The following is a 72089-nucleotide window of genomic DNA, read 5'->3' as shown; positions in this document are numbered from 1 at the left end:
CAAGCAAAGAAAAACAAAACCAGAAAGCATAGTTGATATTGGAGGATGAGCCCCTGAAAATTCTTGGAGTCCTTTCCTGAAAGGGAAAAGATGGAGAAAAGAAAGGTAAAAGGAAAAAGAGGGAGGGTAGAAAATGAAGTAAACACAGTATCTCTGGAAGTTTTATTTACATCAAGATTTTCAGATGCCAACTTTTATATGTGGGAGTTATAGCTGGCTCCCAGAGAAAGAGGATACAGCCCCAGCGGTGGAGTCCATTCTGTGACCCATGGAACAATAGAAAGGACATGGTGAGAAAGGAACAATCATATCTGGAGGAAATTCAGAGCAGATGAGGCATGGAGATTGTGCACGCTGAACACAGAGTTTTGCATGGTAACACAATTTTTACACTTAACATTCTGCGTGTTTCAACATTTAGGATACATGAGAGGACAATGGCTCAAGGACAACTTAAATTTTACTTGTTCATATTCAAAGACAGCACAAAACCAAGGAAATTTCCAGGGATGTTCCATAATATATATAAACATGTTATAAAACAAAACTTGTGAGCATTACTTGATATAATAGATGAGAATATAAGCTGATGATCTAAACTCCAAGAGAAATTCAAAGTAGGACTGTTTACAATGGTCCTGGAGTTGACCATTGTCTTCCACTTGCTCGCCCTTTTCGTTAATGACCTCTCCTTTTCTGTCACCTTTGCTGACTTGGCTCCATCCTTCTGGCCCCCCAAACGAAGCAGGTGCCAAGGTCATTTTTATCCTCCTTTTTCGTCCATGCTCTCTTCCTTAGGAAGCCTCTAAATTCTCAGTTCATCCGCTATCATCTCTAGGCCTCTCCCTAAACCATCTTTCTGGCCTTATATGTCTCCTGATCACCAAGCATAATTTCCGCCTGCTACTAGATACTTCCTTGCAACACACTGAAATCAAGATGAACAAAACAAGGCTCATCATCACAAAACCCTCTGCTTCCTTATTTCTGTTAAATAAACTTCATAGAAATGTATGGCAGGCAGTCCTCTCTGTTCTCACCCATGTGCCCAGTTGGTTATCAAGCCTGTTCATTCTGCCTCTGGTGTCACACATAGCTATTTCCTACACTCTAGTCAGACCTGTGCATGTCACCTGGACTATTGCAACTGCATTAGCATCGGCGTTCTCCAATCCCTCTCTCTTGGATCTGTTCTATTTGCTCTTTTCAGAATAATCCTAAGACACACATCATAGCTGGCCACCCAACAAAATAACTTAAATAGTTCTCAATTTCTAACCATTTTCAGTCAACAGTGAAGCCCTCCATACTTTTCTTCCAAATCGTTGTCCAGCTAAGTTCCCACTATCTCTTCTGATTACCAGATGGACCTAAATACTAGCTGTCCATTAACACACCCTACATCTTCTTGTCTCAACATCCTATTCAAATTATTCCCTCTGCTTACAATCCTCTTCTCTCTTCTCTCAACTTCACCCCAGAAAGTCTGAACCTCTGTCAAAGCTAAGTCAAATTCAACCTTGACATTATGCTTTTCCTGAATCTCTCCTCTGAACTTCACACCTCTCTGTGCTTCTCTCAATGTGCTTTGTCACATTCTACCTGTATTGATGATACAAAACCATAGGACATGAATATATTTGTATGAGGCATCATTCTTCCATCCTGTGCCCAAAGCAGACATCATTAATCAATCGCAACACTCTTGCTCACTAAACTCAGACAAAGTCTCAGAATCCATTTCAACACTATGCAGCCACTGCCAATCATTCAAGTTGATACATGAAAGAAAGACCTGGATCATAGTAAATACTCAATAAATGTTAGCTATTATTATTAGTATTATTATTATTATTCCATAGCATAATACTCATCACATAAATGAGAAGATTGTTGAAGGCAACATTATTGATTAAACAAACTGCTGCTAAAACATTGGCTAGTCTACATTTCTTCACTTTTGTACTTAATGAAGTCAGAAAACTTATATTCTTTTCGAGCCAGAGTTTTTCTGTCATGCTGAAGAAAACTAGGCTGCTTCACAAAGTGAAATGTCCTAATTCCTTTCTGTAACGCACAAACTGATTCATAATAAATGCTATCAATGCTCCAATTCAGAGTGAGTTGCAATTTTATCCATCTCAGACATCTGATGGATTCTTCACTGAGTCTTCCGGGTGGCTGATGTTCAGCTGACCTCACAGCTGCATTGCGATGGAAAGCGCTGGGTCCCGTTTGAGGTGGACATAGGCTGGAAGCGTTGTGACTGTGCGGAGAGTTTGACTGTCTGGGTGTTTCCCCAAGAGAACAGGTGAGGGGGGATGTGCACATGGAAGCACGTGTAGAAACACCTGTTCTCAGATGTCACCTGTTTACTCAGGAAGCTTGCAAGTTTACTCTTCCAAAGCCCTGAGTACCTCTGCAGTGACTGTTCACCTGCTGCTTCTTGTTGCCTCCAAGTCACAATGACAAAGATGGTGATGACAGCGATGCTGCTGTCGATGACAATGATGGTACATCACACCTGCGTAATCTTCTACAATTTTCAAATATGAGGAATGGCTGGCAGAGGGAAAAAATTAAATATGGACAGGGAGGAGGGGAGTAAGGCAGGGACACTCTAAGATCACAAATTACAAAACCTCTGATGGAAGGAAGAGTCTGAGCCCCACTACAAGATTGGGCCCAGGAGCTCCGCCCACTCCTTTAGGGCCTCATTCCAGGATGGATGGTGAGCCTCAAAAGGGCATGGAGGCCAAACCACGTCCCGACACTCCACTGGCATGGGAGATTCCAGAGGCCACGCTAGATGTTGTCAAGTCTCAGCTTTCTAGTCTCCATTTTGGACCTGCTGCAGCGTTGTTTCCCCGTCTCTGCGATGCCTTAGGGTATGAGATAGTTTGCCTACCCCGAAGATCGCTTAGATCACTCATGGCTCTGCAGCAATTCACTCCAGCTTTGTCCATGTTTGCGTTGTTTTGCTGGACTGTATCTCTGGGGAAGGGAGTTAAGTTTCCATGGTGATAACAGGATAAACCGATGTGGTGTCTTCCACCGTCTTGGGGCGCCAGTCACGGCGGTGGGGGCAGAAGACCACCATTGGTGCCACCTCTGCTCCTCATCTCCATCTGTGCAGATTTTATCACGTGGGGAGCCAAAGAAGACGATCATGTCCCAGTGGTTGAGCTTGAATTTGGGCTGAACATAAATGTCTCTGTTGTCCTCATGGGCTTACAACTTCAGATGCTGATTTATTATGGCTTCGGATCCTCAGCTCAGAAATCTAATCTTGTGAGATGCTAATATATCTCCATCCCTGAAATCATACAATGCCTTGATCGTGGAGGAAAATACTATAGAAATTTTTAATGGAAACTTCTCCTATCCTACCTCAGGGTGTCCTAGAAAAACAAACAAAAATAAGATTTGGTAAAATGGCTTTTATTCAGAAATCTAAAAACCTGGAGCAACCTGGTGACAAAATTGTCCGTACAGGACCTTTATTTTGAAATAGCTCATTTAAAATATCACAGCAACACAAGTTTGCAATTGCACGTGACACGTAGTGTCAGAACAGAGGCCTGGCTGCAAACTGACCAGGGGGTGAGGTGGTTGGCAGCCTAGGCAACTCAGCTAGAAAGAGAGATGCAGAGAAAGCAAACCAAAAACAACAAAACAGACTCTCCAAAAACCAAACAAAATGATGTGAAAATCTCATCACTTTCGCAGAAGGCAGGACATTTTTTACTGAGTCAGAGACACTTGTAAGTAAGTAAGATAAAGCAGGAGCAAGGGGATGACATTGCAGGGTCCCTTCAGGAGAGCCACGCCATCCACCGCGCCCTCAGCGCTGTAAGCATAGCTGCAGCAAATGCTCGCAGGGGACCTTGTCCCGCCTCTCCCCGCAGCGGAACAAGGATTTCCTGCAAAGTCAGAGTTATACATATACATACACAGAATTGAGAGACTTCTTCTGCCATTTTTAAGGAAAAGAGTATGCAAATTCATTTTCAAACTGTTTGAACTCATAAGAAAAATTTACCCACTGGACTTTTTAATCTAACGTGTTTTTTCCCACTTTCTGGCAAACCTCAATGTTTCAGATTACAGTAAAATGATAATAAGTACTTAATAAATTTTTGCATCATCCATTTAGATTAAATACAATATTTCTTAAGACCAATATTCTCTTAAAACCAAGTTGCTCCTACCGTTTCCGTACATCTCACATTTGGTATCAGCTGAAATTATCACAAAACATGCATCTCTTTGGGGTCACCATGCTTTCTTGGAATAAAAATAATTAACGGCAAGTTCCAGATACTGCATTATTTTTTACTGTAGAGACATTTATTACACCATTCTACTGCTGTGAGAACAAAACAAGACTTTTGTGTGTCTCCCAACTCTCACATTTGAAAGAGAGCTTGTAATTCTTGTCAAACTGAAGAAATGTAATTTCCAGAAAACATGAGCTGCCTGTTGGTTTTGCATCCTCTCTGCAATAACCAAGTCTCTGTTGTCATGTCTCTTAAAGTCTCTGCTGTGTCACTAAGAAATTAGGGCTCAACAACCTCCTAGATTCTGGCAGATAATGTAGACCAACTTTTTTTGTTTTCCAGAAAAGCATGCCTTCTGGACAAGAAAAATTTCTCAGGCTGAGTTCTTGTTGATGCAGATTCAGCTGTGACAGCCCTGTTAGGATATATTGGTGGCCTGCTTTCTCCATTCCTCGGAGTAACTGTAAGATATTTGCTTATTCTTTGAGTAACTTCTTACGCCAGGAAAAAATTCCCAGAAAAAACAGTGGCAATGGACTTCAAAAACATTCTGCTAAGTGAAAGAAGCCAGATGGGAAAGACCACATATTGTATGATCCCATTTACGTAAAATGTCCAGAACAGGCAAATCTATCAAGACAGAGAGTGTATTTGCCTGGCCTGGGAGGTGGGAACAGGCATTTACTATAAATGGACCCAGGGGATCCCTTTGGGGTGATGGAAACATTTTAAAACTGGATTGTGGTGATGGTTGAACAACTCTATAAATTTAGTAAGAGTGGTTGAATTATACACTTAAAACAGATGAATTTCATGGTATGTAAAAACTAGAATGGCTATCTAACAAGGTAATTATCACCTTCTAACGTATGGAGTATACTATGTTCAGAAAAAAGCAGAGTCACGTGTAATTGCACACCTGCCTACAAAGAAAACCCAAAGAATCTGCTCAGCTTGTTTCACATTTCAGTAAAAGCTATGGACTGAATACCCAGTCATGTCATGCTTCAGCAATCAGTAACTTCTCCCTCAGCCTACAGTTTATTATAGCTGAAATCTATGATTTCAGGCAAAGCCAATAATCTAGGCTTTGCTGGGATTCCTAGGGGAATTCCAAGCAAATTTATTGGAATTACCCATTTTAAGGAATTACATGCCTTTAATCTGTTTACGGCATTATTGTAACTTTTTATTTTTATATAATTTCAAACTTAGAGAAAAGTTGCAAAAGCAGTAAAAGAAATTCCAAATGCCATTAGCCAGATTCACCAATTGCTTACATTTTTCCCATTTTCTCTATCATCCTTTCTCTATCTGTATTTTTTCAACCTGTTTTCTTTTTCAAGCACCAACATATTGCATGTGCCTTGGAAAAATAAAATGACTTATATAAGCGTAATTCTTTAAATAAGTGTAATTTCCCTGCCTTCCTAGAGAAAATCATTATTAACAATTTCTTGAATACTTTTCATAGAGTTTTTGAGAGAAGCAAATGAAATAATCTGTTAAAAGACTTTAAAGGTTGTAAGGTATATATATGATAGGAGTTGTATCAAAAACAAAACTAAAAACCAGTCAATTCTAGTTTCCTCTTGCAGCTGAATTGGCAATGACCTTGTTCTCTAAATCTCTCTTCGTATATAGACTTCTTTCTAAAGCAATGTGGAGGTTGGGGTGGTCAGCAGTTGAACTGGCTCATTATTGGAATGAATGAAATAGCTCAGTCGGAAAGCCCCAGAAAATAGAAGCAATGGTCACACTTCCATGATATGTGTCGTAGAACATTCAGAGAAAAGCAGAGGAACCTGTGCGCTCACAGAGCCACACAAAGGACATGAACCGACATTGCTCACTGTGTTTGTAATTGTTTCTCCTGGCCATCCGTTTCTAAGCCACTGGCCTCCCATTGATGATCATGTGTCTTTGGAATGACAACAGACAGAACAGGCTGAGCTAACTCTAAGCAGAGTCAGTTCATAGAAAGGACCCCTGGCTGCAATCCTGCTGACAATGGACAGAGAGAAGGAACAACAGTGAATGAAAAGGAGCTTTGTTAACAAACGACAAATTAAAACAACAGCCACCCCAAGAAGAGTCTCCGCTTCCATGTTTCCCACTTGCTTTCCTTCCTAAAGTTTCTCCCAATGAACCCTCCCAGACTCGCGAACCTCCCAGATCCTGGGCAGACGCCCAGCGAGTGTGAGGACTGCAGCAGTGGCTGTAACAGACCCGTAGCTGTTCCTAGAAAGTGGCTTGAGACAACTCCTCTGAAAGGCAGATATTCCAAAGCCATACGGAGGGTTTGTTCACCGAAGGAATGTGAGCTTTTCTGTGAACAAATGCACACGCCTGTGTGCTAGTGCATTTGCAGTTGTGTGCTTGGGTTCATGTCTAAACCACAGCCGTCGTGGAAATTACCCATACAACCTCAGCATTGGCCTCCGTGGCTGAAGGAAGTGGGCAGGCAACATTCTAGGCCAGATCAACATTTGGTATCGTCAAGCAAAGATGATAAACCTGATTTTCCCAGATATCATGGGACTCGAGAACAGAACTTCTGCCCGAGTCCACCTCAGTCCTTACTTGAGGTATTAAAGAGACTGTCCGTTGATTTTGGCTGCATCTCAATGCTGGGTCAGTCGTGCTGGCTGGGCCAGCGCTGGGCCTGGGTCATGCTCCTAACTGATCCCTGTGGTTATGCCAGAGCAGCATTCACATCCACTGGGTCTTGGTTGAGTTTGAGACTGGTTTCCAGTAGAGTGCATACAAAGAGTTGCTCTACTCTCTCTCCTAATTCTGGCTAACACAGTGAAGTGGTTAAGAGCATGGGCTCTGGAGCCAAACCTCCCAGGTTCAATTCCCAGCTCTTGAGCAACCTCGGGCAAGCCAATGAACATCCTTCTGCAAGACGAGGGTCACGACAGCATCCACCTCATTAGAGAGTCAAGAGTAACAATGTAAATTCTTTAGAACTATTCCTGGAGTGTGTTAAGTATTCTGGAAATTTGAACTATCATTGTTATTATTAATTATTATTATTAACAACACCATTATTATTATGCTATTTATATAATATGTTGTTACTTTTAAAGCTTCCTTACTTCGCTAGTTCATAAACCAGAGTTGGGAGACAGCATCTAAGGCAATGGACAAGGGAAGAGGATGTGGTCCTCCCACGTGCACCGAGGCTCCCTCTGTTCTCCAGATGGCATCTGGTCTGCTATTTGAAAAGGCAATCTTATCATCTCATTCCCTTGATTTAAAAAAAAAAATGGCTCCCATAGCTGTTAGGTAACATTCAGAATGTTAAACACGGCTCCAGGATGCTGCATGGTCTGGCCGGCCGGCCTCTCCTGTCTCGTCCTGGGCAGTCCTCCCCTGAGCTCCGGTGGCCTCAGCTGCATCGTCCACAGGCGAGGTTCCCAGAGCCTTTGAGCGCCCCCTCAGCCAGGAGACTGTCCCTCCCACCTCTACTCCCTTAGCCTCCTCTACTCAATCTTTTCTGTCACACAGGCCTTCCCTGGTGCCCTCCAGGCAAGTGAGGGCCCCTGCAGTCCTCCTTCAGAACACTGCAAAAATGGAAATTATTTGCCAAATATACCTTTTCCTCCCTACACGGTCTGTGTTCTTCAGTTTTGAATCCTGGCCCCTACCACTGCCCTGGAATTTAATAGGTAGTTAAAAGAAGGGAATGAAAAGAAACAATACACTTGATTAATGTTAGGGCATTTATATAGTAAAACATTAATCTGTCTATGTTTTGTGCTCTTTCCTATCCGTAAAGTAATAAAGATAATCTTCTCTAGTTTATTCTAATAATTTTAATAATTCTGTATTTTAGTTTTGAACTCCTGATTTATGTGGAATTGACTTTTGATATAGTATGAGGTAGGGACTCCATTTTCAATTTTCCTCTATATATGTGTATTTTCCCAGGACCATTTATTGACTAGTTCAGTTTTCTCTGTTGGTTTGCAATACCACCCCTGTCAAATATAAGATTTTCCTATTTATGTGGGTCTGATTCTGGGTTCTCTATTCTATTTCCTTCATCTAATTCTGCCCCGGTCCCCCTTGTACTGGTTTCTACAGCTTCATAAGTTTGACGTCTAGTAAAGTGAGTCCTTCTACCAAGTTCTTATCCCTAGGATTGTCTTGGCTATTCTTGACTATTTCGTCTTTCACATAAATTCAAAAATTAGCTTTGTTGGAATTTTTATTGGAGTTGAATTGTAAAACTTAGATGACAATTCATATTTTTGTGATGGATGCCCATAAACATAAACGTGATGTACTTACTCATGAACTTGGTATGACTCTTATTATGGGTTGAATTGTGGCCCCTAAAAAGATCTGCTGAAGTCCTAAACTCCAGCGCCTCCAAATGTGACCTCATTTGGAAATAGGGTCATTGCAGATGTAATTACTTAAGACGAGATCACAGTGGAGTGAGGCGGCCCCTCAATCCAACATGACTAGTGTCCACATAAGAAGAGGATTTGAAGATACAAAAAGAAAGCCACGTGATGACGGAGGCAGAGACTGGAGTTAGCCAGCTGCGAGCCGGGGAGCCCTAAGGATTGATGGCCTCCAGAAACTAGGAAGAGGCCAGCGGGAAGGAGCGTGGTCCTCTGGGCATCTTGATTTTGGACTTCTAGCTTCCAGAATCATGAGAGAATAAATTTCTGTCATTTGAAGCCACCCATTCGTGGTACTCTGTTATGGGAGCCCTAGGAAACGAATACAGCTGTCCATTTAACAAAGTCTTCTCTAATGTATTTTAATAAAGTTATACGTCTTTCTCCATAAAGGCTTTGCACCTTTGCATTACATTTATCTCTACATGGCTTTTACCTGCTGCTATTGCATAGAAAAGCAATTGACTTCCTCATGTTAATCATCTATCAAGAAACTTGACTTAACTCCCTTACTAATCCTAATAATTTGTTAGTTGTTTGGAAGGGGTTTCTACGAAGACAACGCTATCACCAAAAATAATAACAGATTTGTTTCTTCTTTTGCAAAACTTAAATCACTTCTTTCCTGCTTTCCTCTTGCTGCGCAGGCGAGAACTCCCAGTGTTGTGCTGAATAGAATGGCAGCAATCGTATCATCACCTTTGAGGTTTCACAGGGAACTTTTCTCACGAGGTGACAGCACTATGGAGTGTGTTTGCTCCTCCTGTTCTTGTAGATAGCTTTCTTTTTCTATTCTTAATTTGCTAAGAGTTTTTATCATAAATAAACGCTAAATTCTATCAAATATTTTTTCTTCAAACCCAAAAATGACCAGTTCTTCTCCTTTAATCTGTTCATGCGGATATTTACATTAACAGATTTTTCTGACATTGGCCAAATTTGCATTTCTGGAATAAACCCAACTCAATCATTGGAGGATTGGTTTGCTAATATTTTGTTTAGAATTTTTACATCTATTTTCACATGTGAGTTTGGACTTTAATATTCTTGTTTCATAAAATTAACTGATGAATACACCCTCTTTCTTTTCTTAAATATTCTGGGTCGATCTATCCATTTCTTAAAATTTGGTAGATCTTACCTGGTGTTTTCTTGAAGTCAGGATTTTAACCATCGGTCCTATTTTTTAAATGGTTGTGGAGCAATCCAGATTTTCTATTTTTCAAGTAGTCATTTTTAGAAATAATTCTACAAATTTTCACATGCATTATATTCATTATCTTTCATGTCTAAGAATTTCCTGATTTCTGTTATGATTGTTTCTTTGACCCATGAGGGATTTAAAATGTTTTCATCATTTCTAAACATAAGAAGCTATGCTAAAGAGTCCGTTCTAGTCATCCTTCTGTTATTTATTACTGAATTGTTTGCATTGTGGTCAGAGTGTGTTCTAACGACAAACATCATTTAAATTTAATTAAGGCTTACATTTATGGCCTAGTATATAATCAATTGTTTATAGATGGCTATGTGTAGTTGCAAAGGTGACTTCAATATTTCATATACATCCATACATCCATTAGTGTTTTATATGACATATAAAATTATATATATATTAGTGAGCATATAGTCATGTGTCACTTAATGACAAGGATATCTTCTGAGAAATGCCCTGTTAGGTGATTTCATCACTGTGGAACATCATAGCGTGCACTTACAGAAACCTAGATGGTATCGCCTACCACACACCTAGGCTGTGTACTACTGATCTTACAGAACCACCACCACTGACCAAAACATCGGTATGTGGTACATGACAGTATATATTTATCTATATAAAGATATAAGTAGGGGCTGGCCCCATGGCCGAGTGGTTAAGTTCACGCACTCCGCGTCGGCTGACTGGGGTTTCAACGGTTCAGATCCCAGGCACAGACGTGGCACCACTTGTCAGGCCATGTTGAGGCAGCGTCCCACATGCCACAGCTAAAAGGACCTACAACTAAAATATACAACTATGTACTGGGGGGACTCAGGGAGAAAGAGCAGGAAAAAAAAAGATTGGCAACAGTTGTTAACTCAGGTGTCAATCTTTAAAAGAAAAATTAGTAGATACCCACTAATGATCACAACTTACTGAGATGTTTGACTCTGTTGTCTTAACTTGTTTTGTTTTGTTTGTCTATTGATCAGCACTATGGTGGTGAATTTACAAATTTTTCTTTGTAGTCTTGTCAATTTTAGCATTACATATTTTAAATGTATGTAATTAAGATCATACAGTGTAAAATTTAACCTTTGCCAATGCGTAAAGACTCTCTAGCCATACTCTTGCCTTAGAATATGTTTAGACTCATGTTAATATGGCCACTCCAGCTTTAGTGTTTTTATTATTTACCTGTAACCAAATTTTTTTTCAATCTTATGACTCTTAATCTTTCTGTGTTCTTATGTTACAGGTGAAAGTTTTATATTATAAAGGACATAAAAATGATGTTTTTCAAAACACTTCTGATAATCTTTGTCTTTTAACTGAAGAGTTCAGTATATTTACATCTAATGTGACTTCTGATATGTTTGGATTTATTTAGTGGTAGATTGCATTCACCAAATATTATTTTCCCTCTCTGAAGTGGCCCTTCTCTGAAGGCGATTATTACTCCCCACCCACCCTGTTGAACCCAACAGTCCCTGCGACTTCCCTCACAGTAAAATGCAAGGGCAGTGATTGCGATGCTTTGCCACATCTCCTTTGCCTCTGACACGGTACCTGGCAATGTTCAGGACAGAGGGCTAGGACCAGAGTGCTGACGAGGTACAGCAGGGCCACACTGGACCCAGGGCGTGGACATGGAGAGTGAGTGAGAAATAAACATTTGCTGTTGTGACTTAGTCCCAGTGAGATATCTGGGCAATTTATAATGTCAGCACAACCTGGCCTACTGACTTAGACACAGTTCTTAATCTTATTTTGCATATTTTATTTTTCCTTTTTCTTTTTTCTTTTGCTGAGGAAGATTCACCCTGAGCTAACATCAGTTGCCAATCCTCCTCTTTCTTCGCTTGAGGAAGCTTAGCCCTGGGCTAACATCCGTGCCAATCTTCTTCTATCTTTTTGTATGTGGGACATCACCACAGCATGGCTGTGGGTTTGTGAGTTCAGATCCCGGGTATAGACCAACACCACCACAGCATGACTGTTGGGTGGTGTAGGTCCACACCTGGGAGCCAAACCCGCAAACCCAGGCCACTGACGCAGAGCAGGTAGAACTTTAACCACTCAGCCACAGGGCCCGGCCCTGCATTTTTATTTTTGCTTTTTATAAAAGTTATTTTTGTTGCTGTTTTGTTACTATTATTAACATTACCTGTCTTGCCTTCCTTAAGATTATTTTGAGATTGTTTTACTCCTTATGTCCTTGTTATCCTGCACTAGTGAAGAAGTGCTATACTTTGTTGCTATTCTTTCAGTGATGACTCTAGAAACTTTAACATGCGTATTTGACTTCACAAAGTCTGAATTTGTCAACATCTGAATAATGCAAGAAATTATTGGTATGCTTTTGTTACAATATCTCCTATCTTGACTTATATGGAATTGTTGTTATATATTTTAGTTCCACCTTGAATTGTTAACTCCTCAAATTAAACACTGCTTTAGCCAATGGTTATTTAGATTTATCCATATCTTTAACATTTTTCTCCATTCAGCAGTCCTCCTTGCATCTCCTACCTCTTTTCTGTCCCTACTATACTGAGAGTTTTTAATCATAAATGGACATGGAAATTTGTTAAATGCTTTTTCTGCATTAAATGATGTGACCACATAATTTTTCTCCTTTAGACTATTAATATGATGGATTATATTGATTTTTGAGTATTGATCCAGCCTTGCATTCCTGGAATAAACCTCACTCGGTTGCAGTGTTTCATTCTTTTCATATGTTGCTAGATTCAATTTGTTAATATTTTGTCAGAAATTTTTGCAACTATATTCCTGAAGGATATTGGTCTATGGTATTCTTTTTCTGTACTGTCTTTGTCTACTTTTGGTATTAAGATAAGGTTGCCAATGTAAGATGGGTTGGAATGTATTCCTTCTTCTTCCACTTTCTGGAAGAAATTATAAAACTGATGTTACTTCTTCTTTAATGTCTGGAAGAAACCACAGTGAAAGTATCCGCTCCTGAAGATTTCTCTCTTTGGAAGTTTTTTGGAATGAATTTCTTTAATAGCTATAGGACTATTCAGGTTATCTATTTTATCTTGAGTGAGTTTTGGTAGTATGTAGTTTTTGAAGAATTGGTCCATTTCATTTAAGTTATTTGTGTGTATAGTCTTGTTTGTATTGTATTCCTTTATCACCCTTTTAACATCTATGGAAGCTTAGTAACCTAAAAATGTGATTATTTTCCTTTTTACCTGCTCCAGCCAGAGTCAAGGCCAAAACAGAAAGTTACCGAACAGCTCCCTCTGCTGTACCAGATTTTTCCCTTTTGTTTAGTTATCACATAAAGAAGGTAGCCCTTTAGTGGTTTCTGACGGATGGAAGTTCTCACTCCTTTCTTTTTCACCTGCTCCCTAAACACGTGACTCATTAAACCCTCGGCTACAGGCCACTGTAACTGGTAAGTACACCCAGAGAAGACACCAGCTCACCACCCCTGTGGGTTCACACTTTCTTTCTGATCTCTGAGGAATTCTCTGATTTTCTTTCCAGTTTAGCCAAGCATTAACAGAGGTTTTCGTTTTATTTGGTTACAATATTCTATCCAACATTTTAAAGTATATTGTTCTAAGAGAGATTGCTCCAAAATCCTAATACACCATATTTCTAAGAATAATGATAAAATAGCAGTTTACACACTGGTTTAGAAAAAAATTTGTGTGAAAATATTAAATGTGATCGAGGAAAACCTAGACTGATGTAGTGAGGAAGGGAATTTGGCAGGATATACGGAAGTGTTTGAAATGGCGTGTCCTATGACACAGCAACTCCATTTCTCAGTATCTATCCCCGAAGAACTCCTGCAGAATTGAACAAGGATGTCTGTGACAGTTTAGGATGTAACAATAAAATTTGAAAAACACTAACATGTTTGTCACTAGTGGAAAAGATTAAGTATATTCAGACACGTATTTATTGTGGAATATTCCAAATACACCAACATGGGCAGCTTTTAAGAGTTCTTGTGATTATTAACAGAGACGAGTAAGTGCTTAGCACAGACTATGTGCTCAATAAATGTTAGCAACTGTTATTTTTTGGATGTTCTCTGTCTTTCTCATCTTTCTGACTTACAGAAATGGGATTGGGTTGATGTCAAATGGCACTCACTAAATCAAATAATCTGTCTCTCCCCCTCTCTCTCCCTGTCTCAAAAAAAAAAAAAAAACAGAGCCAGCCTTGATGACTAGTGGTGAAATTTCAGCACGCTCCACTTCAGGGGCCCAGGTTCAGTTCCTGGGCATGGAAACACCACTCATCTGTCAGGAGCCATGCTGCGGCAGCGGCTCACACAGAAGAAGTGGAAGGACTTACAGCTATGATATACAACTATGCACTGGGGCTTTGGGGAGGGAAAAAAAAAGAGAGAGGAAGATTGGCAACAGATCTTAGCTCAGGGTGAATCTTTCCCAGCGAAAAAAAACAGACTCTTTGCCTGAATAGAAATAAGTTGTTATTTCTCCCTACGTCATATTTTCAAAGATTCTCCCTTTAAAAGAAACAGAAACATTACAGACCAAAATCCCTAAGTGATATAGATGCAAAAATTCTTAACAAAATATTAGCAAATTGAATTCAACAGCACATTGAAAGGATCATTCACCACGATCCAGCGAGACTTATATCTGAGATAAAAGGGCGGTTCAACATATACAATCAATAAATGTGATATACTATATTAATAGAATGAAAGATAAAAATCATATGATCATCTTAATAGATGCAGAAAAAGCACTTGACAAAATACAACATCCTTTTACGATAAAAATGCTCAACAAATTGGGTAAAAAAGGAACAAACTTCAACATAATAAAGTCCACATATGACAAACCCATAGCCAACATCATACTCAGTGGTGAAGGGCTGAAAGTTTTCCTCTAAGATCACGAACAAAACAAGGGTGCCCACTATCACCACTGCTATTCAACACAGCCCCAGAAGTCCCAGCCAGAGCAGTTAGGCAAGAAAAACAAATAAAAGTCATCCAAATAGGAAAGGAAGAAGTAAAATTGTCTGTTTGTTGATGAAATGATCTTATATACAAAAATCTTAAAGACTCCACCAAAAACTGCTAAAAATAATCAACGAATTCAATGGAGTGGCAGGATTTAAAACCAACATATGGAAAACACTTACAATTCTATACGGTAAGACTAAAACATCTGAAAAAGACATAAAAGAAAGAATCGTATTCACAATAACATCGTAAACAAGAAAATACTTAGGAATAAATCTAACGAAGGAGCTGAAAGACCTTTACACTGAAAACTACAGGACTCTGATGAGAGAAATGGAAGAATATGCCAACGAATGGAAAGATACCCCATATTCACGGATCAGAAGAATTAATACTGTTAAAATGTCTACATGATGGAAAGCCATCTATATGTTCAATGCAACCCTCATCAAAATTCAAATGGCATTTTTCACATAAATAGTAAAGACAATCCTAAAATTTGTATGGAGCCACAAAAGACCCCAAAGAGCCAAAGCAACCCTGAGAAAGAAGAGCAACGTCAGAGGAAGAACAAAGTCTATAGACACATAGACCGTTGGAACAGAATCAAGAGCCCAGAAACAAATCCCCGCATATAGGGTCAACTAATACCTGACAAGGGAGCCAAGAATACTCAATGGGGAAAGGATAGTCTCTTCAACAAAGGGTGTTGGGAAAACGGACGACCACATGCAAAAGAATGAAATCACATCCCTGTCTTATACCATTCACAAAAATGGACCTGAAAAGGATTAGATTTAAATCTAAGACCTGAAACCATAGAACTCCTAGAAGAAAACAGAAAAATTCCTCGACATTGGTCGTGGCAATGATTTCCTGAATATGACACCAAGAGTACAAGCAACAAGAGCAAAAATAAAGTAAAAAGCCTCTGCACAGCAAAGGAAACCATCAACAAAATGAATAGGCAACCTACAGAATGGGAAAAAATATTTGCAAATCATATATCTGATAAAGAGTTAATATCCAAAATATATAAAGAACATATAACTCAATAGCAAAAAAACAAACAATCCCACTGCAAAATGGGCAGAGGACCAAAATAGACAGTTTTCCAAAGAAGACATACAAATGGCCAAGAGGTACATGAAAAGGTACTAAACATCACTAACCATCAGGGAAATGCAAAACAAAATCACAGTGAGATACTACTTCACACCTGTTAGAATGGTTGCCATCAAAAAGACGAGAGATAACAACTGTTAGGATGTGGAGAAAAGTGAACCCTAGTGCGCTATTGGTGGGAGCGTAAATTGGTGCAGCCACTGTGGAAAACAGCGTGGAGGTTCCTCAAAAAATTAAAAATAGAAATACCATATGATTTCACTTCTGAGTATGCATCCAAAGGAGGTGAAATCAGGATCTCATAGAGCTACCTGCACTCCCATGCTCATTGCAATATTATTCCCAATAGTCAAGATATGGAAACAACCTAAGTGTCTGTTAATGGATAAATGGATAAAGAAAATGTGGTGTATATATAATGGAATATTATTCAGCCATGAGAAAGAAGGAAATGCTGCCATTTGTGACAACTTGGGCATTATGGTATGTGAAATAACTCAGACAGAAAAAGACAAATATTACATTTCACTTATATGTGGAATCTAAAAAAGCCAAACTCAGCGAAACAGAGAGTAGAGTCATGGTTACCAGAGATTGGGGGCTGGGGGGGAAGGAGGAGATATTGGTCAAAGGGTGCAAACTTCCAGTTATAAGATTAACAAGTTCTGGGGATCTAATGTACAGCATGGTGATTACAGCTAATAATACTGCATCATATACTTGAATGTTGCTGTGGGAGCAGATCGTAAATGTTCCCACCACAAACAAAGAAATGATAATTATGTGAAGGAATGGAGGGGTTAGCTAATGCTGAGGTGGCAATCATATTGTAATATATAAATAGATCAAATCAACACACTGTACCCCTTCAACTGACACAATGTTATGTGCCAATTATATCTCAATAAAGGTAGGGGAAACTGTCAGAAAATCCTAGAACACAAGATGTAACAAACACAGATTTTTATATGCTATTTTATTTATTATCTTCATTCACTAATCAGCAAAACTCTTTAATCTTTGACTTGGGGAGAATATAATAGTATATAATCTATATATAATATATTTACAAAAATCGATACCAATTGAGTAAGTGTCTGGCTGCATCTAGCACCTTTTTTTTTTTTAAAGATTTTTTATTTTTTCCTTTTTCTCCCCAAAGCCCCCCAGTACACAGTTGTGTATTCTTTGTTGTGGGTCCTTCTAGTTGTGGCATGTGGGACGCTGCCTCAGCGTGGTCTGATGAGCAGTGCCATGTCCGCGCCCAGGATTCAAACCAACGAAACACTGGGCCGCCTGCAGCGGAGCGCGCAAACTCAACCACTCGGCCACGGGGCCAGCCCCTCTAGCACCTTTTTTTTAATGCAGATGTTTCCACTTTAAGTGGCCAAGCAATAAAATCCTCAAACTTGACCGGATTAATTGACAGTCCCTTGTAAATGATAAGCAATTAAGGCATTTTTCTTTTCTTTCTACAGAACTCATCATTGGAACTCATCTAAGCTTATTTTGATCAAAGGAAAGGCTGTAAAGGATTAGAGGGGAAAAGTTGGACTTTCGTTCACACATGAGTGCAAGGACAAGATCTCCTGAGGATCACTCTTCGTGGGGGGGACTCATGACTTCCCTAAATACCAAGTTTCCAGTTCAGTTAGAACTTGGAATTCCAACAGACTGAAGTAGATGACCCAGTGACATACTGATAAGATCCCTGCACACCCATTCTAACCCAACTTTTGTGTGGTTGCAAAATCCAAAATGTCTCATAGTGGAAAATTTTCCTGGTGGAGTCAATACAGGTCTTAACTTTGAGTGTTCATGCTGCGATTTCAGGTCCCACTAAACACTATTGCACAGACCTATTTTCTCATTCCATAGGAAATGGGAATTCAACATGTTCATGTTTCCTACAATTCCTTCCAAACTCTTAGTTGGTAATATCCATAATTGTGCATCCCAAACAATATCACATTCTTCTTCATCCATTATCCCTGTCAAATGGATTAGACGGAACACTCATCTTCCAGAAGAAGAGGGGAGGTAGCAGCTGGGGGCCCCGGGGGAGTTTTTATGTTGCTACAACTCAGGGACCAACTTATTCACAATGATGTTCACTCTTATAATGAGCTACATAGAGGAGCTAAGTGACCCATGGTCCTCTGCAGTCCCCAAATAAAGCATCTCACATATGTCACTTCTGACATTCTGCCTGTATCAAAAAGAAAATTCACTAGAATGCATCAGGCTAATCTAGAAAGCCCGGTCCAGCCCTGTAGTAGGTACAGGGAAGTCCACAGCATGATTTCTGCCATCATGTAAACATTAAGGGGCTAGGACTGAGACATGCCCAAATGGCACAGCTCAGATAATTACAGCAAGAATTCAGAAAAGGTAGAAGCAGTGCAAGCTGAAGTAATAGGACAAGATTTTATTGAGAAAGTGGGTCATAAACCACATCTTAAAGAATGGAAAGGATGTGGTGAGAAGGTGGAACATGTCTGGTAAAGAAATACTCAGGACCTTTTCCATGGTTCCCTTCTCTCCAGCCTTGCTCCCCACCATCTGTATTGCACATCACAGTCACACTGGTTGTGACTTCCCAGTATCCATTGCTTCCATCCTCTACTGAGGGAATTTATCCCAGCTCAAGGGTAGCACTGCCTGAGATGCAATTCTAGAAAATAAAACTCAAGAAGATTCTCCTTACTCTTAAAAGAAATTCAAGAAGCCAAGATTTCTCTCTTGTTGGACAAAATAAGTATGTAGCATGTTAAGAAAACTTATGGGAACTAGCCTTAGGATGACACCAAAACTATGGATGACAGAGGGAATCAGGGCCCCTGATAACATTGTTGAGCCACTAAATCCAACAAATGTACCCCACGGACCTCTGGACTTCTGGTTATCTGAGCTGTTCTGTGCTGCTCTATTCTGCTCTGCTGTATTCCATTCTGTTTTATTCCATCCCACTCTATTCATTCCACTCTATTCTACTCTTTTTTTCATAAAAAAAAAAAAATCTGGTCGAAACCTAGTGCTGTAATTGATTTCATAATCCACAGATGGGTCATGACCTATAGTTTGAAAAACAGTGGACCACAGCTCTCAAACATCCCAAAACATGAGAAGAGTGGATATGTGGCTGACGAGAGAGCTTGAATCAATCTTCCTTAAAAGCATATTCTATCTAAAGTCTCCAGTGTGTGGACATTATAAGATACTGTATTAAACAAGCTACATATTATAACTTTAAAGGAAAGTTTCTTTCCTCCATGTCCAAGTAAAAACCAATGGTCTGGGAAGCCGTGTGCTGCTCAGCCTGCAGACTCTCTCGCCCTGGAACTGTGCCTCCACCCCAGGAGTCTCTCCCTCTGCAGGAAGCACAGGCCAGAGCAACAAAGTCCAGGCTCCTTCACAGGTTTGACTCAATCTTCGGCACCAAGCCCTTCCTCACGGTGCTCCAGGGGCACCGGAAGACAGGACAGTGGAGTCCCGGCTTAAAGGTGTAGAGGCTAAAAGGCCGCTGAAGGTCTTATGCATGGAGTTACATGTTGAAATCAGTAAGTGGTAAGTAATTCCTGAGAGTTAGACAATGCAATCGGGGTTTACGGAAATTTTATTTGTCAGGGAAAGAGGAATGCATGACTTGAGAAAACAAAGCTATGGGGCTAGGGAACAAAAGTTTATAAAAATAAAAGAGCTGGATGATTACAACAGTGGTCCAGGATGGAGAGGTGAGGGCCTGGGCTGGGGCAGAGGAAACGTCAGAAGAGACTGTCACCTGCCATGCCATGGCACTCGTGCATTAAAGTGATGGATTAAACTAACATAATAGGCGGGGACACACTGGAATGCTCCTGCAGGAGGTGGGGAGGGCCCTCAAAGCCAAGACAATTAAGAGTGAGAGGAGGATCTCAGTATGCTCAGTCTGAAGAAGAGAAATCTTAATGGGATGAAAAATGTCTTTTTTTAGAGGCTGTAAAGGCTGGATTCCATTAGCAGATGTTATAGATAGATTAATGTTGAATATTAGGAAGATATTCTTAATTATTATAGTTATTTCACAATCAAATGGGTGACTACTGAAGGGACAGAATCCTCCGTCATCAAAGGTGTTCAACACCGACACTTACCTGGGTTAACCCGAGTCCAGTGACAAGCAAGCAGAGAACAGGGACTGATGGATCTGTATCCCACAGCGCCGCGCATGTCCCGGCATGTGGCAGGCATCCAAACACCGCTGTTAAATGAAGTATGCCCAAGGCTCCTCTCCGAAGAAGTATTTGATTCCGTGAAGTCTTGGAAGGGGACAGGAGTGTGGGAGTACAAAGATACCTTGAGGGGAAAAAAAGCACAGCACACTTTCAGACAGTACATAATTGACGTATGTCTTTGGAAAATACTTTCAAATGTTTCAGGGCACAGTTTCCATGGAGCACATCCAGTGGCCAGTCCTGCAGCCCCTATCTCAGTTAGGGTACTGCCAGCTGCTGTAACAAATAAGTGTTAACATTTCAAAGACTTGATGCAACAAAGTTTATTCTTGCAGACATAACAGGTGATGCAGGCGGTCCCGGTGAATAGGCAAGTCACCCCACCTGGAGCTTCAGAGACCCAGGCTCCTGCCATCTTCAAGTTCTGCCTTCCCTTAGGGCCTCAGAGTCATTTGCAAGAGAAAGGGCTTGGAGGGGCTTGACGCAAAGATTTTATGGGCCTGGCTTTGACATGGCACCCATTTGTTCGGTCCCCATTCCATGGAGAGCTGTCATTCACACATAACTGCAAGGGATGCCGGGAGCTATATGTAGTCTAGTTGATGTAAAGATGGAAAGAACAATTTTGGTGGATAGGTAGTAGTCTCCTCTGCTACATCCGTGTGCACCTTTCTTCTCACACACAGATCAAACACAGTCCCCGCCAGAGCTCCATCTGTTATGGCAGCCATTTCAAAGATGAAATTTTTGAATGTTTGTGGCCGAATCAAGTAGCTGATGAAATACTAATAAGCTTTGCCGTCAGCCCAATGCAATACTGAGAAAACTGCCAAAGTCACATTGCAAAAGTTTATTCTCTACACAAGGGAGCTCATGACCCTGTGAGCTGCCATTCTGAAGCCAATGACTGCATTTAATATCCTTTTCAATTCTTCCTTTGAACACTGCAAGGGATGGTATCTCAACCGGCACCTGAAATGATACATGCTAGTTTTTTAGCTACTCTTATTCTTTGAAAGGTTCTTTAATACCCAGCCAATGATTCCCTCTTCTTGACATCAAGCCAAAACACTTTGCTCACATCTGTCAGTGGGCAGGGCCTGCCATGCCAGTAAAAAGACCAGCAAGATGGAACAGGAGGAAGGACAAACACCTTTGCAAACCTGTCTCCTGCCTTTCCTGGTGCGGAGTGAGTGACACATTCTTGCTCTGTGACATCCGAGCTGCCACACTATCTTCAACAGTCTCGGGAAGTCTGCTGAGCAAGCTCCCACTCCCCGACCCGGCCGGCTCAGGCCTGAGGAGGTAGGACTTTCTCTGCATTAGTGACCGCTTACGATTTCAGTGCTAATTTATCACCACCTCACTTTTATTAAGATTACTTTAACTTCCTTTGCTCTTTGTTTTGAAGTCTTTCTTCCATTTGATGTTCCAGGCCAGTACTGTTTGTTCTTAACAGCAATGCCCTTCTTCCATTGAACTACAAAAAAATTAGTTTTCCAATTCCAAAATGTCTGGTTTTGTACTATCTTTATTGTTCAAGTTGTGATTTCTTTGTCTCCTTCAGCCCCCTGTTCTCCGAGTTCAGCTTGTTCCCCTTGCTGGGGCTGCCTGTAAATTTTCTTCGCCTGCCCCTCTCTCTTCACTCTTGGGGCTCAAGTCAGGCTGCCGGGGAACCTTGAGGAGGAGCGGCCTCATGAGCAGCTGAAGGCGTAGCTTCCTGCTGGCAAAGTGCCAGCTTGCAGGAGGCACCAGAGAGAGCCTCTCTTCCCCCAGGGTTGCTCAGTAGAGAGCTCTGCCATTGTCCAGCCTCAGGGGAATGCAGGAAGCCAGCACACCGGGTATCTTCTCCCACAGCTCCAGGACCTGCGAGGCCTACAGGTCCTCGGAGGATTACACAAAGGGAGACAACATCATGCACTCTGGGGCCAAGGTCTCCGGGGGCCTTGGAGTTCTACCACCCTCACTCAGACATCCAGGCTCCTACCCAAGGGTGCAAAGTCCTGGCCCTGTTTGGCCTCCCCTGCTCCCAGCAGAGCCTGAGGGCCACATCCTTCCCATCCTGCCCACAGGCAAGCCCAGCAACTGTGCATCTGAGACAGCTGGTAGGTGATTAGAAGGAGTTAGACAAGGAGGACATCAGAAGTGCCCGCTCACTGTCAACTTCCCAATCTCCTCCACCAGATGCAATTTTAAGAATCTTAAAATTCTTTCTGATAAAATCTCATTGCTCGCTTATCTCCTCTAAAAAGTGGCATTTAGCTACAATTAAAATCTTTTAGCCAGGACTCTTGAGAACCAAGAGATAATTCTTCGGTTGGCCTAAGGATTTGGGGACAAAAGACCTTTTGTTCCGATCATTGATTCTGCTTCAGGAATCTATAGGCCTCTCAGCTAGTCACCGATGTTTCTGCATCTCCACATCTCTGTCCTCATGGAGCTGGCTCGAGCATGTTAATTGCTTGGCCAGGGCCAGTTAGGGGGAAAGAGTTCCAAGAATGCCAGTGATCACCGTGTACAGGAATCTCATAGGGATCAATAATAACGGTGCTCTCTCACATTTATTGTGCATTATTATACGCTGGACCTTCTCCTCAGAAAGTATTTTCTGCAAATAGTGCCATGAAATTATCGCAACAATCCCAAACCCACCTTGCGGGTGCAACAGCAAGTCTAAGCCACAGTAAGAAGAAAGACAGTGTGAGGTCTCAACACGTGCAAGTTGCTAGTGGGAATCAGTGCAACCCAACAGCCCTTGCTCTTAACGGCTCCACCACCCTGCCTCCTTCTTCTCCTGGAGCAGGGGATCCCAGACTTTGAGATCACAAAGAACCAGGAGAATGTTGCAATTGGTATGTTTGGTAATGAACATAGGGCTGCCAACACTTTTGTTGCCAAGTACCTTCACTCAAAAACGTCTTACAATCTATATCATAAAATGAACTATTAATTCAAAAAAGTAGGAAAGACATAATCTCATACCTTTTAAAGTAAACAAATATAAACCTCATGAAAATCTCACCAAAATTCAACCACCGACTGACACCACATCACAGAGAACATTTTGGAAATCAACTGTCGCGGGGCATTGACCGCTGGAGGCGTTTCCCTCTGCAAGAGGGCAAGAAGAGTCAGGAGCGTGTCCAACGCTGGAGCCCGGCCCACGTGGCACACTCATCCCTTCTAGTCTCAAAGGGATTCCCCCTCGCAGGTGCCGTCTACCTCCTTCAAGTCTGAACAAGACAATAGGAGCAGCCACAGGGCTGTGATGGTGACAATCGATGCCATGGACAAGTAAACCACAAAAAACTCAATCCTCAGTCTTTCAGCAGAGTGTTGTGTGCTCAGCCTCTGGAACCAGGCTGCTGAGTCTGAATTCCAGCTCCACATCCTACTAACTTAATAATCTTGGGCAATTTTCCTAACATCTCCAAGCCTCAATTTGCTCAGCAAAATGGAGATAATAATACCTCAAAGAGTTAAGAAGATTAAACAAGATAATAAAGGTAAATGCTCAGATAAATGAAGCTTATTAAATGCCAGATCTTATTACTACTGAGCAACTGTTATGATCCAGGCACATGCTAAGTGTTGAGAATAAATGAGATGTTTCCAAAGATGGCTGCGTCAAAGTCGCGTCCTCCACACTCTTTGGCAGCAGGGCTTTGCCATTCCTGCCTTCAAAAGGTGGAGCCCACTTCTCCCCTTGACCCTGAGCTCCTTGTGTCTTGCTTTGGCTGAAGTGTTGCTGTGCGATTTCTGGGCTAGGCCTTAAGAAATGCTGCACCTTCCATTTTCTCGCTCTCGGAAGCCAGCTGCCATGTAACAAGGCTCCAGAGAGACTACTGAATGATGACAGACCACTGGAGAGAGAGACTACATGGAGGAGAACTGAGACACCGCAGCTGACAGCCAGGAGCAAGGCCCCAGACACGTGAGCGAGGCCATGGTGGACCCTCCAGGCCCAGCGGAGCCACCCGAGGCTACACCATTGGAGGAGAAGCAAGCTGTGCCCACCTACCCCACCCAAATTCCTGACCCCCAGAATCATGGGAGGTTAAAGGGTTGTAGTTGTAAGCTCTGAAGTTCTGGGGAGGCTTGTAACGCAGCAAGAAATAACTGAAACATAAGACCTAGCCCAGTTCACAGTGGAAGCTAGCAGAGAGCCATAACCCATTCTCAGGTCATGGGGAAAACATGCTGATAGAGAGGTTGAGTCCATGCAACCTCCTTGGGCACATGGACAGGCAATGGTTCATCCTGCCAGGGCCAGAGAGTTGAGAAAGAGAAGTCTTGGGAGGTAAGAGGAGATCATCAAGGTTCCCTGAGCAGGGACAGCCACGAGGACAATGAAAGGGCATTGCTGCTCTCCAAGAAGAGCATCCCCACCCGGCAGGGGAGTGGGGGGGCCTGGACACCTTAGAGAGAAGGCGCATTCTTGTGCCCTCTGGGTCACATATTGTGCCGTTCTAATGAAAGGCACAGATACAAATTTCACTTACTAAGTCAGAGATGACCTGCCATTGTCTTTTCATATGGATGCACTTTATGTTCCCAACAAAAGATTGTAAGATCCTTAGGAGTAGGTGTTCTCTTTACTTTCTCTTATTTTCTACCATCAAGTTCCACTCTGCCTACCCCACACCCTAGCACAGTGCTTTGCTTGGCAAATGCTCAGTAAATATACAGAGATTGGAATGGAATCTCATCCCTGAAAGAAAACTTCGAGTTCGTCTAGTTTAAACTCCCTCTAAACTCCTCCAAAGCTAGACAGCCACAGACCTGGCCGCTGTGGGGCCGCGGCTAAGTGCCGAACAGCTCCCGCCCCGCCCATGAAAGAAGGCGACAGGCTAGCCCAGAGCCTTGCCGGCCGCCCCGGCTGAGACAGGGCTGGAGCACTCCCGCCGGCCCCGACTCTGTGCTCCTCTTTATGAGACTGGTCCAAGTCTTTAACACACGTCTGCTGGATTGGACTGCAGACTGAGGTGCAGAGAAGCATCTGCCTGCTCCCTCCCAGACTCTCAGCCGCCAGCACTGGGCTGCCTCAGAGTGTGCTGTGTACATGAATGAAGGAACGAAGGAATCCCAATTGTAAGACATGCTCTCAGAGACATGGCACTTATTCATTACAACAGATCTAGGTATTTATACCACAGCCAAGCAAACAGCCAAATCCATGCCAGGAAAGAGGTCCAAACAACTGCATTCTATATACATTCTATATAACTTCCATAATAATAATCAATATAAGTTGAACGCTTCCTGTATGCCTGGCATTGCTCTAGGGACTTACATATGTTTTATCTCATTTTACACACAGGACATTTCTTTAAGGTGGTTCTTATTATTATCCTGATTTACAGATGAGGAAATCTGAGGCACAGAGAGATTCAATAACTTGTCTAGTGTCACACAGCTAGTAAGGGGCTGAGCCTGGATTCAAACCCAGGCAACTGAACTCCAGAGCTACTTCTCTTTACACAGCACAGTGATGCTTCTCTTAATGCAATTCCACTAAAGTTAAATAAATAAGTAAGCTTATAAGGAGCCACAAGAGGCTCAGCTGACAATATATGCCACTTTCCCCCTCAGTCTTTGCCCAGTTCCAGCTAGGTCTGTGTTGAAGACTGGTCGAGTCGTCCGCAGCCTAAAGGAACCACAGTCAGACGCAGAGAGTACTTCTGAGCGGGAAGGAGCCCAGGCCAGACAACGGCCATCGAGCTCTCAGCATAGGACCTGAGGGATCCTTGGTTCAAGCTGGCTGTGATCACAGGGGTTGGGCAGGGGATCCTTCCAGAGAAATCCTTTCCTCTTGAAAGGGTGGGAGCTGGCGGGCTTGGCCAGGCTTGGGCACCAGCCTCCCTGTAGGACCTCCCTCCAATTCTAGGTCCAACTCTGTCATCAACCCTGCGCTGGGGACGTCTGGGGTCATGCCTGTCCACAACAAGACCTCCAAGCTCCTTCCCAGCAGTGCAATGCTACAGATTATTTTGGAATTCACACGGAAAGCTGAGAGTTCCGGGAAGAGCAATTCTAACAGCACATGGCAGCTCCTCAGCCTGCTTCCAAACCCCGACCACATGCATGTGGTGGACACCTGCCGTCTTCAAAGACAGTTCAACCGAGTCAAGACTGGATCGGCGTCAGGTCTTGTATCAGCAACACTGTAGTTATGAGAACTACAAACACAACCTGCTTCCAGACCAGACTCTCTTACACGTTTTGTTTTCAATAAACAGAGGGAGAGCCATAGTTACCACACTGTGATCAGTGTCAATTCTCTCTTAACAGTATTCTGGCAGATGTCAACATCTCTCTGCCTCTTTCAGCATAACTGCACAGAAACAGCAGGAAGGAGACGTTGTCATGACCAAGCTTTCTGTTGCATATTGGCAAATGTCAAAACACTCTGGGAAGAAGTGTTCCCCAAAGTTGCAGCTTGGTTCTTCAGTCCTCTGCCCACATGAGTGAAGCACATGATAAGACTCAAGTGGCCCCAGCCACCATCTTGCTTCAGTGAAAGAAAAATTAAAAAGTAAATATCTATGCTGGCACCAGCCCGGTGGCAGAGTGTTTAAGTTCACATGCTCCGCTTCAGTTGCCCTGGGTTCACGGGTTCAGATCTTGGGCGCAGACCTACACACTGCTCATCAAGCCCCGCTGTGGTGGCGTCTCACACAAAATAGAGGCAGATTGGCGCAGATGTTAGCTCAGGGACAATCTTCCTCACCAAAATAAATAAATAAATAAAAAGTCAATATCTATTCTGGATTTCCAGTCTCCACCTGAGGGCAAAGGAAACTACAGACCAACATGAAGAGAAGAAGCAGCAGGGACTCTTGGGGGCTAGAGGAAATCCATTTTCCACTTCTCTTCTCCTCCCACCCTCCAGTCTCAAGTCTCTTCTGCTTGGTGTCCACCTGGCTTTGATCCACTTGGAATCCACATGAGGAGTTTAAAATATGGTGACCCCCCCCATGTGTTCAGCTTTGCTACATAACAAAAAGAGAGAGAGAGAGAGAGACAACAAAAGCCCTCATTGGAAGCTGCCTGATTCTGTTGGTAGACAATGTCAATAAATCTGTGACCTCTGTCCTTCTGTTCCCAGGTCCCTCCTGACACTCACCCCCTCCAGTACTGAGCCTCAAGCTCCGAAAGCAGACTGGCCTCTAGGAAGACCTGGCTCTGTCAACTGTTATCTGTGTGGTCACTGGCATGTTGGTTAATCTCACATTGCCTTTATTCCCTTTTCTATAAAATGAGGATAATAAATAGTAACGGGTCATAGCATTGTTGTAGGAGATTAAATGGTTAATGAGTGCAAGTGAAATTAGCACAGGAAGCATCTAGGAAACTCCAGTGTCAACCATTAGTAATGTTATTCTTTTTATTGGTCACTCTTATCTCACCTTACAAATCGGAAAGATCTGTTAACAAGGACTTCCATCAGAAGCTCATTGACACTAATGTATAAATCAGTGATGTCGTTTCATGTTTGACCTTACACCTCTAACTGTGAAATGAAAGCCTGTTTCCCCAGGTTTCATTTATTCAACAAACATTTCTTGAGAAAATATAGTATGCTGGGTACTATAATGTGTTTCTAGTACATAGGGGGTACTCATGAAAAGTTGATAGATGAATGAACAAATGAATGACCCTCCCACAGATGCCCCTGTTGGATGAAACTGCAGAGGCCACCAGGGCAGAGAGGCTTGTCCATCCCTTCATCCCAGGTCCTTCCTGACCCAGGTGCTCCCCACGCCCCCCCAGGGCTGCAGAGCCCCTGGCTTAACCCTTCTACTGTTTCCTTGCTTGGCTTCCAACCAAGAAGTTCTGACAAAGAAGCAGCCATTAGAACACATCTTCTTTGCATTACTATAATCAGGGGTTGTAAAGGATGCTCAAAAAGAAGGCATCTCACGCACATATGGAAAGTACCTTCACCGCTTACTCCAATCAAGGACTTATTCCACCCAATATAGCAAGCCCATTTCCCACACTTAAGTTACTGAGTGAGAAAGGAATACTTTGTGCGAGCTGGCCTGGACTGAGGTCAGCACGTGGCATCCATGTTCTGATAGGCTCTGGGAAGAGTCCAGCTCTGCCTCCAGTTTTATCTCCACTGAGTGGACACTGATTGATTTTTGGCCGCCAATATCCATCCTCTCTTGTTTTGGTGATTTGGGTCACGTGCCCTCTGGAAGTGTGACTTGCGTAGGGCCCTCCCCTGCCCTCAGTCTATAAAGTGCAGCAGGTGTCACAGCCTGGACCATCAGGAAACACAGCCCGCAGAGCCTCAGGGATGGTGAGGGGGGCGCCTGACTCAGGTTGGTCTAATCCGAGATCCCCACACTAGAACAGGTGATTCCAGGAGGAATCTTTTACATTTAATAAGGACTGGAGGAGACTGACCTTGGAGCTATGGGGGCTACAGGTTGGTGCCTGGGAGGGAGGTACATACAGGGAAAGACAGATCTGATCCCCAGGAAGACACTGCCTTGATGACTTCACCTGAGCCCCAGAATCAACCGATGCTGGAAGCCAGATTTCCTCTGGATTTTTCATCTCTGTGAGTAAATAAATTCCTTTGTCCCTGCTTAAGCCTGTCAAGGTTCAGTTTTTATTTCCAACCAAAAGAGTCCTGTGTTACCCACAGATCTTGTCACAGTGCCTGAAGTTTCACGTTACTCATCTCTCTGCATTAATGCAGGACATAAAGCTGTAGGTTGCAAATGTGTCATCAGCCATCGGCCCGAGTGCTTTGCAGTTTGATAGCTGTCACTTTTATTTACTTGCTAAGACTCATAATTAGACTTTAAGCATCCCAAGAATAAAACCGAAAATCACATTGGACAATAGCAGAAAGGTCTACCATGAGTTTCACAGTCCATACCACTCCTTTTATAGGATCTCCCCTGGAGCTCTGTGGGGAGCAAGAACTTGGTGACTGGAAGGCAGTGAAAACTGTTGAATGTGTGGGGCTTGCGATGAGCTATGAATGGATAGGATTGTAGAGACAGAGATAAAAGGAAAAATATTTCTTTTGTTTGGCAAGTCTTTTGTTTCCAGCAACTTCCACACATATCTTGTACCATAGAAGGAGAACCTAGAATTCTCTTCCTTGGATTCAGTTCCATCTGCTGGATGGTTTATAAGCCACTTTTTCAATGCCTGTATCCAAAGTTGGCAAATGAGGTGGAGCTTTACAAGCCCGTGAGCCTGAGAGTCTTTGCTTCACTCAGTCAATGCTATTCATTAAGAACCTTCTAGAAGCGCACCAGGTGCTGTACTAGTTACTGGGCACTGGAGGCTCAAAGACGAATGAACACGTCTCTTTCACCCAAGGGGCTTAGAGTCCGTGAGTAACACAGACAATTTTCCCGATAACTGTAATAGGATATGACTAAGGCCATTATAGAGATGAGCATCTGGCAATGACAAGGGTACCTGCCCCAGGCCAAGAGATGGAGGAAGACAGTTGGGACGAAGTGATTTTTGAGCAGGCATGATCTGGCAAATAAGGGGGGAGGGGGCGTTGCAAGAAGAGGCAATAGCATTGGCGAAGGATGAGTGGTATGAGAAACTTTGGGGCATTTAATGTGTGGAGTCGGCAAACTGAGCTCGGGTGCGAGAGCGGGAACCAGAGCAGGGAAGCAGCTACCTGATCACCAGGGCTCCTTCTGCCACGTCAAGGACAGCATTTGACAGGGAAGCCTTGTGTCTCCCTGTTTGCAACAGAACAAAATTTAGAACGCTGGGGTCCTTGGATCAAGACCAGAGAGAAATGGTTTTGCCTTTTCACATTCTAATAGCAAAGGGAACAAAACGTAAGATGAGTGCAGAGTCTGAAGACTCTCATTGTGATGGCATTTTTGCAAAAATCAGCTGCACCCCTTCCTTTATCTCTACTTTCCTGGTAACCCCAGCCCAGGAGATGAGAGGGGCCACAAACAGCCCCACGCAAGTCCCATGCTCACCCCCAACAAGCCGTACTCAGCTCAGAGTCATTTTTCATTTGGGATGAAGTCATTTTTAAAGTGCCTGCTTTTCATTAGAAAGGTAACACGATAGTCCCTGTGGGGGAAGCGGACGAAGCCGAAGTGAAACAGCCTCTCCTTCAGACTGTGGCATTTTCTTTCACTGCTTCTCCTCCCGAGCATAAGCGTTGCTGAGTCTTTTGTTCAGAAAATTCAGAAACTATGCCTAAATCTCAGACTCTGTGGTAGTTGTTGGTGGTGGTACATTCTTTGTGAATGTACGCGTGTTTTGATAGGCATCTTTTCAGAAGACGGGCTGAGTCCACCCCTTGGCTCTTTTCCGCACCAGCACCCGCCCCAGGTCGAGTGCGGGCGGGTGCCGCTCCCTCAGCAATCAGTGACACGTGATTCCCGTTACTGGATCCCCAAGGGCTGGGAAAAGGTTTTCGCGAACCTTGCCCAGACATCCACAGCTCTGAGTGGTACACACCAATTAGAAAAGCGCTGTTTAGTTACAACGTGTAGCGGGCAGTCCCCCAGCCCGACGCCTGCTCAGGCTCCCCGCGGATTCCTCGCCCTCCTGTCCAGCAGACGCAGGTCGTCTCTCATCCCAGCATGGTCCTGGGGTGTCTCAACATCCCCTCAGCCCTGCCCTGGATTTTCTGACTCCAAGGCATAGAAGCACCAAAAGCATCGGAGCCCGTGCAGGCGGGAGGAGCCCTCAGACATCTGATGCCCACAGCAGGATTTCTCTCCAGCGCAGGCTCCAGCCTGCACAACTGGGACGTGCTCACTTAGCCTTTTAAAGATACTGTCGTTCGATCATCCTCTAGCTAAAAACAGTCCACACAAGGGAACTGACAAGATGCCTATGGGAAACGAAGCTTGTAGAAAACGCACTAGGCCAAGAAGAGGGAAGAGCATTTGTGAAGGAACCCTTTGGGAAAGCTACTTTTCTATCCATGCCTCAGTTTCCTAGCTGTAAAGTTAGGGGTTAGACCAGATAGTCCCTAAGTTACTGAAACACTATATAATTGAAATATGATGATTCTGTTATATTGAATATGGGTCATTAAAAAGTAAAATTATAAATTTAAGTCGACTAATAAAGTCTTTTTCATGTGAAGCAGATGAGAAACCACAATCTCACATTTGTCATCAATAAAAATAATCACCTTTAGATTGGGAATGAGGGGAAAAGCTTTAAACATATATAATACACAGAATAGAGATGAAATTGGTGGTTCTTTTTTTTGCTCTTTTAAAGACTTGAACATGAAAAGCATTCTAACAAAAGGTAAACTTGACTCAGAGATTTGAACTATCCCCAGCAGAAACAGCAGCAGACATGAAAATGGAGAAGAATAAAGTCATCATTCAGGATCAGAGGCCTGGCTGAGCTCCGCTGAGCCCCACACCCCCTCCTGAAGGTTCTGAGGGCCTCCTGGCAGAGCCGCCGCCTTGGGAACCCGAGGCCTGACCTAGGGGAGGCCCTCGGTGAGAGAAGCAGCCCTCAGCCTCCTCTGGTCAGGCTTCTCTGTAGAGAAAAGACAGAGTGAAAGGCAGCTCAGTGTGGACACCCTGCACAGGAACTTACATCTGAGTTTAGCTTGGCCCCGGAGGAGGTCTCCTTTTGCAGGTGAGACCAGAGAAAGATGACACAGAGGTAAAAGAAGTCAGATTGGTTGGCAGCAATAAGGTTCTAGAAAAGCAACTCTCGTGCCCAGGATGCTACTTAGGGTCTGAAGGTATGGGGATAGGGTCCAGGATTCAAGGAATCTAGATGTGGTTTCAGGGACCTGGTCCCAGCTAGAAACTGGATCACTGACATGAAACCCAGTCCACTCTCCCCTGGCAGATGGGGTGGGCCTACGGAATCCGAGCTTCCTGGGCAGGAGGGGCTCCAGAACTGGATGGTGGTATCAGACCTCAAGGAGGGAAGAAAAGTCTGCCCTGCCCTTGTGCCCTCCAGTCACCTGCGCCCATTCCACTCTTACGTCACCTTTGGACATACGACTTGCTTACCTGTTCGCCGTCCTGCTCCCACCGGGGACCTGGGTTCCTATTTAGTTGGCCTGATCTTGATCCTTGCTTTTCCCTGGCTCAGCACACATATAGAGCCATGGGAAGGCTACTGCATCTTGGGATATTGTTCCGCCTCCAGCCTCCAGCCTCCACCCAACACCTAAGCAAAGACTACGGGGTCCAGACAGCATAGGGACCTGCTGACAAAGTCCCAATTCAGATGTGCTGTTTTCTTTTAGTCATTTTTTGAACATATTTGACATCACCAATAGAGACTTGAACCTACTTCATAGACAATTTCCATCAGGTATTTCCCGGCGAGGGCAGTGATGAGCCCGCCCATGTCTATCTGACCCTTCTAGGAAGCCCTCAATCGTTCATCGGTTCCTGGGCAATCATTCAGGACACACCCACAGCCACACTCAGTCCTGACAGAGAGCCCTCCAAGCCTGAGATCAGGAACTCCAGATTGTAACCCTTCCTGGGCCTTCTGGAGCTGGAATTCCCGCCTTTCACACCAGTCCGTCCTGCTTTGGAGCCTCACAGCTTTCAGAGAACCTAGGTCTGCCTGCTCTAGCTGTCGTAGAGAAAGAAGCAGTAGAGGTCAGGAGCGTTCCAGGCCATATCCACAGTCTCACACTCCAGATTCACTAAAAAAGTGAAGAACAGCAAAATAGAGTTAAAAATTGAAGTTAAATACTTGCATCAAAGAAGTTAATTTTTTTTTAAGATTTTATTTTTCCTTTTTCTCCCCAAAGCCCCCTGGCACATAATTGTGTATTTTTAATTGTGGGTCCTTCTAGTTGTGGCACGTGGGATGCCGCCTTAGCATGGCTTGATGAGCAGTGCCATGTCCGCGCCCAGGATCCGAACCAGTGAACCTCTGCACCGCCAAAGCAGAGCGTGCGAACTTAACCACTCGGCCGCGGGGCCGGCCCCAGAAGTTAATATTTTTTAATGCAAAAAGTGTGATGCAATATAATTGTGATACTCACAACATAGCAGATTGGTTAGAAATATTAGTTTGTAGAGAGCATGGTCTGGCAATGGGATTGAAAGTTTTAAATTATTCTCGTTCATTCTTTGAGACTCTACATAGTTCCATTTGGATGTGAACCCAAAGGTTCAAACTGGGGGCCATTTGTGCAAACAAACCTGGTTGGAGTGACCTCCCCTGCCCCGACCCTGGCAGGTTCTGCAACTTTGGAGCTCACCCCTCACAACCAGCCCCCACGTCAGCTTGTCAAACTGACCCTGCCCGGCACCCTGTGAGGTTGAAGGTGCCTGGACAAAATCGAGCCCCAGGGATTCACGACAGTGGGAGCACCGAGGGGCAGTGATAATAAAAATGCTTTCAGCCTGATTTCCAGATGCATTCTTCTCCCTCTGTCTTCCTGCCATGACTAGATTTCTGACATTTTTTCTAAAATATTGGAGGTTCTTTGTGGGAATGGAATGATGGATGATGAGGAAGAGAATAAGAAAAGTCCAAGTAATAAAGGTCATTCTGGCTTCAGAATAGCCAACAGGGAGAAAGCTCTCCCTCCGTTTTCCGATCCTTCTGGGCCCCTGCTGAAGGCATCCTGAAAACGAGGCTGCAAAAAGGTCAATTAAGAAGTTGAGCCCAAAGCAATGTCTGACTTTGCCAGACTATTCGTCCAGCTTTCTGCTACCAGCTCTTGAATATTGGAGTGGATTATAATCATATTCCAGCAAGTTTTTCTATGTTGATGAAGTTCCTCCCTTTATAAATCTTTATACATAAGGGCCCCTTCCAAAGATGGAAAATCTTGATGTCTACTTTCCCAGCCCTCTGCAGCTGGGACATGGCCACATGACCTAAATGTGGTCAATAAGTGGCATCCACCCAGCACTTTGAATCCAGAAGGAGTGACACGCAGACTAAGGTCCAGTTAAAGTTACTCACAGCAGCTTCAAGGAAGTGGGCAAAGGCTCAGGGAGCTGGGGTGCTGGCGATGCCTGGGGGCACTGCTCACGGGGGCCCTGCCTGTGGCAGGATCGTGTTGTGCTCTCTCCCTCTGGAGCCTTGTTCTTCAGCCTTCCCAGCAATTGTGTGATTACCCAATAACCTTCATAGAAACCTTTCTTCTGTTAAACAGAAGTTAAAGAGAGTCCATTTCTCTACAAATAAAATGCAAATCATGTTGGAATAGATTGATTTTTTTATCCCCCTTTGTTAAAGTCAAGAGTGGCCACATGTCTTGCTTGAGTGTAGAAAACACACGCAGAAACGACCACCTGTCACATCTGGGAAGAAGTTTTAAGAACCAGCCCATAGTTTACTCCATCTCTTTTCTTTCTGCCAGGGGGACAGACAAGCAATGTTTCAGATAGTCCAGGCGTCAGTCAGCTTATCCTGTGAGGGCCAGGAGGTGAAGACTTTTGCCATTGTGCACCGTATGGGCTCTACTGCAATTACTCGATTCTGTCGTTGCGGTGCAAAAGCCCATATGTAAATATTATGTAAATTACATAATACACAATTACATAAATATTACATTTATGTAATTACATAAATATTATGTAAATGAATGACCATGTTTATATTTAAATAAAACTTTATCTACAAAAACAGATGGCAGGCTGGGTTTGCCCACAACCCCTAGTTTGCCAACCCTGAGCTAAAGGCAGCTTTGTCAGCCTCAGTCCCGAAGTGAGGAGCTGAGGAACAGCACACAGCAACCCACAACAGGCATGAAGTGTGAGTGAGGAGCACAACCTTGTTTCTCTAAGCCACCTAGCTTTGGGGTCACCTGTCATCACACGTAACCCAGGCCATCCTGACCAATTCACAAGTACACAAAGGTGATCTTCACAAAAGCAAACAAAAGTTGCTGTTATGGGATTTGGTGAGGTTGCCTCTGCCAGATGTGGAAAAGCTTCTTCAAGTCTCAAGGTCAATGAGGCTTCAGTTCTGTGGTGTGGCTTTAAATGGCCAAGCTGGTGGCTGTAATCCTGTCGTCCTTATCCTCACACAGCAGCAGTACAGTCCTGCCTCATGGGTGGACCACCGGACCAGAACCCAGGGAACTGAGTCCACTCCTCAATTCACCTCACACTGGTTGACTCCCCTCCTTCTCAGGTCCCCAGTCCCCAGGTGCAAACAAAACGGACACACTGGCCCCAGGCAGCTTCTCGAACCTCTGGCGTCAGGGCTTTCCTGAGAGCACTGTTTACCATATGACTGACAACAACAGGAGGTGCAGAAATGACCATGGGGAACAAAAAGCTCCTTTTGAAATAGATCCTGGCTGCTGGCACATGCACACTGAGCTCCTGGAAAAGTGGGGGTCATTTTCCAGCCCCACAGGAAGCAGCTCGATGGAGCCAGCAGAACAAAGCCGGCGGGATGAAATGTGCGTTTTGTGCCCACGCTTCTCTGCATCCCTACTGAGAACTTAACACTCAGCAGTTCAGTCACTCTTGGCCTTAGGAATAAATTCCTTCATGCTCCTTGGTTGTTTCCAAAGTATGTTCTCATCTCAGATTCAGTAGAAATATAGAAAAATAGAGGCTGAAAGCAGAAAACCGGGACCCCTCACTTCTTTCTTTACTTTTATGCCCACAACAGGGTTGAGGAACTTCTTGGAGCCAACAGCTCGTGCCGTACCCGCCCCTGCCCAGCGTCGGGTGCCGGTAGTCTGTGCGCGTGAAATTCCAGCTGAAGCCCGAGCCAGAGGCTTAGTCCCGGAACCCGGACAGCACCCTCAGCAGAGACGGCGCTCAGCCCACTTGTAAATTTCCATCCTCCAAACCACCCCAGGCCAGTCAGTGGCTCACCAAACTCTGGGGTGCCGGGGTGCCAGCCTCTGCACAGCCCTGCCTGCACCTCAGGTCAGGACATTGGGGCAGGTAGGGGTGGGAGCGAGGCGGGGGGCAAAGCTGGCATCTGCCGTAAAGCTTTCCCTAGTGTCCCACCACAACGCCCGAGATTGCCACCGCTACTCATTCTCTTGTCTGTGGCAGATCAGCAAATGATGGATCACAGACCAATCAAGCCCACCATCCGGCTTCGCAAATAAAGTTTTATTGGCACACAGCCCGCCCATTCATTCCTGTATCGTCTAGGGTGGCTTTCCAGTTACACAGCAGAGGGCAGCTGTCGCAACAGACTATATGGCTCACAAAGCTGAAAATACCTACTCACTGGCCCTTTACCGAAAAAGATGGCTGACCCTCGGCCGGTATTCTCTACCAAAAGCAGTTTTATGTTACATTAATGCATCAACATCTCTGGAAAATATTGCCAAGCTATTTAGGATATTCAGGATAACTAATAGGCAGCAAGACCCTAGAGATTATGGGACAAATCAAATGTGTGTGCATGTGTGTGCACACGTGTGTGTGTGTGTGTGTACATGGTAGCTTTTGTGCTTGAATTACGGATGGAGCCTGAGGAAGAGAAAGCTGAAAAAAACTTCAATATCTAATAGTTTTAAGCAAAGCGTTTTAAGGAAGAACTCGAGGAGGTAGCCAGTAGACAGCAGGAGATCTCTGAGCCCTGGGAGAAAAACAGAGGCTCTATGTGTCATTATTGCTGATATTATTTATAAAAGTAGGCAAAGGGTCTTTACACACACCTTGTCATTTCGTCTCCTCTCTGAAACCACGTGAGGTATCACGGAGGATGTAAACTTCATGTCGGAGGGTCCCCTGCTCCGAAACGGCTCACCCAAGGTGGCCCGTGAGTGCGACCAGAATCCGCTTCTCCCACTCCTGAGCCTAGAACTCTTTCACAGCGACGTTTAAGACTTAGTTCAAGGTTTGCCTCGGCTGGACATACACCGGAACCAGATGTGCCCTCCACCAGAGGAACAAAAAGCCAAATAGCGCCCCACTGGGAACACAGCAGACACACGCCACCACGGGGCAGGGGGAGAGTGCAGGGTGCAGCAGGCTCCCGCTCACCCCGGCTCCCTGCCACACCTGGCACACACCACGCCTCAGTAAATTGCACACACAACGCACTTGGTGCCTGGACTTCCTTTATTTCTGATTTCGACCCAAGGCTCAAGATTTTAAATGCCATGGAAAACACTGAGTGCCTGCTTTTCACATACATATTTAAATCAATTCTGACAATCCTATGAGGCTGTTGTTACAGCCTCTTTTTGTAAGTAAGAATACCAGACTCAGAGAGGTTAAGTAACTTGCCTAAGGTCACACAGCTGATAAGAGAGGGTACCAGAATGCAGGTGAGCTCTGAGTCACTGCTCTTCACAGGGGCACACCTATACCCCAGGGCTAGCTGAGATACTAACATGAGTGTCCAGAGGGGACATGGAGGGAAGCAAAGATGTTACCAGAAGGAGAGAGCATCCATGTACCCCTCACACACATCCCCTGCATTGACAGGAATACGTCCCGGGCCACAGTAACTTGGGGAAACCTGCAGCGGTGGCAGTGAGGACAGTGAAAGAAGCCTGGCATTCCCACCTGAACCCCCGAACTTTCCTCCCTCCCTTTCTTCCTTCACAAAATCTGTCTTCAGCTACTAATGAGCAGCATTTTAGTTATTAAAATAACTCAGTACATGCTAGCCGTGTTATAATCAAGCAGGATTTCCATCCAGTAGGTTTGCAAAAGTCACAGAACCATGGTTAGGCCGAGCGAAGTTAGGAATTTATGAAGAAAAGAGAGATTTGAATGTCAAACCAAACAAAGTAGAGAAAGTTTTAAAACAAAACATATAACATTCTTTCTGCATTTTTCTTGTGACTCCCAGATCTTAAGCCACCATTTTACATGTAATAACAAAGAAAAAGAAGATGATTCTGAAAAATATCTTTAGGGTCTGTCACTTTGGGGGCATAAGTAATTCATTAAACCTCTTACATATTAATTTAAAACTTTAAAATAAAAACCTCAATCTTTTGAATTTTCCATGTAGCTTTTATTTTTCATCTCTGGCCCTAATTAATCACAAGGCAGTATTTTCCTATAGGAGCAGGTCTCACTCATTCTTAGGCAGCCTGGCGGGAAGGTGGCAACGCCCGTCAGCTCAGCCCGCACACCGGGTGAGGCGGTGACAGCGGATCTGCACACAGCGGCCGCAGCCACTAGCTCCCCCAGGGGACTCGGGCTTGCTGAGAGCGCAGTGCGTTCTAAGCTTGCTCTCCTCTGAGCAGGAGGGAGATCTCAAGCAAACAAAGAGAAGGACAGACTAGGGTAGTTTTCATCTGTCTCTTAGCAGTATGTTTCCAAGCGTATTTTACAATGCAACACCCCGGCTAGTGACGCCTACGGATTTCCGTGTGTGTGTGTGTGTGTGTGTGTGTGTGTGTCCCTAACCACACACTCTCCCCTCTTTTGACTGCGTCGACCTGCTGTGCCCCATTATCTCTGGCCTTTGTGGCTTAGAAGGTCAGAGACACTGCTCCCTGGACAAGACCCAGAGAAGGAAGGAAGCTGAAACAAAAACGTTTTCTCAGTGAAGTGACCTGATTACACCCCGAGCGGCTCTTTCTAAGCCCTCTTGGGACCGCCCCCATTCAGGGCTGGAGCAGATCCACGGGGCCGCGGGGCCCCCTCCACTTCTGTCACCTCCCAAGCAAAAGCTGCCCTGCCTGGAGAGGGGTGTCTCACTGACAAAGATCGTCCCTATTCCTGGGTGCTGGTGGGTATCGGGCAGCACGGAGACTTCAGAAGGATGGACGCACCTTCACGGCGATCTAGGGGTTCCCGTCAGTTAACTGTGGCCACAGCAAGTGTAGAGCCTGCCTCACCCCCTCAGGGTTTGCACCTTGGCTCCACTGTGGGCAAGGCGAGTGACTTGAGACACTATGCTTATTAAAGTCTCTGTGCCTCAACAGCCTTATCCGTAAAGTGGGAGCTGTGAAAACTGGCGTAACGAGACCGGTGAGCACCCAGAGTAGAACGTCAGCTGTTACTACTGTTGTAGGTTCTGTAGGGGTCCTTCTGGCCCCGCTCCAAATTACACTCACATGAGACATGATGTGGCTCAAGGCTGCCCCAGGGAGAGAATGACAAGGCGTCCTGGCCTACATGCCGATCTACATGACCCAGTTCATATCTGAAGTTATATGACCACACGATAACCAGACCCCACCTGCACTGATACCATTTAATGATTTTTTTACATCATCTTTCCTTTGTCTAGTAGAAAATAAGCCACGTACCCATGCCTTACAAATTTAGCCCTAACCCTCAACACATTGCAGCCCTTCACTGCCCGTGGGTCCTGTCCCCATGCCTGCAGCCCTTCACTGCCCATGGGTCCTGTCCCCATGCCTGCAGCCCTTCACTGCCCATGGGTCCTGTCCCCATGCTGCAGCCCTTCACTGCCCATGGGTCCTGTCCCCATGCCTGCAGCCCTTCACTGCCCATGGGTCCTGTCCCCATGCTGCAGCCCTTCACTGCCCATGGGTCCTGTCCCCATGCCGGGAGCTCTTCACTGCCCGTGGGTCCTGTCCCCATGCCTGCAGCCCTTCACTGCCCATGGGTCCTGTCCCCATGCCTGCAGCCCTTCACTGCCCATGGGTCCTGTCCCCATGCCTGCAGCCCTTCACTGCCCATGGGTCCTGTCCCCATGCTGGGAGCTCTTCACTGCCCATGGGTCCTGTCCCCATGCCTGCAGCCCTTCACTGCCCATGGGTCCTGTCCCCATGCCTGCAGCCCTTCACTGCCCATGGGTCCTGTCCCCATGCCTGCAGCTCTTCACTGCCCGTGGGTCCTGTCCCCATGCCTGCAGCCCTTCACTGCCCATGGGTCCTGTCCCCATGCCTGCAGCCCTTCACTGCCCATGGGTCCTGTTCCCATGCCTGCAGCCCTTCACTGCCCATGGGTCCTGTCCCCATGCTATTCTGTGAATAAAGGAGCACTACTACCAGATCTTGAGAGTCCAAGAAATCTTTCTTTTGACTCCTGGGCTCACCGAGACTGCATCAAGACAAATTAGCAGGAGAAAATTAAACAAAGCCTTACAACATGTATACATGGGGGAGACTCAGGAAAACTGAGCAACTTGCCGAAATGGCAGAAACTCTCCCCTTAAATACCAGCCTCGGCTACAAGGAGGATGTTGGGGCTGGGGGGAGTCAGTTACAGGAGATTACCAGAAAAGCACAGTAAACGAGGGTAAGGTTATTATGCAGATTTAAGTCCTTGCCTTCTGCATTGATAAGAGTTTCTAGAGATAAGGTCATTCCCGCTTCTTGCTGGTACATAGAGGGAGACACCTTTACAGATGGAGATTTCCTTTACAAATGTACATGCCTCTTACAAAGGCTAACTTCTACTTCTCAGAGGTTCTCTCATGTCTGCAGTTTTTAAAAGTAACCCAAATAATCCTCATGCCAAAGAGACATATCTTGGGGTGGCCAATTCCAGTCTCCCACGGTTCCTTACCGAGGCCCACAAAGCCCTTACCCCTATCCTCCTCTCTCCAAAACGTCACAGCCTGGTCATCATTCAATTTCTCAAACAGGCCGAGATCTTTTCCCCTGCACTTGCTGTTCCACTGCCTGGAACACAATTCCCCCAACTCGCCACATGTCTGCACCCTTCTCACCACCCACTGAGTGTGGCGTGATCTCCTCGGAGGCCTCGCAGAGCGCATCCATGCTGATGGTCCCATGCCCACCACACATGCTCCTGGTTGCATCATCCCGAGCAGTTGCTACGTGGTACTTACCACACTGTCTGAGACGACTTTGCTCACTTTCTGTTTTAATTCACTTACGCTCAGCCTCTCCACTCAGTGTGACCAACTGGTCCCAGTCTGCCCAGGGCCCTCCTGATTTTAGCAGGAAGCCCAAGACAGTGCACCCTTCCCCCCACTAGAAGTTCAGGGCAGCAGCCACCTTATTCACTCGTGTATTTTCAGAACTAGAAAAGTGCCTGACACGTAGCAGGGGCTCAAAGAACATGTGTAGAATGAAGGAAGGAGGAATTAATATTTTTCTCTGAAAAATTACAAATAGAGGCCGGCCCAGTGGCATAGTGACTAAGTTCTCATGCTCAGCTTCGGCAGCCCTGGGTTTGCAGGTTCGGATCCGGGGCGCAGACCTATGCACTGCTCATCAAGCCACACAGAGGTGGCATCCCACATACAAAGTAGAGGAAGACTGGCACAGATGTTAGCCCAGCAACAATCTTCCTCACCAAAAAAAGCAAGCAAATAAATCATTCTATCCCCAATCAAGAGACTCACGATTCCTCTCATTTCTAATCTATAAAGCAGAGAGAATAGAACTGGAAGTTACCAGTGTTGCCGATTTTTTGAGCTGGAAGGAGCTTTGCCGGAAGAATCAGCCCAGGCCCCTCCTCCCACCTTCCAAGGGGGGCTGAAATTAAGGACCTCAAACCGAGGGTTACCAAGGTCATCAGCTGGTCGATAGCAGAAACAAGATCTCCCGGCATGTGATTTATCCGAGAGCGTTGTATGAACTATAAAGCAGTATTTTAATGTAAGGTGTTCATTCTTTAGTTATAAGTTTGTGATTATTTTATCTCAACAGGAATCCAGAGTGGACTAGACTTCATATAAGGAACTGGTAATTATCTGGAGCTCCTATCTTGTTTTGAACTAAAACATGACCCCCACCCAAGTTCCTAATCAGTTCAAATTGCTTAAATGTTACATATTTTCCATTCCTTTTTAATGAATTCAGCTCGACCACCACCTCAGACATTTCCACCATTAGTCACAGGTGGTTCTGTGAGACCAAAGAAAAAGTAACATCTAAGGACAAAATCATCTATGGACAAAATTACCGATGCCCACAGGCAATGGGGTCTCAATGGAAATGTGCTGATTGCTGAGAAGAACCAGAAGAGGGTACAAACAGGGATCCACCCCCAGTGTGCACGGGTTTTCACAGTTCTGTTACACAGGACCCTAAGGGTCAGCCAGGTTGACAGCAGTCCTTGCTCAGATAGAGGACCTCAGATGGACCAAAATGGACAGATGGAAAGAAGTCTCTCCCTATTCATGCTGAGATCCAAATTCCATGTCTGCAGATAAAAAAGTCACCTTGGAACAAATTTTGCCCTGATATGAAGGACAGCATACATTTCCTATCATTCTAGTTTGCTCTAGCACACATTTAGAAAAGCACTTCATACCTTGCAATGGGATTTCAGATATTATCTTGTTTGAACTCAGTAGCAACTCAGAGAACCATTATTCTGGTTTTACACAGAATATCCGTAGTTTATCAAGAATGTGCTTTGGGTGTGCTTTGGGGCCAGAGCTAAATGTGAATGAAGCTCAGGGAAGTAAACTGACTTCACCAGCTTTGCCAGCTACAATGCAGGAGAGCGGAATCTCTGTATAATTCTCTTTCTACTCGCCTGTCTACCCACAGGCATGTGTACAGCACGCACCTAGCACACAATCATGTGTCTACACTCATAAATCAAATGCCCATATGTGCGCCTTATGTCCCCATTTTCTACTGTCAGTGCTGCTCTGGAAGGAAGGTAGAAGAAAAGGAGGAAAAGACCCTCAGACCGAAGCATACTTTTTTTGCGAAATGCACACCCAGTGCAAATTACACAGTAAAGTTAGCTGAGGGGCATAATTTGTTACACAAATAAACAAACACTATTTCGTTCTGTCTGTGGCTACTGCAGTTATAATGAAAATCTAAAAACAACTGTAATGCTTCTAACCATAAAATTATAAGGCAAGAAAGTAGATTTAGATAACTGTAAGAGCCTTAATTGTATGTTTTTAAACTCACAAAGTTTTTACTCAAATTTAGCTCCAGCTCAAACAGCACATCCAAAGCCCAATTTTATTTTGCCCTTTCATCTTTCATACGGGCCTAGGACCCCAGGTTTGAGAAATGGGCGCATGCTGCAGCTGCATGTGGCAAAGGTGGCCACAGAGATAGGAATAATTAAACGTAGAGGCTCCCAGGCACAGCTCACCTGCATTTGGTCAGTTACTCCTGATCAGAGGATTCCAGAGAATTCCAGAATGTCACAACTACGAGGAGCCAGGGTCCAATGTCCTCACGTTGCAGAGGCTCGGAGAGGCCAGATAGTGCCCGGGGTCGTACAGAAAGTTAGCACTCCAGTTCCCAGAAGCCAGGCCCAGCTTTCTGGCCCCTCTCCACGTCAGGCCAGAACCCACAGACCGCGGCAGCGTCTGTTTCCTGGGGCCAGCCATCAGGGAGCCGTGTGCCCCAGGAACAAGTTAGCTGCTGCTCCATCACTCGCCCCACCAAGGGCAGGGTGAGAGAGGACAGCCATCACCACGCTCCTCCCTCCAAGCCCGCCCAGGCCCCGGACTGCAGGGACCAGACCGTCACCCCACCCAAGGAGAGGCGAGGACTGCAGACCACAAACAAGTAAGAAAATGTCAGAGGGCGTAGGGACATGAAAGCCAGGAGGAGCGAGAACCGTGGACACGGTGGTATTTTAGGCCGGGGGACAGCTCTCTTAGCTCCTTAGAGGTGACATGTGAGCAAAGACTTTAATGATGAGCCAATACCTGGGGTGACAGCCTTGCGGAGGGCAGAAACGGCAAGACGACAGGCATCAGAGTCCTACACGAAGGCTGCGCAACTCCGCGAACACCCGACAGCCCTCCGACTGCACGCTTTAAAGGGGTGAACGGCATGCCGTGTGGGTCACGCCTCAGCAAGGCTGGCAAAAAGTTATAAAAACATTTTAAACAATGGATAAAGTCACTCAGGGTTTTTCAGGTGCGCATTTTCACGAACCCTGTTCGCACTCCTTTAGGACAACGTAAAGGAAACCACGTGATGGGGCGGTCGGGTCCTCCTCCTTACCCCTTTCCCTCTTCCGTTCTTTATCCTGTGCCCCAGGGCTTTCCGAAGTGACTGGGCTGATCAATGAGAGAATCCCCAATAAGGCCATCACGGCTGCTGGTGGCATAGTGCACTACTGTCCTCTCCCCCCTCCCAAGATTAATATTGAGACAAAGACCTCTAATGCCTCAACCCAGTTGTCACCATTCTTGGCTACAGAACCTGAGTCTGGAGGAGACAGGGACACACTTAAAAGTTGGAACTGTTAAACAACCTTCTTTGGGTTTTTTAATTTCAACTCCTAGAAACCCACACGCCACAATTAAGAGTGTGTGGTCTGAAGGTTGGGATTTTTAAGCGCCCCAGTACGCCAATAGAACAAAAATGTTTAATTTAGGAAAACTTTTCTGTTACTCTGAACCAAACCATATAGATAACTATCTACTTTCTCTTTTCAGGCGTTTGTGTGCCAAAAGAGCAAGGAACAAGCAAAAGAGAAACTTTCAAAGAATTTTTCTTTCACCATTTGCCCATACCTCCTGTGTTCTGAGTCAGATCAGAACACCGTGAAATGGTCAATATGTCCAAAATACCCACGCATATTAGAGGAACCATGAACACAGACATTGAAAACTGCGCAAAATAGAAATGGAGTTGGCCATCTTTTTAAAGACTCACTTTATCACAAATAGCACTTAATTCCAAACGTTGTCAATAAGACCCCACCTCCTGGGAAACTGCTTACCAAGGATTCTTGTGAACACTGTCAATGGAGGACAGATAACTTGGCATATGTGTTGACTCAAAAAAAACAACGCTAATCTCTTTGATTTTTAGATAGTGTTATCTCTCTAATGGGACAACCACAGAGCGAATTTTCTCTTCTCTCAGTTTGTAGACCAGATTCACATTGTTGAAACCCAGGGTCACTGAAAGGGAGAAGCAAATTATTTCGATGCAGGGAAAATCAAATGGCAGTATCAAGCCTGTGCAGCTCAGCTCGCCTAAAATATGAATGTGGCCAAGGTTAGTGAGCCTCCAGGGGAATAGAGAGGTGAGCTTACCACAGAAAAATGCAAGCCCCAGCTTGAAACATCCATAAAAACTAATTGAAACAAAAGAGTGCAGGTTTTTCTGAACACACCAAGAAGAGTCACAGTCAGACAATTGGTGTCCGTCAGGCCTCACACCAGCTGTGGTGGTTTCCGGACAGCTGCTGTGGATGAGTTCTCACCTTATTTCTCCGCTTACAAACCAAATAGAGAGGGAGGGAATTAACATGTCAAAATCCAGAGACGATATTTTAAAAAGAGAGAAATATGCTGGCAATGGCCATTTAAACAACTTGGCTGCAAGCATTGATCTTGTTTTGGTGCTGTGGTTATTGTTGTTTAGTTGTTTAAATCGTAGTTTCTCATGCATGAATTGAAAAAACTAAGGACTAATTGCAACTCATGTTACAACATATCGTTACCCGGGTTGATGGATGGAAGGCAAAGCTACTTGGTCAATTTTTCTCTGGAATAGACAAGGCCAAGTCCTCTACAGGACCAGTCGAGGGGCAGTTATATGACCAAAGAGGCCAGACAACGCTTTGTCTTCAGCCATGCCCCTATCTCCTTGCAGGAGAAACAAGACCCTAAAGACAAAGCGAAAGTAATTAAGGAACAGAGTCATCAGAGAGCAGGTATCCAGAGTGCCCAAAGAAAGAGCTCCTAAGAGCTGTTGTGAGCTTTCCTGCTCCTTTCTCTTCATCATCGCAAGGCGTCCATCACTGCCCTTCATAATGGTATCTCAGTGTTCAGTTGCAAAGACTGCATTTGGTTCTTGTCAACCTTTATCCTTTGTGTCCATTAGAACTACGGGAAACAACATGCCCATAAGCACCAAGCAGGGAGCCATGTTTGTGAAGATGCACGACTAAAAGTGAAATTTATTTTGCTGGGAAGCCATTCTCCTACCCAAACTCTCCTCTCAAATATTGCACCTTGAATGTAACAACTTAGAGAACTGTTTTGGAGGTCCTATCAGACCGGTGCTTCTGAAGCTCTGTTTAACTAGGGTGATCGCATAATTTAATGTGTAAGCTGAGATATCTGGAGAGCAAAAAAGGGGGCTACCCATAATTATTCCTGAACAATAAGTTTAACCTGGGACAGAACTGAGAAAACCGGGACGTGCAGTCACCCTGTGTTTAACTCAGGCCCATATAATATTCCCTCTATTTTCTGTTATCCATGATTCCCTCTCAGGCTAAGGGAATCTAGCCTCTCTGTCTTGCAGTTTATATTGTGGAAAAATAATTATACTGAATATATTTTTCACCATGCACACACCCCTCCAGAGATACCAATATGTCTCCCATGAGGGGTATTTGTGTCCCCGCTGAATTGGTCCCATTGAAAACCGTGAACGAGACTCCAGTTCTCAGAGCTGCAACGGTGAGTGTGCTGCGGCGGAGAAAGGAGGCTGTCCAACGCCTCTGTACCAGGAAGCCAGAGGAGCCCAGAGAGTAGAAGGTCACTTCATGGTGGGGAGTTTAAAGGACAGCTTCATTCCAAATGCAGGGTCTAGAAAAATGGAAATATTTGGACGGTCTCACTGAGTGCACTGTCATTGACTGACCTTCAGACAAATCCAGTTGCCAGTGTCGTAGGTCTGGTTACTGAATCAGCCGCACCAGGTCTAACAGACACATAATCAAGGAGAGTAAAAACATCCCAAACAATGTGGGAGACAGCTGCACCACAACCACTTGGTGAGTTGGGGAAAACTGGGCTTTGAAAGGGGAGAGATGAAAAGGCATTTATGTGGCAGACCAGGAATATTATATCCACAATGTAGCCTTGAGAAAGACAAAGGGGCAAAACCCGCCAGATCCTTCAGACTGGTCTTATCCAAAACTGTCGCTGACGGGGCAGGAAGACACAGGACTGCTCAGTTTTGCTTTCGTGCCCTGGAATGGAGTTGTCCTAGACAAAGTTCCCTTTGGCAAAGGCAAAAAGAGAAATGTCTTATGGATTGGTATGCTCAAACAGTTTAATAAGGCAAGTCACGCCACTGCATAGCCCTTCGACAATGAACACCGAAGTTGCTATTCACTTAACCGAAAAGAATCAGCAGGGGGTGGAGCGTGTTTGGCGTCCCACGGGACACAGGATGGAAGCGCTGATTCATTGAGCTGGGGGGCCTGAAGACACCTTTCAAACAGCTTCTAGTCTGGCCGTTTATCTCCAGTCACAATATTGCCAAAGAGACGCTCCACCTCGGTTTGAGTACCTCTGAGTCAGCAGCTTCCAGGGCTGGGTTGGACAACTGGGGCTGGGTGCGGACTTCTACCTGTATACCGGTTCTGGAACTTACTTGATCATATGAATTATTTATGTTGGTCTGGGAGGAAGAAGCAAAGAGGAGAAAAGAATTAAGATATTTGGGCCTTCAGGGAGTCCCAGAACTTTGAGAGATGGCAGGTGGTCATGTAAGAAAAATAGTGTTTTCTATCCTAAAAATAACCACCAAGACCCACGGGAAGCTCAGAAATGCTCTCGACCTGCAGCTGGAAAAATCTCACTGAAAACCCTCATCCCCATTACTCAGATGCTGGAAAGGCAGTGAAGTCGATCACCTGGAAGCTTCTCTGTGGCCCCTGCCTGCAGATGCTTTTGCAATTTACAGAGAAGATCCAGTTTGGCTAACGTTATTTACTTATTTTGGGGGGGGGAGCAGTATTGTGGTATGTTCTTTCATCTAAAGCAAGTAAACAGGCAAGAATGCGTAGTTTCCACTAACCAGGCCTCTTCGCCCCGTTCGTTCCCGACTTGTGAATGAAGTCAGGAAGGAGAAGTCCTCGCCACAACGTGCCACGGCCGGATGCTTCAGTTCCTTTGCTCCTCCTCAACACCCAGGCTCTGTGCGGTAAAATCAACAACAGACTTGGGACCGTGCGTTCCTTTGTCCCCAAAGGGCCACATCAACAACGTGTTGAAGAGCATTTTGCATTTCCACCCTCCGGGAGTGCTTCTTAACCACTCAAGCCTTGCGGTCTGTTTGAACAAGAAATCGTTCTGCACGCCTGAATAATGCATTCCTCTCCAACTATTTCTACATAACTTCCAGGATATGAAAACCACCTGAGGCTTCCAACATGGCTGCTTTCATTCCTCTCACAAACAGACTCAGCAGTAATCCTGCCAGTGTGGTCACCCTGGCGCGTGGTATTGCTTAAGCTTTTTCCTCGGTCTTCTGTTTCGCCAGACACTGATGATGACATTTCACCCTGAGGCTGGAGAGCAGGGAAGCTCTCTTCTGCTGGCCTCTTGCCTGTAGCCTTTTCAGGTCGATCATAAACATATGATGTCGGAATGATGGATCCAGGCTCGGTATGGTAGGCTCAGTAATGGCCCCAAAGATATCGGGTCCTAATCCTTGTAACATATAAATGTCACCTAATAAAGAGAAAGGATCTTTGCAGATGTGATTAAGTCAAGGATTATGACATGGGAGATGATTCTGGATTATCTGGGTGGGCCCTAAAGGCAATCACAGTTATCCTTGTAAGAGGGAGGAAGAGGAAAAATTGACACAGAAGAAAAGAAAGCAATGTGACCACGGAGGCGGAGACCGGAGTGATGCGGCCACAAGCTGAGGATGCTGGCAGCCCCCAGAAGCTGGAAGATGCAAAGAACCGGTTCTCCCCCAAAGCCTCCAGGGCAAGTGGGGCCAAGCAGACACTGACTTCAGTCCAGGGAGGCTGATTCCAACTTCTGGCCTCCAGACGTAGGTAGAAGAGAATGAGCTTCTGCTGTTTCCAGCGATTTCTGCTGTTACAGCAGACACAGGACACTAACACCCTCGGTTACCTGGGCAGCCCCTTGGCACCTGCAGCTTCCTCCTGCAGTCCCCGCTGTGGAGCCAGGTGCATCCCAGCACACCAACTTCTAGGACTTTCTGAGGAGTGTCTGATGTTTTCCATCCTCAGCCAACCCGGGGACTCAGTGTCTCCTGGGCCGTTCTGACCTCTTGAAAACAAACCAGGGAGAACGAGAGCCCCAAAGGGACATTCAAACATTTCCAAGTTCGACTGTTGGCTCCTGGTGGAGAGCCCTCCACTGCGCTCCCCTCGCTCATCTAAACTGCCAGGCCACACAAAACCTCTTCAAGCTGCTTGATGGCCATAGATGGATCAGCCCTGTGAATTTGGTTACTTAATTTTTCTGCGCTCCAATTTCTTCAACTGAAAATGGAGATCATAAATAACCTATCTTATTCAAGAGAAAAAAACTTCCCTAGCAGTAGAATATACTGCAGTTCATCAATAAAATGTTTTTCACCAGGATAAATATTACTACCTAATTCTTTCTTCAGTGCCTGTGGCCTTGACTGAATCTGATGGTTTCAGATACGCTGGGATTTTTCTCCCAGAGCAATGTCCCAAAAAACAGGAGGAATTCCCTAAGAGATCTAATATAAAAAAACTTTTCATTATAACCAGCTCAGGAAGAATTATTTCAGATTAGGTTATAGCCTGATTCCAAAAGGAATTTTCAACTCGGCCATGAAAATTATGTTCTAGATTAAACCTTAACCAATAAGACTTAATTATGGAAAAAGCGTATATTTATTTTTATAAATCTTAAATAAGAAATGTGTTATTGAGTTTGAAATCTTATGGAAACTAAAGGGAAAGAGAGAATTCTTTATTTTTCTTTTTTTGGACTTTGCATTCCATGCAAATCTGTAAATGGCAAAAGCTTTGTAATTTTAAGACTATTTCGTGGTCTTAAATATGCTTCAGAGCTTCAGGGTGTTTTAAAAATATCATTAATATAAGCCAGGTTGAAAAAAAAAGTAGAATTTTCTGGAGTCTAAATTAAATTGGTTGCTGTCCAAGATTTTTTGCATTAGAAGATGCCAGGGGGAAAAAAAGACCATTAATCACTTTGCACAGGTATTTGGAGTCTCCTGCACACCCAGGGCTGAAAAGTGCTTTGGAAGCAGGCTGCACAGCCCCAGAGAGCCTGGCTGCGCCACCCCTGTCAGGAGGGCCAAGGGCTGGGGTGGGGGCTCTGGCCCCAGGGCGAGGTGGCCTGGATACTAGGATGGGGGGATCCCTAACCCCCAAACCCTACCTCTCTGGGCTTCTGTTTTGTTGCCTGTAAAATGAGAGTTGGATCAGATGACCTTGAGAGTTGCTTCAAGCTCACACACTCCATGAGCGTGTGGAGGCCAAGGAAAACGAGGGTGATCCAGGGCTCTATTTACAGAGTTGGCACACGAGGACACACACTTAAGGGCTGGTGAGGCGGTCAGTTCTGCTCTGGGCAAGACGCAAGACTCAAAAAGGGGTGGAATGCTGCACCTCGGAAGGAAAACCCAGCTCCCCAGAGGCCTTCCCTGAAGACAGTAGCGGGGCGATGGGGCCCTGCCACCGCCCCTGGGCCGCCTGCCCTAGTCCTCTTGGTTGAGTGTTTCCTTGCACTTAGTGCCATTGGGACTTACCTTTCCTCTGAATCCATGTGTTTGTGTATTCTCTGTCCTTGCCCACTGGACTGGAGTTTCTGACAGAACAGGGACCTTCGCTTCCCTCTCACTGTCGCGTCCAGGCCCAGGCCTTGGTCGGAGCACGGTAGACCTTTCATGAAGCGGTGATTAAACAGACCCCCACTGGCTCCTGAACATGCGTTCCCTCCACTGACACACGAGTGATCTTCTAAAAATGCAAATCTAATCATGCCGGTTCCCATGTAGAACCCGTCGGTGGCTCTAAGCCTCTGGCCTGTCACTGGGCCCAGGCTACCCCGCAGGGCCCTGTTGCTCCATTGTCCCTCTTGTACGCAGAAACCCAGCCTCTGGCCCAAGTTCATTTCTTCTCACTCACCGTCTGGCCTTTGTCAGGAACGGGAACACACTCCACTAGAGGCACACCCAACCTGGCTCCCAACCGCCGCCCAGCGAACTCTCTCTCACCTCTCCTATGGCTGCTCACGGGTCTTCCTCGGCAGGAAGGCTCCCCCCACACACACAGCACATGCGCCCTGGCCGGGAAAGGCCCTCCTGGCCTCCAGGGTGCCCATCTCAGTGTGCAGATGTCCCTTCTGCATGGGAGTATTTGCTCCATACTTATCCCCCTCCCTTCTGAGAGTGCAGGGCCAGCCCGGTTTGGCTGCCCTGGAGTCCTCAGAGCCAGCCCAGTACCTGAGCACAGCAGCCACAATCAATATCTGCGGAGTGAATGAATGAATGACGAATGAACAGCCAAAAGCTTCATATTTGGATAAAGCCAAACCCTCTGTTTTGTTTCAAATATTCTAAGAAATTGTCTTTAAACAATTTTACCTCAGTTGTCATGGGTAACAAGAGCAGACTTCCTCTCAAAACCAATCTCCTCCAACTGCAAAGCCAGGCTCCCTTGGGGCGATTCAGCACCTCAGAGACCAGCGAGGAAGCACTCCGGATCCAATCCTCGCCTGGCCCAAGCACCCGGCTGCCCCGGCTCTCTGTACCCACTCATTCCAGCCAGAACCTTCGATTTGGAGAAAATAATGAACCTCAAGAGGAAAAGAGAAGAAGAGAGGGCAACAATGGGGCCACGGAGTTAGAGTCAGTGTCTGGTTACCATTCAGGGTCTAAAAGGAAACAAGTAGAGCCAAGGAACTGGCAGTTGCAACTGCTCTTTGTTCTGTTTTTAAAAGGAAAATTCCACAAAATACACTTCTGGGGCTCAAAGCAAAAATGTTTTCTGTGTTACAGAGGATCTACCTGAACCGTTCTTCAAAAGTGCTGAGAACTAAAAACTGCAGGAGAACATCCGCTAATGGGAGAGAAAAGACCGACTGCGAGATCTGGACTGAGAACCGGAGAGAGAAAAGCATTTTCCTCAAGCGAGAGTGGAAGGTCCTAAATGCTGATCCTGAGTGTGCGAGTCTGGCACGTCCTCTCCGCACCAACTGAAAACAGAGGGCGCAGAATTACACAGACGGCCCTTCTGGCAGAAGACAGGCACTTAAAAACAAAGAAGACGACAGAGGATCAGGGGTGAGGGGAAAGTTGTGCGGACAAGAGAAAGAGTCGAGTGGCGAAAGCCTATCCCGAGACAGCAGACCCAGGAGCCAGAGACCCAGAGATGCTGCTGAGATAAGAGGAAAATGTAAACACAACTTGATAGTCCACCAGCAGTTGCTCCAGCCCAGGAGAATATGGATATAAATATGGGCACAAATCGTCGTGCAGAAATGTGCTATACTGGAAACCGGGAGAACGAGCCTACTCCAGATCTTATCCTGACTTGTGCCCGTTCCAGAGCCCGAAATGAAAAACAAAGGTGAACTGTTGGTGAACTGTTTGTTTTCTTCCACATACACCCCTCTCATCCCTCTGTGGAGGCCCGGCTGGAGTTCTGATTCCTGCCATAACTAGAGCATCCAGTTCACCTCCTCTGGACACCCCCACCTTGTCACGTGTTTCCTGTCCCTCATGATCTGTGGACCCCTAACTTCAGGGCAGCACGAGAGCAGGTGGAAAAGGGCAGCTTCTACTGAAAGAAACTAGCCCTTCTATCATCCAGCCATGGAACCTTGGGCAGGTGGCCCAAGTCCACTCAGATTCATTCACTCATCTGAAAAACGGGAAAAACAATGGAGAACAATTAAGTGTGATAGAGAGATGTTTAATAATGTGCTCAAAGTTATACAGTCAGAATTCAGACTCAAGTCTTACTGATGCCAATAACCCTATTCTTTCCACTATGGCATGACATCAGGTTTTGTGTCCATGAAAGATGGCTGTTAATGGTCAGGACTAAAGATAATAATAGGCCACGTAAAGTCCTGGCACTTGAAAAATGTTCAGCTAATATGAGCCACCATTCGAGTTGCTCTGTATAATTGCAAGTCCGTTGAGCCCAGGGTCTTGATGAAAGAAAATAAATAATAACTTAATTTCTCAGAAGGTAAATTTTCTGTACTTTTTCACCTCTTTGTTCTCAAAGTCTTTCTTCGAATATTTATTTCATGTCGTGATCCACAAATACTATATGTTGAACAACCTCAAATCTGCAGACCATTTGAGAGTTCTCACAGTTGGCCAAGTGCATCAAGAGGTAACTGAAGAAAGATAGAGTGAAAAGTCTTGGGGTCTGGCATGGGTAAAATGCGTGCTTCCTTGTTCTAAATAATTCACCGACTTCATATATTTTCAAGTACTTGGTCTCACATCTGTAGCATCTGCAGGACACATGAAACTAGTGATGGGGGCTGGAGTCGCAAGGAAATGACCCCACTGCATTTCAGCTTTTAGGGTCTCTTTAGACCAAAACCCATTCTATTTCCTGGAGAGGCACAACTTTTTCCAGATGGGATTTCAAAGTTTTGCTCTAGTTTCCAAATACTGACTGTGTCTTCCAGACCCGTCTCTAGCCCTTACGTCTGCTTTCAGATGGTAATCACCAAACCTTACCATTCCACTAAGATTCCAATTTAGTTTCTTAACTGAATCTTTATGAAGAAGCTCTGAAACCCACTCTCCCTTGGTTAGTGCCAAGGAGCTTTTAAATGGATCATACATTAGTCTTCTGACACTCAGTCCTGAAGCCATAATGCCGCCAGGGGCAAACTCAGAGAGTCCAAGAACTGAATACCCAACACAGTCTCAGCACAGAGCAGATGTTCAGTAAACATCTGTTGAGTGAAAGAATGAGAAACAAGACACATACGCAGAGAATTGATCATATACCGTACCAGGTACCTCACTGGGTCCCCTTGATAAGCTATTTTGCAGATTTTTCCTTTTTAACCTAAAGCCTTCCTCATTTTACAGATCAGAAAACTGAGGCTGAGAAAGATACAATAATGAGTTTAAAATTACACAGGCAGTTTGTAGTGGTGAACCCAGATTTGAACCCAGATCTGCCAGATGCCAAAGCCCCTACTCTTTCCACTAAACTACATACTCCCAGACCCCCCACGAAACTTCTAATAACAAAGCTTTCACAGGCATAGAGTGACAACCACGGCAAAGTGAAGGGATTTCTCCTCAGGCCCAATTAAACTTGAAAAGATGCTACTTTTCTTTTTTAAACCTAGGCCTCCTTGATGGTATATAGGATTTATGGAGACATGCGACATGCCCCATCATCAATGTTTAAAGTTAGAATTTCACCAAAAACATTTTGAGTAAAAAATATTTTCATGCCAAACATTCATTTTTCTGTTATCTCTAAGTAAAGCAACATGAAAATTGAGTATTTTATCACTTAAAGCTTGAGTTTTGCTGCAACGTAACAGAAAGCACAAGTAGCAGTGACTTAAAAGTACAGAGATGAGAAATTGATGAGTGGCGTGGAATCTCTACAATGTCATCAAGATACAGGCTCCCTCAATCCTTAGCACATAGTTGTCAATCTTATAGTGTCTTCATGGTTCCCAGATGGCTGCTGGAGCACCGACAATCACAATGGCCAGTCCAGGCAAAAGGAAGATGGAAGGGCCAAGAGCAAAAGGGTATGTATCACTTGAGACAATCTCTTTTAAAATTGCAGAAGCCCCATCCACTGACTTCTGTTGACATCTCTTTAGCTAGAACTATATCACATGCAAGACTGTTTAGAGAATGTACATATGCAAGCTGGGTACATTGCAAACTCAACAAAATGTGATTCTCTTAGTAAGCAAAAGGAGCGAATATCAGATAAGCACCTACAGGTCTGCACAAATGCCTCCGCATCTGGCATTTAATGAGGATCTTTTGGTTCCGTGAAACTAGACACTCTGAGGGACTGAGGGGTGTGCAGAAAGCAGAACCCCTGCTCTGTGGAGCATAGCAAAACCAAGTCACAGCCTGTGGCCTCAAATATTGGATCCTACAGAGGTTAGAAGTTATCCAGCTTACGAAAAAGATCAATCTAAATGAAAGAAAGCATGATTTTATCAAGAATATCAGTGAGCCATTAAGCACCCCTGGCTTCAGTCTCTGAAGTGTTGACCCACGAGGTTTGCATTTCCATTCCACAGTCCCCGATAAACATAACCGCACATGCGCCTGGTCTTACAGCTAGAGGTAAAGCACCCAACAAGGAAGATATTACCACACTCAGGAGAACCAAAGATTTCCCCTTCTCCTCCCCAGCGCCCATCTCAGGGAGCTGCTGGGAATGCCTCTCTGCCCAAGGGAAGAGGGACAAAGAATGGAGCACTTGTGTGATTGGCAAGAATCCTGGGCTCCCCATGTTGGAATTAGTCTTAAAAGTGCTCAAGGTCAGTGCCTCCTGATCCAACTCCATCTCTGCGGAGTGAAGGAGAAGGAAAAGGAGAAGGAGGAGCTACACGGACAGCAGGTGCCGGCTGGTCAGCAAGGGGCAGGCTCTAATGCCCAGGACTTCCACTAGGAGCCTCACTTCCAGCCCCTAGTGAGGGTGCCCCTTCTGGCAGAAGACTCACTTCTGTCCCCAAGTAAATGTGCTCTTCTCCCACTGACACTACTGGGGAATAGTTCTCAGAGACACTGCACCACACGTTGTAACTTAGTTATTTCAATGTACTTCTTTAAAGTATATTATGGCCTCATGGTTAGCTGAGCAGACGTTGGCCAACACTCTGGTGACCAGTGGAAATGAGAACCAAGAGTGTGGTGTGGTACACCCATAAAACCACTCCAATGTTGGCAAACCAAAGGGCAATGACCATCTCAGGAGCAGGAGCTTTCACTATCCCATCTTTGTGTTCACATGCCCAACCTTCACATCCATTCTTACCATTTGCTTTATTCAGGCTATGTTCATTCTTTTTTTGATTGTTGACAACTTCCTGGAAATTGTCGACTTATCCACTCTTCTAAGGAATGACATATTTCAGAGCAAGAATAGGTAGAGGAAAAGTATAGAGAGAAAACCACATAATGAGGAGCACAAAGACAAGAAAGACTGAACATCATGTCAACTCTTACATTGTTCCCGTTGATACGTCCTTGACATTGATGTGCTATGGAAATTTCAGAAAATATGGATCATTATTTTTAAATACAGAAATACGCATCAACTTGAGGTCCTCAGATTTGCTTTACGTATTTGGCTATACAATTTTCTATATGCCACGGAGAAACCGCAACTAGAAGGAAAAAAATGCAGAGGGGATCGGAAATAACTTCTGGAAAACTGAAACTACATAGGCTGAAGTAAATTGAAATTTTTCTGTCTTTGTGTGTAAACTTACACACATCCAGGTGTCACAGACATCTGCAGGGCCAAGCTCGATCCTCAGAAATCTTCCAATCTAGAACAGCATCCCACATCTCTGAGCTCCTAGTAGATTGCCAGCTTTCCCACATCACATAACCCTTACTTATATGCCATCATTGGCTGATTTTACCTTTCTTGCAAGTTTGTCCTTTCTTTCAAGGAGTTTCAATCTATTTGAGAAGACTCAAAAACGCTTTGTTCTTTTGAGGTGACACACAAAAATGAAGTGACACAGTGCAATTTTGCACACAGCAGGGATGCTAGAGGTATCCACCGATTTGTATATCACATGAAATATGTTAGCTGTGCCTCTCTTAGAGTCTTAGGGGTCAATAAATATTTCCATTGCCCCCACACGCCAAGTTCAGAACCAGTCGAGAGACGCAGGGCCATAGAGATGAAGGCGAAAATGTGAGCTTTATTACTAATCAAAGCTGTTTTGGAGGATGTGGCTTAGACAGTCAGCCTCAGTCAGCTTCCTAACACCTCCCCTCAGAAGTGGACAGACTCATGCATGGGCCACTGGTGCAGCTGGCCATCCACAGGCCTCCCACAGCATTGCCAGCTGGCAGCCCAGCAGATAGCCAGAGGCATCCTTTCATGGGCAGAAAGATCTCAAAATGAGACGATTCAGAGGGGCCAACCAAACTTACACAGCTTCTTTTCCAAACAACCCTTGAGCAGATAATTCTCTCCTTCTCCCATGGGCAGGAGTTAGTAAGCGGCTTAAAAACAAGGGTCGTAGTTCTGTAAGCTCTTTTCTCTCTGAAAAAGTAGGGCATCTGCCCATTTAAATTCCACGGATGCCTGATTTTTTTCTCCCTGGATGTTAATCTACTGTCCTGTGAGGATCATTTTTATTTACTAGCTGCCAAACCCGGCACCCAACACATAATTCAAGATAACCCCCTCATAAATTCTAGGTATAGGATTTATATACCCCAGATGGATGGAGGTTTTGATCTTTAGAACTGAGCAGATTTTTATAATTCATGAAATGCCCTGCATTGCACAGAGCTCTGCTCTTCGTGTTTCCTATGGAGCCCCCGACGTGCGGGGAGATTACGGAGCAAAGATTGTGAAATAAATACTAAGCTGGAAGAATTTGTCATAAGGATGCTGATAAATGTTTTTTGGATATATGCGATTTATTCCATAAGAATGTCCTCTCTAACTCTTTCCAACTAAATAACATATTTAAGTTTGGGAAAGATCTGTCTTAAGACTGCTTGGAGGTAACAAATATGTGCGCTGGTGCCACATGCAAGGGCGCTATCTTAAAGGCATCATGATTCTTAATTCTTAGGCTTCAGTGAGTGGCCGATCTGAGACACCTTTGCAAAAAGACAGCGCACAATCAGAGTTCTTGCTACATCAGAAACGTGCCTGATGGCGAGCTCTCACCGAGTGCTCTGCAGGAAAGATGGTGAGACAAGCTGCTGCAGAGAAGGCTCGTTTCACACAAGAAGCATTTGTTCAGAACCCGGGGCACAGTTCATTAGGGGTCAGGAGAGGGTTCTGCTCCTCCTGCAGGGTCCTGGGCTCCTCCTATCATGAGCTTTCACCTTCTTCTAGTTCTTCAGAATTTTCCTCATTCAGCCCAAATGTAGGAAAAGAGCACGAGGATGGGCGCTGGGGCGTTTGGTTTGGTTTTGCTTTTAAAGAGCCCGGCTTAGAAACGGCATGCACATCACTTCTGCTTTATCTCTATTTTTTTTTTTTTTAAAGATTGGCACCTGAGCTAACAACTGTTGCCAATCTTTTTTTTTTTCTGCTTTATATCCCAAACCCCCCGTACATGGTTGTATATCTTAGTTGCAGGTCCCTCTAGTTGTGGGATGTGGGACGCCACCTCAACGTGGCCTGACGAGCGGTGCCATGTCCGCACCCAGGATCCGAACCCTGGGCCGCCGCAGCAGAGTGCGTGAACTTAACCACTCAGCCACGGAGCCAGCCCCTGCTTTATCTCTTTGGCCAGAACTCAGTCACTTACCACATCTGACTGCAAGGGGAGTGGCAATGGAGTTCACGAGCGCCCAGGGACCCGAGTTGTGGTGACCACAGCAGCCTGGAAACAGCCAGGACTGAAAAAAGCCAGTAACAAAAGACCACGTGTTACATGATTCAATTCATATGCAATATCCAGGACAGGGTCATCCATAGAGACAGAGCAGATGTGTGGCTGCCTAGGAGTGGAGGGAGTCCTATGGAAGCAGAGGGCTGATAACAGAAGGGTATGAGGTTTCTTTTTGAGATGATGAAAATGTTCCAAAACTGACTGGTGATGGTTGCAAGTCAAATATATTTGAATGTACTGAAAAACATTTAATTGTAAATGGATGAATTATATGGTATATGAATTCTATCTCAAAAAAACGTTTTAAAAAAGCAGAACTAGTTGGATATATGGGAATTCTCTGCAGTATCTTTGCAACTTTTCTGTAGTTATATAAGTATTCTAAAATAAAAGATTATTTTCTGAAAACTGTTTTTTTTAAAAAGCCAAAACCAATTTCAAGGATAGTGAATTTTCTTCTGAGATGTCTTCCCTCTCACCTCTTTCTCAGATGTAGTCTGGTGAGACTGAATACCAGTGGCCCTATACTTCAAGTCAGAAAGCTTCAACTTTCTGGAGGCTTTCAACCTTTCTGAGGCTCAGTTTCCCCTTCTGTAAAATGGGAATAATACATCGACCACAACGGTTTGTTGTACTGATTAAGATATTAAATCTGAAAGCCTGTGGCAATGTGGGCATCTAGTTGGCTCTTGATTAAAGCATATTAATCGGTTAAACTCTTCCAAGGGAAATGAAATACTGAAAATAGAAATAATCCAATAAAAAATAGTTCGAGACTTAGGCTCTTTACCAAAGAAGATATGCAAATGGTCAATATTTTGGCTGAATGTTTGCGTCCCCTCCCCAAAATTCGTATGTCGAAATCCTAACGTCTAGTGTAAAGGTATTAGGGGGTGGGATGTGATTGGGTCATGAGAGTGGAGCCCCCATAAGCCAGGAAGTGGTCCACATCAGACACTGTCTTCCCAGCCTCCCGAACTGTGAGAAATGAACGTTTCTGGTTGAGCCGCCCCGTCTGCGGTATTCTTGTTACAGCGTCCTAAATGGACTAAGACAGTCAACAAGCACATGAAAAGGTGCTCAACATCATTAGTCACCAGAGCAATGCAGAGCAAAACCACGAGGACATACATTTCCACACTCACCAGAACAGCTGAAATTAAAGCTGACTCTCTAAGTGTTGACAAGCATGTCGAGCAGCTAAAACTCTCACAGATTGCTGGGGGGAGTTCAAAATTGGGCAATCACTTTGAAAACAAATTGACCCTCTCTGACAAATTTAAACATTCATCTACTCTATGACATAGCAATTATACTCCAAGATATATACCACGAGAAACAAATGTGAATGTTCACAAAGAGACCTGTCCATAAATAGCAGTTTTATGCGCAAAAAGCAAAAACTGGAAACAGCCCAGGTGTCCATCAGTAGGAAAATGGACAAACAGATTGTGGTATAACCATACAAAGGAATAATACTAAGCAAAAAAAAACTACTGATATACATAAAATTGATGAACCTCAAAAAAAAAATATGCTGAGTGAAATGACACGTAAACAAAAGAACACATAGGTACGGTTCCATTTATACGAAGTTCTTGAATGCAGAAGACTAAAGATGACAGAAAACAGGTCAGTGGTTACCTGGAGTTGGGGCTTACAGGATAGGAATTGAATGAAATACATATGAGAGAACTTTCTAGGGTGACAGAATTGCTTTATATTTTAATCAGAGTACATACATTTGTCAAAATTGCTCGTGCTGAAAATTTAAGACTTACTCATTTTTCTGAGTATAATGAAGTACTGTTAACATAAAAAAAAGGAATTAGGGTTAATGGAAGAAGAGCAGAAACAATTTCACCCTTTTTGCTTTGGAAATGAGGAGGGCGTGGTGCACAAATGCCAATCTTCTACATGCGCATCCCACCAGCTGCCTCCCCAGGTCCCCAAGGTACGGAGCCCTGGAAAATTACCTCTGGTCAATGTCACCTAAAGACAACTCTGCAAATAGCCATGCCCAGTGTATTCTCTGCAGGTCAATATATTCCATATTACAGTAAAAAACATAATAATAACCTCTAACCCAGACATGTCTTGGATCACATTTTTCTTAAGTTATATAAAGCTTATGAAAACAGGAAATAAAGCACATTGAAGACGTTGCAGAAAAACATCCAAAATAGACTAAAATGCAAATGAAGGCTATGAGAAAAAGACAGAAGATGCACTTTTTTTAAGTTCCAAAATTATGCTGGCCAAAACTCAAGAGAGGAGGAAATGAGAATCCTGGGATGGAATGGCAATCGAAGGCAAGGAAAACACAGAACATTCAAAGCATTGTGCACAAGCGTGGAGGGGAGAAGCTAAATAAGCCTGCATATTAACTTACAGCCGGCACCAGTCAAATGGGAATTTAATGACTCTTCAGGCTGATGTCTTATACAAGAGCGGGAATTGAAGCAAAGTTGGAGGCAGAATGCTATTAAATTACTCAAGCAGATTTTATTCCCTCGCTTTTAGGTTTTAAGACTTAAGCTTTGGTGTGATAGAAACAATCAGCTACCTGTTAATAAACTTCTAATTTTCTTCTAGGAGCTAATGGGAACGTAGTGTTATTTGCTGTTTGCACAATACACATGTTCAGTAGCTACTTTTTAAAAATGCTCATGGATTCTAAAAAAAGTACAAATCACGTCCATGTGCATCACATCCTTGTGTAAAGAAGTACACTTACAACTGCTGTGCGTGAACCGTGCCTACGATGGGTCTGATGGACTAACGTTTGCCAGTCGCTGATTCTGACTTCCTCCCTTTCTCTTAATAATTTGATTTTTCATATGTTTCAAGTCTACATTGTTAGGAACATAAAGATTCATCATGATGACTTCTTTGTGAACTGTAAATTTTACCAAATAGAAGTGACAACTCCTTTCTCATTTAGTGCTTTCCTCTGAGACATTATGTTTATCAGCTGTCCATGTTTCTGTGCTCGGCTTTCCTTCGGCCAGAATTGACCTGTTCTTTTTATTTTTAGTACTCTTGGGTTGTTTTGTTTTGGGCGCACTCCTGTTAAACAGTATATGGTTGTATTCTAGCGGTGGTGGTGATGGGTTTTTGTTGTTGTTTGGGTTTGGTCTGGCGTCTCTTGGGCTTTTTGTTTTGTTCAGGACTGGGTTCCTGGCCCTCCACACTTAACAGTGATATCCTCCTCGCCCGTCCCTACAAACAGCAACTCCTGTGGCCCCATCCTGGACCTGTCATGACCTGTGGCCACACCACCTCCAGCATCTCACGTACAGGCATCTTACTGCCTGTCTCTGACCACCACCGCTCCTCCTAGTGTCAACCTTCAACAGCTCCCCCCGCTCCCGGGCTAGGACTCCCAGATGATTGAACACACCCCTTTGTCACTTCCTCCTCTTCCTAAACTAGACTCCACAGCCTGTCACTCTCGTCATTCTGTGTCCAGATTCTCTACTCTCTGCACTTTCCCTTCCTGTCTCCCACCATCATGGACGCACGGCAAAGCCAACCCTGTCTAACCCCGGCTCTGCTTACTCTCCACCTGCACCCCAGCAGCTGGCCGGGCGTGAGCTCGGAGCGCCCCCGGAACCACGTCCCCGCTCCAGCGCTTTGCTCCCAAGGTTGCTTTATACCTGCACCTCCTACCCTCCGCCTCCTCTGAAAACATAGTAACCCTATGCTCTCTTATAGTCCACAATAAAATTTCGGTCTCCCTGGTGATGGAATCTTTTCTTGTATCAAAGGACTTCTTCCTTTTAGCAACATTTTCTGTCACTTCAAGAGCTAGAAGGGTGGGAGACAGATACGTTCAACTCACTCTCTTAACCAATCTTCCATCATGCCCTGTGATCGTTGGTAATACACTCGGAACAAACCAAGTGCCTTCTCAGTTGAGTTAAACAGGATGGGACAAATACTAAGCAGGCAGGGCTGACCAAGACAACGAGGGCTAGCTGAGGGATCACTCCATCCCCCTGTGGCCTTTCTGGTGACAGAATCAAAAAGAAGTCAGTCTAGAGAAAGAACCAGTGAGGGTCCAGTATCTATTCCATGAGCCAACATGCTACAATAGCAAAACGTGCCCTATGGCCCCCAGCGAAAAGAGAAAAGTAAATAGGCCTCTGAGGCAAAACAGAGCAGAAGAACATATTACCTATCACACTATGAACATTTCTCTTTTAAATGATCAGTCCCTAGAATAAACATTAAATTTAAAAGGTTTTATTATTTTACTTGGTTTCACTACCTCAAAATATATCTGCTAAATAGATTGACTGCATCCTTTATTGAAGCCTAATGGAATTTTGGCGTCGAAAACCTGATCCGTTTTTGGGCCTTACCTTGTAAAACTCCATGTCTATCAGATCCCTTAATGGACAGGGAGGGTCGTTACAGCTCCAGGCATTTCTGCAGCCCAGGCCTGGAAAGCGGCTAAGCCCATTTTCTAAGTTTAGTGATGGCCGGTGTTGTACAAGCCAACTGGAAGGATCCAACTGGACTGAGAAGCTCCAGTCCTGCTGACAGCCTTTCTGAACCCGCATTTGTAATTCATGGTTCAGGAAGGGGGGCCCCACACCCAGTGGACATTTTTAGCAGCAAGGAGGAAAAATGATTAGCCACCTCCTGGCCAAAGGAGGGTGAGTCTCTGAGCATGCTGGACAGTAGGAGAGGTGGCACCCATAGCCTTTGGGCCCACAGAGTGGGGCTTTGGTCAGTTGAGTGTCCACATAGAGAAGCACGCCAGGACATTCTTCTCAAGCACTACCATCCTCCAGGTGGCTGGGATAAGGTTGGCACAATCGGCATGACTGCAGAAATGCTGCAAGAGCAGTTAAATTAAAAAGATCATTGGATTTGAGCTAAGTAGGTGGTTCCGGGTGTAGCCTTGCAGTTTATGTCCTGGGCAGAGTCTGGGGAAGAAGGTTGGGAGTGATTATAACATGGCACGATCAGCTTCGGCATTAGAGCTGGGCGCACCTCAGATCTGCCACTTATGAGCCATAAGGCCTCAAGCAAGACCCCTCACTGAGCTTCAGTGAAATGGAGATGGTAGCAATTCCCTCGAAAGGCTGTTCAACAAGATCACAATGGAAAGTGTGGCCCAACTAAAGTATGTCCTAAATAAATCAATACTCTTATGTTGACAATTTGACCCTTTCCCAAGACTCAAATTTCCAAGGACTCCAAATTCCTCAGCACTTTTTCCTGTGCCATTACCTGCAACAGGATGATAAGTGTCAGGCACTTACATACAGCCTTGCAGACAGTAGGTGCTCAGGAAATACTTACTAGCTTGGTCTAACTGCGCCCTCAACTCTGATAGAACTCTCATTATCACTCCAAGGCACAGCAGACTCTGCAGCCCCAGAAAGACCAGACCGGCCCCAGGGCTTCCAAAGCCAATCCAGAGATGGGAAGTTAGGGCAGAGGAGGCACAAAACTTTTCATCACCCAGTGGTCAACCAGTCACCTGAAGTGACCAAGCCTCTTGGTCATCCTACTTGTGTGCTAGACATCTTAACCTTGAGGGTCCCATTTTTGCTGAGTCTTGGGAGTAAATGGAACAGCTTGGAGGAGGCATTTTCTCACATTCTGACCTATAATAGCAGACACATGATACCATCACATTCACCCATTCTGATCTAATATGTTTATAATTTCATTATTGTGGAAGGCCAAAGATCATCGCTGTGGATCATGGAGGAATCCAAGCAAAGTCACTTACTTATCTTCATCTAGTTGTGGTCAGCTGAGTTCAGCTCACATGAAACTAGAGCCTGGATTTCTTGCAGAGCCCTAAACATGGAAGGTTAGACAATTAGTGGAGACATTTAACGTTTGCATAAACCCTTTGCTCCATCATACAGGTTTGGAATCCAAGTGAAAATGGAATGGAAAGCCATCCCACAGATTCTTATCAGTCACTCTCATGGCCCCAGCAGGTAGCCAGGAACACAGGCTGGGTAGACAATGCCACTTCCTGTGGCTCTCAGAGCACTGGCTACAGCCCATCCTGGGAGCTCAGCTTACAAGCAGTAGAATTTACACCTGCTCAAATCATCAGAAAGCAGGGCTCACTCCCACCCTCAAAGAAGAGACGATGGGAGGGTTATGCTGCACCTTCTCACTGAAATAAAAGCTCAGGAGTGGTCAAATATCAGCTTGAGGACAAAGAGCGATCTTTGGCAAAGTTTATCCCAGCCTGCCTTCAAATAACGGAAGGCGGGGGAATATAGAGTAGTGCACAGAACTAAAATCAGGCTACTCAAAGGACGTTAAAATACACATAAATGTCCTTTCTTTTATGAGAAGTGCTGACATCAGATAGTGGTTATGGCTTCTTAATGTCCTTACTTGTTAAAACCAAAAGTTGGCAATGCTATGTTATAGTCTTCCTACCCCCTTCCCATTTTTAAAAAAAATTTTCTGGTCCTTAAAATCCAGAAATGTGGAACATCTGTAGAAAGGAAAATAGCATGATGTCTGTGCTGTAAACCAGCTGTGGGATCTCTAGCAAACTGCTCCAATTCTTTGGTCTTTAGTTTCTTCATCAGGAAATCAGGGGAGAGTGGGGCCGGGGCACCGCCGGAGGTGGGCTTGGACACGAGCGAAGTCAAGCCTTGGGGTCTCCTGTGGGTCACACACATAATAAACGTTAATTTTAAAACAGATTTTTATTAACAGAAATTAATTAGGTAAACTTCAGATATCCATAACATTGTATAAGTCTAGATTGAGAATTTTTCACAATATACAAATATTGGAATTTTTTTTCCTTTTCTTTTTTTTCTTTCTTTTCAACAGGAGCTTTGGCAGCCCCCCATCCCTGCCACACTTTGCTAACCCTAGTCCTCTTTTGTTTCTTGAATACCAAAAGTGGAGACATTGGCACCTAAAGGAGCCTGCGTGGCGGCGCAGCCTGTCGGCAAGCTCACGGGCCGGCCTCCCTGAGCCCAGTTCACTGGGGAGCTGGGGATTAATCAGCCCCATGGCAGGCAGGCTTGCCTTGCTGGCCAGCTCTCCTCGGCTGCAGTCGAGAGCTCGTAAATCTATCAAGGTACAGGACAGAGCGCAGCCAACAAACCCCTCTTTCAAAGAGCTGGGAGTGTCGAGGCAAGATCTCTGGGAATGTTACGGACACAATTCTGGCCTCAGCTTTTTGTTCCAATCAACCAGCTAGAGATTCATAATGTAAAATTGGCTTCTTAAAGTGTGCTCAGCACATACGTCAGACTTTTGGCTCCTCAGATCTCAGAGCAGGAGTTCACTGTGAAGTTTAATATCCTTTGAATCTCCAAGGCTCCAAAATCTTAAGGCAGAACCGAGGAAACAAGATGCAATGGGTTCAAATCCTAATTCTGCCACTTCCCAGCCGTGCGACCCTCAGCAATTGATTTGATCCCTCTTAGGGTCAGTTTCTCATCACTAAAATGAGACACAACAATGGCTCGTCATCAGGCTTCAATGAGATGATGCAAGGAAAGCACTTAGCACAGTACTGGGCATGTAGAAGGTGCTCAGAATATCTGCTGATATTGTTATCCAAGGGTTTGTCTATTATAGCAGTTCTCAAACTTCTTGGTCTCAGAACCCCTTTACAGTATTAAAAATTACAGAGGACTTCAAAGAACTTTTGTTCATAAGAGTTTTGTCTGTTGAAATTTACCATATTTGATATTAAAACTAAAAACAAAAAGTCTAAAATACAATCATACAGAAGCCCACATTCCATCTGCCATCAGAGCATCACACATCATCTAGCTTCTGGAAAACTCCACCGTACGCTCTAAGAGAATGACGATGGAAAAGGCAAACAACAGCTTAGTGTTGGAGCTTTGACCTTCACAGACCTCGCATGGGTGTGTTAAATTCTTCTTCTTTCAGGCGCTAGTATACTTCAAAACACCCCACGCTAGAGGCTGTCCTGCTCGGGTAGATTCCATCAGGTGAAGAAGCCAAGACTTCTTTTAATAAGCTAGTCACAAATTGACATCAAGAGTTCTCCTTTATAGCATAATCTGCGTAATTAGGTCTACAATTTGTCTCATTTCTTCTAATTCTTTTCTTAACAGCAGTGAGAAATGTCTAGTTACAATAATAATTGCTACTATCTACTGGGCACCAGTGTGCCAGGCACTGTGCCAGGAGCGTAAAAACAAGTTCCTTGCGATCCCCGCAATCGCCCTACAATGTACCCATTCTTACTCCAATTTACGGTTTTTCTGAGGAAACAGAAAGGTTAAATAACTTACGCAAAATCATATCAGTAATTGGTGTGCCCAGCAGGAGCCCAGACTCCCCCCACCAGTTCTAAACGTGCTCCACTATCTATCTGTCTCTCCAGCTCGCTGTACAACACTGCACAATTGTTTCGTTTTCTTATTTTTTATGATAAATGTAATGACAGTAGTTGAATCATGATCTCTTTGCATTGTTCTTTTTTTAAAAACAAATCCTATTTCACTATCAAAATCCCAGCTGTCATTTTTGTAAAAATGGACAAGCTCATCCTAAAATTCCTATGGAAATGCAATGGATTCTCAGCAACTGAAGCTATCTTGGGAAAGAAGCTGGGGGACTTCATACTGCCCAACTTCAAAGCTTACTACAAAACTGCAGTAATCGAGGCAGCGTGGTACTGGCATGATGATAGACACATAGACCAACGGAACAGAATTCAGAATCCAGAAGCAAACCTTAATTTTCAACAAGACAATTTAATGGGAAAGAAGTCTTTTCAACAAATGGTGCTGGGACAACTGGGCATTCACTGCAGAAGAAAGAAAGGGGAGCCCTACTGCACACCATCCCCAAAAACTAACTCAAAACAGATCAAGACTCAAATAGAAGTGCTGACACTGTAAAACCCTGAGAAAAAATGTAGGAGTAAATATTCATGACCTTAGACTAGGCAATGGTTTCTTAGATAGGACACCAAAAGCACAAGAGACAAAAGAAAAAATAGGTAAATTGTACTTCATCAAAATTTAAAACTTTTTTGCTTTAAAGGAAACCACTAAGAAAGTGAAAAGACATTCCACAAAATGGGAGAAAATATTTGCAAATCATATTTAAGGGGCTTGAATCCAGAATATATAAAGAACTCTTACTACTCAATAATAAAAAGGCAAATGACTTAATTTAAAAAATGGGTAAGAGATTTGAATAGACATTTCTCCAAAGAGGATATACAAATAGCCAACAAGTACATGAAAAGATGCTCAACATCATTAGCCATCAGGGAAATGCAAATCAAAGCCACAATGAGATACCTGTTCACACCCACCAGAATGGCTAAAATAAAAAAGAAAGATAATAACAAGTGTTCGCAAGGGTATAAAGAAATTAGAACTCTCAGATACTGCTGGTAGGAATATAAAATGGTGCAGCTACTTTGGAGTACAACCAAACAGTTCTTCAAAAGGTTAAACTTAGAGTTTTCCTATGACACAGCAATTCTACTCCTAGGTATATACCCAAGAGAACTGAAAACATATGTTCACACAAAAATTTGCACATGAATATTCATTGCAGCATTATTCATAATAGCCAAAAAATATCCATATATATATATATATATATATATATATACACACACACACACATATATTCACACACACACACAATGGAATATGATTCAGCGATAAAAAAGGAATGAAGTGCTGATCCATGCTACAAGGTGGATGAACTGTGAAAACATTTTGTTAAGTGAAAAAAGCTAGTCACCAAGGACCACACAGTGTAATTATTATAATATGTCCATAATAGGCAAATCCATAGGGACAAAAATAGATTAGTGGTTGACTAGAGCTCAAGGAAGAGGGGAATGGAGTGACTGCTAAAGGGTGCCAGTTTCTTTTCAGGGTGATGAAAATGTTCAGAAATTAGATATTGGTGATGGTTGCACAACTTTATGAATATACAAAAAATTACTGAATTATATACTTTTTAAAAGTGAATTTTATGGTATATGAAATATATCTCACCGAAGCTATTATTTAAAAAATATTGGGTTGAATTGGGTTTTATATAATTGCATTCCTTCTGTTTTTCTTGACCTTCCAACCCACCCTAGGCAGTGAATCTGGAAACCAAACAAGTTATTAATTTTATTTAGTTGAAGTAATCTGCATTGCTGAAGGCTGAAGGAAATACAGTTTAAACCCAAGCAAACCATATCATAAATTAAAGCTAGAAAGTACATGTAAATAAAACCCGTAATGACTCAAGATTTCAGCTTGTGCGTGTAGGCGTTATCCAAAGCAAATGTGTTCCATGGGTGGAGAAAAAATAGGCCGGTTTTTCAGGGCAGGGTTGCATCATTTTCAGCAAAGAATAAATACCACGTCCCTGTTTTTTGCTCTCTTGATTTTTTTCCCCAGATCCCAGTCTCCACCTGAACTCACCGACATCCTGCAAGCTCCTGGAGAGGTTGTCGGAGACAGCTGATGCCCAAGAGCAAGCTCCAGAGGCCTGCCTTCTGCAGATGAGGCTGGTGGCAGGGCCAGCCCCGCCGGGGAGTCTCGGATACCAGCTGTCCTCCTGGGGTCCTGCTGAGGCCGCCCTCCAACCCAGCAGCCTGGGAGGGAAGCGCTCCCAGACACCTGTCAGGGTCGCAAAACCTGGCAAAGCTGAGCAAGTTCACTTAGGGAGGCAGAATGACGGGAGAAATAGATGAAAGAAGACAGTTGGAAGAATTAAGGAGGGAAAATAAGTTAAACTGCCCAACTGACTTGAATACTATCTCAAAGTTGACAGATCATAAATACTCTTGTTACTTTTTAGCCCATGAAAAATACCTCAGATTCTTTGAATGTGTGATTTCAGAGCTACTCTTTTTTAAAGTGGTAACTAAAGATTGAGTTCACGTGTCTGTGTGGGGAGGCACGGGGAGGCTAGTAAGAATGGGAGGGCTGCTTTTGTCCTTGTTCTTGTGTTTTATCACTATTCATAACACCAAAGCAACCACGTTAGCTTTAAGAACCATCAACAAAAAGGCAAGTCAAGAAATAAGAGAAGCAGGAAAAGATTTCCGAGCCCCCCTCCGGCTCCTAGACAGCCCCCACATTCCTGGTAGGAAACGCATCGTGTCCCGCTTCAGGGATATTGATGTTCTGACAAAATTTGAGCCTCCCCAAATACAAATATTTTATTGTCCATGAAAAGGACATTCATTAAATTAAAGCCAAGGAAAGGAAATGGGAAAAAATTCAAGAGGTTCAATGAAAATTAAAGAGATGAAAAAAATAAATGAATAACTCTGACCAAACAGCATTTTGCTGAGTTACATACAAATAATCAGAAACATGTTGTGCAGAATAAATCTCCCTTGAACTACACTTTGATTTTGAAGTTAATAGACAAACTGTTCAGCAAAAACTAAACCAAAAACAGCAAACATACATGGGATTCTGCCAGATGAAAATAGTTTTAAAAAAACCTTAAAATTTTGGTTTTTCCTAAAATATCTAGATCCATTCAGGACAACAATTTCCCCTGCCCATGGTGACTCAAAGAAGAGAAATTAGGAATGCAAACCTCCCTCCCTTATCCGAATCTGGATCCATTTACTCTGAAAATCTTCACTAACCTTATGTAAACTACTTTAATGTTTGTTTATAAATCTAATTCTTTAGAAATAATATTATATATATGTTAATACAAAAAGATGGTATAAGTTTCCCTTCTGGATAAGAGAAGAGAAAATTACGTGAAGAAAGTGGCGTAGAGACCATACGAGCTCTCTCTGGTCAATAGTCAACTTGCCGGCGCTCCTTGACAACTCCGTTGGTCTCAGCCGCGGCAGTTCACGCCTGAACGTAATCCAGTCACTTCTGCCATAATGCATATCTCTGTATGGAATAGCATAAGCAGGCGGTGCATGGAGTCATATGTGATTTGTCCCAGTGTGTTAAAGTCGAACACAGCTGAGCATCAGGTGCACTAACAGGGCTGAAAGCTGCAAACCATGAAGGAATACCATACCCGGCAAGCCGCCCACTCACCCCATACTCATCCTGCTTGCTCGGGTCCTCCGCGAGCGCTGAATAGCAGGGGTGCATGGCTCCCAGAATGCTGTGCATTACGCCCTCATCTTCAGAACTCAGCAGACCCTCCTGGCCTTAGATCTTCGTCAATCAAGCTATCTTCATCTTTGTTTTAAAGATAAAGTCCTATGTTTTAGTACTATTTCTTTATTTTTTAGATAATGTCATTTAAAATGTGTTAGTATTTTTGTGATAATTGTTTGGGTTGTCTAGTTACAAAGGTGCAAAAGTGAAAATAAGCCCTCTCCTTTTTAGTGCTCGATGTTGCAGAACTTGAGATTTTTTGGAATGCCCATGTCACGTGACACAGAAAGCTCTGTGCCTGTGAAATGGGATGATTGTTTGCCTGTTTATCTGGGGAGGTAACTAATCTCGGTATAGAGAATCCACGACATTTGCTGGATTGTTTAGCTCGACACGTTGAGCGTCTACATTGACTAAATAAACTGAATTAGTGCCTTTCCCCAAGCTCATTTTATAAAGTACATTTGGTCAGGTGAAAGAAGGCAAAATGAATAGATGAAATGTTCTCTCTCCCCTCTTTCTGCCAAGAGAACTGATAAAGTGCTAAGGAAGGAAGGAAGGACAGAGAAGGAGGAGAAACCAGTGATCTATGTTGCATGTCATCCTCATGAATTTGAATATTCCTAAGTGCAATGTCCAGAACATTTGCATTCAAACCTCCAAACTGACTCAGCTATTACGAGGCACTGGCAAGTTTTTACCATGAGTCCTAGTTTAGTCTAGCTCAGCCAATAATTTGGAATTGTGCCTAGTTGGAGTAAATCTTGCCTCCCGCTCTTTCATTGACAACAGTCCAAAGTGGATGGGGAGTTTGCCAACAACAGTGGGTCTGAACTGAAAGGGCGTCACCAAACACCCCCGATAACTCAGCCTGACCCGCAACAGCCCCTTTTGTTTCAAAGCATCACAGCTAAAACAAACTGAAAGCCAAAAGCTACAAGCGTTTCTAAAGAAGTTGGCGGTCCAGGGCTACCAGCGGAATTTTGGTTGAAGCCTCAGTTCTCACTCTGATCACAGGAAAAGTGCTGGTCTGTCTCTCCATCCATGAAAATCATCTTATGTGCCATTCACGGAACAAGGCCCTGGAGGAAGATGAAGCAGACACAGCTCTGACCAGCAAGCAGCTTACCATCTCCTGTGGGGGAGTGACAGACACTTACATAGGTCTGAGCCCGGGAGCGGGTGCCTCCTTACACTTCGCACCCTCGGCACGTTGCGTGCCTGGCTCTGCTGACTGGATACATTGAAAACCTCAGGGTGATATGCACACAACTTGCACAGTTTCCCATTGTCATTTTGCCAAAAGAACTCCGTCCTAGTTATTATTCTCCATCTGAAAAATGAAGAAACTAAGCCTTGAGGGCACCAAGCAAATACGCAACGGAGCCAGGATTGAAACCTAGGTCTGACTCCAAAGTGTATGCTCTCCCGTAGCATAGTGTGCCTTTTGTTAAATAATGGCCTAATACATACATTGATACATATGTGTGTGTGTATATACGTATATGTAATACATACATATAAAATATATAATAGACATATATTTAAATACATATATACAAGATACTATAATATACAGTGGCTTATTAAATAGCCTGTTAGATATATAGTGGCCTGTTAAATAATGGCCTAATATGTATATATGTATATAATGGCCCAATTTTTATATATATGTGTAATATACATATAAAAAATA

The 72089-nt window shown here is 44.3% G+C and overlaps 1 long non-coding RNA gene across 1 annotated transcript; it reads right to left on the bottom strand.

Annotated features, from left to right (window-relative positions):
• Positions 1–20146: 20146 nt before the first annotated feature.
• Positions 20147–71848, bottom strand: LOC123280275 (uncharacterized). The gene is made up of 4 exons (XR_011497418.1): positions 68729–71848; positions 64048–64952; positions 58212–58302; positions 20147–20343 (listed from the first exon to the last, which is right to left on the bottom strand). It is a non-coding gene; the product is annotated as an uncharacterized lncRNA (long non-coding RNA).
• Positions 71849–72089: the final 241 nt, after the last annotated feature.

The sequence above is a fragment of the Equus asinus genome, chromosome 23, assembly GCF_041296235.1.
Source record: "Equus asinus isolate D_3611 breed Donkey chromosome 23, EquAss-T2T_v2, whole genome shotgun sequence".
Classification (NCBI taxonomy): Eukaryota; Metazoa; Chordata; class Mammalia; order Perissodactyla; family Equidae; genus Equus; species Equus asinus.
Note: the sequence above shows the minus strand (reverse complement) of the source record. Positions and strands in the feature narration are given on the sequence as shown.